Raw genomic sequence first — 72089 nt, 5'->3', positions numbered from 1 at the left:
CCCCACGGACCTCCCGGTCGCGGCCGGTTACGACAGAGCCTGGGCGCAAACCCAGGGACTCTGATGGCACAGCTGGCGCTGCAGTACAGCGCCCTTAACCACTGCGCCACCCGGGAGGCCCAACCATTAGATATTTTGAGGGGAAAACTACATATGATCTAGTATGTGAGAGTTATTGGAAAAATGTGATCCTCATCTTATTACCTTGCTACATTTTTAGATTACATTCTTATCTTGTTATATTCTTGAGACAAAACTCTTGTTCACACAATGATGTGTTTGTCCTATAAAATATATTCAGACTGTGTTAGAATGGATGTGAGCGTAAATGTTACTTGCACCCTGAGGGAAACAGCTGGGGATTTGAAAGATTTATCTGTTAGTGATGCATTACGCTAATCACACTTGCTATTTATCCCCCCGTAGCGTAGCCTGGTATACCTGTCATAGCCTGTCATAGCCTGTCACAGTCTGGTGTAGCGGCGTGGCCTGATTAAAAGCCTGGGTGTTGGCAACCTCTCACTGAGAGAGGAGAGAGAGGGAACAGGGCTGAGCATAGCACTTTGTAGAAGTACTCTGAAGTGGAGGTACATACAAAAGCAATCAGGCAGGCAGGCGGACAGACAGACAGACAGACAGTCAGACAGGCAGGCAGGCAGGCATGAGCAGCCTGTCCTCCCAACTCCAAGGCAGGCAGCTCTGCGTCTTTCACAGTTGATAGTATGAAGTAAGAGAGCCCCTCTCTACTCTCCCTCCCCCTCTCTCCTCTCCTCCTCTCTCCCTCTCTTCTCTCTCCCTGACCCCAGGGTCTGATATAATGTTACTAAACATGATCATTAGCTGTCCTCACATATAAGCAACTAGAAACAGAGCCTGAAACACAGCTGGCTAGTTCCAGAAACAGGGCCTGAAACACAGCTGACTCGTTCCGGGAACAGGGCCTGAAACACAGCTTGCTCGTTCCAGAAACAGGGCCTGAAACACAGCTGGCTCGTTCCGGGAACAGGGCCTGAAACACAGCTGGCTCGTTCCGGGAACAGGGCCTGAAACACAGCTGGCTCGTTCCGGAAACAGGGCCTGAAACACAGCTGGCTCGTTCCGGGAACAGGGCCTGAAACAAAGCTGGCTCGTTCCAGAAACAGGGCCTGAAACACAAACACCTCCTTAGGGAGGGTTTGGCCGGTAGGGATATCCTTGTCACATTGTGCACCAGCGACTCCTGTGGCGGGCCGGGCGCAGTGCGCGCTAACCAACATTGCCAGGTGCACGGTGTTTCTTCCTTCCGCTAACCATTATTATTATATCATTATCGCCATTATTATTATATCATTATCGCCATTATTATTATATCATTATCGCCATGTTTCTATGTTCTGAAGTTAGAGGGAATGTCTGCTGTTCAATCAAGATGAATTCGGACCAAAACGGTGCAGCCGCTGATTTGAAGCCGTCTGACTGGCTATCGATCCACTAACAGTTTTTATCAGGAATGTGGTCTAAGCTGAGCTTGGAGATTTGTTCCATGTTGAAACCCTTCTCCCACTCATATTATTGGCTGACTTTAGAATGGGTCTCTTCTCATTCTAACCAGTAAGACGTTCTAATTTAGAGTTAAATATTGACCAGTGGTGATATGTAAATGCCGATATTGAGGACAGACTTGAAAGACACACCTCAGAGTCCACTGCAATGAAACTCTGAGAAATCAGCTATTGGATTAATAAAAAGGTGATGAGACAGAACCTTTAAAAACGTTATCTCTCTTACTTAGATAAATGCTTTAGGCTTTTTCTTGACTATTTTTGCCAGCCGAGTGAATGGCATTGTTACTTCTAGGGCCAGCAGAGCAGCTGGAGCTGCAGTGGACTGTCAGGGATCAAGTTTTGCTACAGTCCTCGTACTCAACCAGCGGCCAAATCGTTACTACAGTCCTCGTACTCAACCAGCAGCCATACCGTTACTACAGTCCTCGTACTCAACCAGCAGCCATATCATTACTACAGTCCTCGTACTCAACCAGCGGCCAAATCATTACCACAGTCCTCGTTCTCAACCAGCAGCCATACCGTTACTACAGTCCTCGTACTCAACCAGCAGCCATATCATTACTACAGTCCTCGTACTCAACCAGCAGCCATACCGTTACTACAGTCCTAGTATCCAACCAGCGGGCATATCATTACTACAGTCCTCGTACTCAACCAGCGGTCATACCGTTACTGCAGTCCTCGTACTCAACCAGCAGCCATATCGTTACTACAGTCCTCGTACTCAACCAGCAGCCATATCGTTACTACAGTCCTCGTACTCAACCAGCAGCCATACCGTTACTACAGTCCTCGTACTCAACCAGCAGCCATATCGTTACTACAGTCCTCGTACTCAACCAGCAGCCATATCGTTACTACAGTCCTCGTACTCAACCAGCAGCTATATCATTACTACAGTCCTCGTACTCAACCAGCAGCCATACCGTTACTACAGTCCTCGTACTCAACCAGCAGCTACACTGCCTCAGGAGGTATTACCATCATCATGTTGTTATAGAGTTTACAGTACTGGACCCAGGTACAAATAGTATTGTGTCAAGGGTTTGGAAAGGTCTCTCGTTTACATGTTTGAGTCTTTAGAACCATGGTTTTGACAGACAACAACAGACAACTGGTATGCATCTTTACATCGTAAACCTACTCACACAAAAAATCTGTCTCGAAGCACCGTGTACAAAAGTACATATTTAGAGGGTTTTTATACAACAGTATTGAAGATTGTCTTTGTTGGCCCAATCTGTATCATTGTAACTTTCTAACTCAATACAGAAACACACAAATCACCCTACTATTACTAGTTAATGACCTGTATGTTTTGAATTCTCCTCAGGCAGTGAGACAATCACTCCCTAGAGAGAACCCGTTTTTATCTCCACTTTCTGCTCGTCTCTGAAGTACATACTACACCCCTGCTTTTTCTCATGCAAGGGAAGTGTTTTTCAAGAGTGTCTCTCACCCTAAACTGTTTCTAGAGTCCAGAATGGCACCCTATTCCCCATAGTGCACTACTTTTGACCAGATCCCTATGTAAAGGGGATAGGGTGCATTTTGGGACACAACCTTTTAGTCAGTTCCCACTGGGTCTGCCGTCCATTGCGATAACAGAGACACGTCAGAACGAAACGGAAGGGGTCAAATAGTGAACCAGTCAGAGTGAAACCGAATCCACTGGGGGAAACTATTGAGGGGAATATGGCTGGAGATGTTTCTGTCATTTTAGATCTATGAGATCTGTTCACATTTTAAAGCTACAATCAGTGTTTTTCAGTCAAATTTCAACAGCACCACTTGTTTTGTTGTACAGCTAAAGTTACCACTGGATAAACTAGCAGATCCCAGATTGCAGATTTACATTAGCATAAACCAAAGCAATGTACTACCTGAATAGCAGAAAACCCCATCAATTGTCATATTATTAAACAACAAGGATGATTGCACTACCAACACAATTATCGACAACACAACCAACACATTATCGACAACACAACCAACACATTATCGACAACACAACCAACACATTATCGACAACACAACCAACACATTATCGACAACACAACCAACACATTATCTAAAGAACCACTTGTTTGGTTTATTTCACAATCAAACACTTGCATACATCTCTTAGCACTATAAAAAAAAAGCATGAACAACAAACACAAGCATTCAAATAGGAGAGAATCTCTGTCTCCCTGCCACCTTCATCATCATCATCATCATCATCATCATCATCATCATCATCACCGTCATCACCATCATCATCATCAGCACCATCATCATCATCATCCTCATCATAATCTTCATCATCGCCATCATCATCATCATCATCATCGTCGTCGTCATCATCATCGTCATCATCATCATCTTCTTCTTCATCATCATCATCATCATCTTCATCATCTTCATCGTCATCGTCACCGTCACCGTCATAATCGTCATCATCATCTTCGTCATCGTTATCATCTTCTTCATCATTATCATCAACATCGTCATCATCATCATCGTCATCATCATCTAATTAAATCAAATCATATTTTATTTGTCACATACACATGGTTAGCAGATGTTGATGTGAATGTAGCGAAATGTTTGTGCTTCTAGTTCCGATCATGCATATCTAACATGTAATCTAACCTAACAATTTCACAACAACTACCTATATACACACACGTTTAAAGGAATCAATAAGAATATGAGAGTAATGTAAGAGTCATGTAGGGTGTGTAAACAATATATAAAGTGGCATTGTTTAAAGTGGCTAGTGATACATGTATTACACCATTATTAAAGTGGCTGTTGTTGAGTCAGTATGTTGGCAGCAGCCACTCAATGTTAGTGATGGCTGTTTAACAGTCTGATGGCCTTGAGATAGAAGCTGTTTTTCAGTCTCTCGGTCCCAGCTTTGATGCACCTGTACTGACCTCGCCTTCTGGATGATAGCGGGGTGAACAGGCAGTGGCTCGGGTGGTTGATGTCCTTGATGATCTTTATGGCCTTCCTGTGACATCGAGTGGTGTAGGTGTCCTGGAGGGCAGGTAGTTTGCCCACGGTAATGCGTTGGGCAGACCTCACTAACCTCTGGAGAGCCTTACGGTTGTGGGTGGAGCAGTTGCCGTACCAGGCGGTGATACAGCCCGACAGGATGCTCTCGATTTTGCATCTGTAAAAGTTTGTGAGCCAAATTTATTCTATATTCCCTTACAGTGGGCTAAGTGTCTGATTCAAGGGAAACAGGAATTTTGAAATAAGCACCAGATTTCACACACAGCTAGGACCTTAGACAAGTTTTTTTTTTACAAAAAGAAACTTCCTAAGACATGACCTAGCTGTGTGTTGAGCTTCTATCACCAAAATGCCCAGTTTCATTTGCTGGCTGCTATTACTGGATAGTAACCTGTCCCAGTAAGGTGAATCTATACCAGTTAGTGGTTAGTAGACAGTAACCAGTCCCAGTAAGGTGAATCTATACCAGTTAGTAGACATTAACCAGTCCCAGTAAGGTGAATCTATACCAGTTAGTGGACAGTAACCAGTCCCAGTAAGGTGAATCTATACCAGTTAGTAGACAGTAACCATTCCCAGTAAGGTGAATCTTTAGAGGTTCGTGGACAGAAACCAGTCACAGAAAGGTGAATCTATACCAGTTAAATCTAAACCAGTCACAGAAAGGTTATTGCTTAAATTTGGCCGCATGAACCGCTTGCTGGACACCTACAACAACATCCGGTGAAATTGCAGAGAGCAAACTTCAAAATACAAAAATGGTAATATTAAACATTCATGAAAATTCACGTTTCATACATAATTTAAAAGCTTATCTTCTTGTTAATCTAACCGCATTGTCAGATTTCAAGAAAGCTTTACAGCGAAAGCATTCCATTATCTGAGGACAGTGCCCCAAACCAAAATACTTTTTCAACGAGCACAGGTGTCACAAAATCACAAATAGCGATTAAATAAATCACTTACCGTTGAAGATCTTCCTCTGTTTGTAATCCCAAAAGTCTCAGTTACACAATGAATGGTTGTTTTGTTCGATAAAGTCCTTCTTTATAACCCAAAAAGTTTAGTTGGCCCACTTGATTCAGTAATCTACTCGTTCAACATCCATACAAACAAATCCAAAAAGTTTCCAGTAAAGTTCGTCCAAACAAGTCAAACGATGTTTCTAATTAATCCTCAGGTACTCTATTTTGTAAATAAATTATAATATTTCAGACGGAGAATAGTATGTTCAATAGGGAAGATAAATAACGAAGAGCGCGCACATCATTCACGCGCCAACAAGACTACATTTCCAATGAGAGACATGTTGTAGTTTTTTCCAAACTACTTGCTCATTTTTTTAAATAACAAGCCTGAAACCCTTTCTAAAGACTGTTGACATCGAGTGGAAGCCATAGGAACTGCAATCTGGGTCCTATCTATTTATGTATCCCATAGGCAAGCATTGAAATGGCCTGTGACCTCAAAAACAAATAATTCCGGATGGATTTTCCTTAGGTTTTCACCTATCATATCAGTTGTGTTATACGCACAGACATTATTTTTTACAGTTTAATAAGAAACTTCATAGTATTTCCTATCCAATGCTATGCTATCCTAGCTTCTGGGCAGAGTAACAGGCAGTTTATTTTGAGCAAGTCAGTCATCCGAAATTCCAGACAAAAACCAGAATTCTAATGAAGTTAATTTGTGCCAGATCCTTCCAGAACAGGATCCAGCACCTCTCAGATTTGAATCTTGTTCGTTCCGGCACCTATTTGCCTAACTTCGGTACCTCACACGGCATTGTTTATACAAATTGTTCACTGTTTGCACTGTAAACATACAACAACAAAAAGCGATCATATTTAAATCCAGTTGCCTTCTGTTTTTTCTCCCACATCCCAGAAAAACAGTAATGTAAAAGTGTGGTGATCCTTCTGTGCAATCATCCTAATCCTTCCACACTGATTTCAGATCTGTTCTCTTATTAGTACATTAGTGTCACGTTCTGACCTTAGTTCCTTTATTATGTCTTTGTGTTAGTTTGGTCAGGGCGTGAGTTGGGGTGTGTAGTCTATGTTATTTTTCCTATGTTGTAATTCTGTGTTTGGCCTGGTATGGTTCTCAATCAGAGGCAGCTGTTGATCGTTGTCTCTGATTGAGAATCATACTTAGGTAGCCTGTTTTCCCCAGTTTGGTTGTGGGTGATTGTTTTCTGTGTCTGTGTTTTCCATACAGAACTGTTTAAATTTTCATTTTGTGTAGTGTTCAGTTTTAATTAAAAAGATGGCTAACACTTACCACGCTGTGTTTTGGTCCGATCCTTCCTACTGAAGAGAAGGACGAAAACCGTTACAGAATCACCCACCCAAACCGGACCAAGCAGCGTGGTAACCAGGAGCAGAGGGTTCTGGACTCCTGGACATGGGAGGAGATTTTGGGCGGAAAGGGACCCTGGGTACAGGATGGGGAATATCGCCAACCCAGGGAAGAGCTGGAGGCAGCCAAAGCAGAGCGGCAGCATTATGAGGAGTTAGCACAGTAGCGCAACAGGCACGAGAGGCAGCCCCCACAAAAAATTGGGGGAGGGACACAGGGGGTGTAGCAGAGTCACGTTGGAGAGCTGAGCCACCTCCCCGTGCTTACCGTGGAGGGCGTCATACTGGTCAGGCACCGTGTTATGCAGTCAAGCGCACGGTGTCTCCAGTGTACGTTCTTAGCACTGGTGCGCTACATCCCAGCCCCCCGTAAGTGCCATGCGAGAGAGAGTGGGCATCCAGCCAGGGCGTATTGTGCCAGCCCAGCGTGTTTGTTCTCCGGTACGTCATTTTGGCCCAGGGTCTGCTCCGGCACCGTGTGCTGTGTCTCCGGGGCGCTGGGAGGGTGCATTGCGCCCTATGCCTGCGCTCCGCCCGTGCTGGGCAAAAGTGGGCATTGAGCCTAAAGGAGAGGTGCGAGTGGTATGCACCAGAGCTCCAGTGCTTACCCACAGCCCGGTTCAACCTGTGCCTGCACTCTGGAGGGTCCAGGCTAAAGTGGTTATCCAGCTTGGAGGAGTGGTGCCAAGGCTGCGCACCAGAGCAGGTGTGGTGCCCAGAGCAGGTGCAAGACCAGGCAAATTTATAACCCCTGGCTTGTCAAGCAAAATTCTAAGATTACCTATCCAACATGCAGAAATGTAGGGCATTTGGACCTGGAAATACTGGAAGGATGAAACTAGCCAAAGAGTGGGTAGAACATGTAGTAAAATCCTCTGCCTCCAACATAAAAAAAAGAGACAAAGAGCCCTCAGATAAAAGGTTTTTGAACATGCGCAAACCAGCAGACCAGCCCGTTTAGCAGCAGCAAGCATTGTTTAACGCTCAAAATAAAAAGCATTAGACACTACAGCCAGACTCTTCCGAAGCTTGCAAGGAAGCTAAACGTCACAGACCCGCTCACGGTTTTGTCATGAGTTAAATGGATTTGACTTGGAGAGTATTCTCCATTTCAATGTTGCTTGCTCCAACATACAGATACAAATGTAATCCGAAATGGAGCGAAAACTATTTGAAAGAATAGTACAGTGTTCTCCCAAAATCAGCCAGGCATTCAGCTGTGCAAAATCGGCAGGATCTTGGACACTAAATGGGTGGCATCCAGTTTTAAAACTGTAGAGTCTGTGTGGAAAAATGACCCGACTCTTCTATAGCATTTCACCACAGCAGCTGAGGATGCCTTAAGAAACAGCGAGACCGATCAGAGTTATAGTGGCCTGGGCCATGAGCATATCCTCGCCATGAGCATATCCTCGCATGCATTTGTTAACAATCTAGACCCTGCAGTGCCTTGCAGAAGTATTCATCCCCCTTGACGTTTTCGTAATTTGTTGCATCGCAACCTGTAATTTAAATATGTTTTTATTTGGATTTCATGTAACGGACATACACAGAATAGTCCAAATTGGTGAAGTGAAATTAAAAAAAGTACTTGTTTCAAAAAATTCTAAAAAATTCAAAACGGAAAAGTGGTGCATGCATAGGTATTCACCCCCTTTGCTCTGAAGCCAGTAAATAAGATATGGTGCAACCAATTACCTTCAAAGGTCACATAATTAGTTAAATTAAATACATTAGTTAAATAAAGTCCACCTGTGTGCAATCTAAGTGTCACATGATCTGTCACATGATCTCAGTATACCTGTTCTGTAAGGCCCCAGAGTCTGCAACACCACTAAGCAAGCGGCACCATGTAGACTAAGGAGCTCTCCAAACAGGTCAGGAACAAAGTTTTGGAGAAGTACAGATCAGGGTTGGGTTGTAATAAAATATCAAACTTTGAACATCCCATGGAGCACCATTAAATCCGTTATTTAAAAATGGAAAGAATATGACACCACAACAAACCTGCCAAGTGAGGGCCGCCCACCAAAACTCACAGACCACACAAGGAGGGCATTAATCAGAGAGGCAACAAAGAGACCAAAGATAACCCTGAAAGAGCTGCAAAGCTCCACAGCGGAGATTGGAGTATCTGTTCATAGGACCACTTTAAGCCACAAAGTCCACAGGGATGGCTTTACGGAAGAGTGGCCAGAAAAAAAGCTTATTAAATTACTTAAATAAAAAAATAAGAAAACAGGTTTGGTGTTTGCCAAAAGACATGTTGGAGACTCCCCAAACATATGGAATAAGCTACTGTGGTCAGATGAGACTAAAATTGAACTTTTTGGCCATCAAGGAAAATGCTGGCCATCAAGGAAAATCTCTGGCACAAACACAAGACCTCTCATCACCCCGAGAACACCATCCCCACAGTGAAGCATGGTGGTGGCAGCATCATGCTGTGAGGATGTTTTTCATCGGCAGGGACTGGGAAACTAGTCAGAATTGAAGGAATGATGGATGGTGCTAAATATAGGGAAATTCTTGAGGGAAACCTGTTTCAGTCTTCCAGAGATTTGAGACTGGGTAGGAGGTTCACCTTCCAGCAAGACAATGACCCTAGGCATACTGTTAAAGCAACACACGAGTGGTTTAAGAGGAAACATTTAAATGTATTGGAATAGCCTAGACAAAGCCCAGACTTCAATCTAATTGAGATGAACCCATCCAACTTGAAGGAGCTGGAGCAGTTTTGCCTTGAAGAATTGGCAAAAATTCCAGTGGCTACATGTGCCAAGCTTATGGAGACATTCCCCAAGTGGTATGCACTGTGTGTAAATCAAATGATACAAACCCCCCCAAAAAATATATTTTATTTCCAGATTGTAAGTCAACAAAATAGGAAAAATGCCAAGGGGTGAATACTTTCTCAAGCCACTGTTTGTGTGATGCACTTCAGCAACTATCTGAATTGTCACTCAAGCTTCAAAAGTGAAACTGCACAATTTTTTCTGCACACAGGGCATTCACCAAGGAAGGGTGTTCAGTGCCGTGTCAGAGCAGCCAGGCTGACACACACACAACTCAGCCAGAGAGGGATTCAGGAGAACTTTTTCCAGGGCGTCAAACTGAATGGTGGAAGACACAGAGACAGTGTCCTCATTCAGAAGGGTTTTTTCAATAGCTTGGTGAAAAACATGGAGGCTAGAATGTTCTCTCAAGGAGGTCGGGCAGAGGACAATACAGGATACAACCAGTTCATAGAGGTGCTGAAGGTGCTTTAGGCGCAATAGGAGGAGCACTCTACGGAGAAACAGAGATAGAATCTGTCTGGTTTGGATTTACTGTCCAAATACAGATCTGCAGACAGTACAGGAACACTGATGGTAAAGATAAAGGAGAGATTCGAGATGGACTTAAAGATCTGGCGGTCAGCACCTTCCCCATCTCCAGTTCAGAATGCCAGCAGGATTTTTCTAAAATGAATCTGATTGGCTCCTGAACCTGCACCTCAATACCTCCACCATATCAGGGCTACTGTTTCTGAACCTTGTTGACTCAACCCCGGACCAAATTCATCCTGGTACTCTACGTGAAGTCATGGTTTGTTAAAGAACACAGACGTCTCAGATGCAGTCTTCAATGAGGTAGGCTGAACGTCTCAGATGCCGTCTTCAATGAGGTAGGCTGAACGTCTCAGATGCCGTCTTCAATGAGGTAGCCTGAACGTGTCAGATGGCGTCTTCAATGAGGTAGGCTGAACGTCTCAGATGCCGTCTTCTATGAGGTAGGCTGAACGTGTCAGATGCCGTCTTCAATGAGGTAGGCTGAACGTCTCAGATGGCGTCTTCAATGAGGTAGGCTGAACGTCTCAGATGCCGTCTTCTATGAGGTAGGCTGAACGTGTCAGATGCCGTCTTCAATAAGGTAGGCTGAACGTCTCAGATGCCGTCTTCAATGAGGTAGGCTGAACGTCTCAGATGCCGTCTTCAATGAGGTAGGCTGAACGTCTCAGATGCCGTCTTCAATGAGGTAGGCTGAACGTGTCAGATGCCGTCTTCAATGAGGTAGGCTGAACGTCTCAGATGCCGTCTTCAATGAGGTAGGCTGAACGTGTCAGATGCCGTCTTCAATGAGGTAGGCTGAACGTCTCAGATGCCGTCTTCAATGAGGTAGGCTGAACGTCTCAGATGCCGTCTTCAATGAGGTAGGCTGAATGTCTCAGATGGCGTCTTCAATGAGGCAGGCTGAACGTCTCAGATGCCGTCTTCAATGAGGTAGGCTGAACGTCTCAGATGCCGTCTTCAATGAGGTAGGCTGAACGTCTCAGATGCCGTCTTCAATGAGGTAGGCTGAACGTGTATGATGCCGTCTTCAATGAGGTAGGCTGAACGTCTCAGATGCCGTCTTCAATGAGGTAGGCTGAACGTCTCAGATGCCGTCTTCAATGAGGTAGGCTGAACGTGTCAGATGCCGTCTTCAATGAGGTAGGCTGAACGTCTCAGATGCCGTCTTCAATGAGGTAGGCTGAACGTCTCAGATGCCGTCTTCAATGAGGTAGGCTGAACGTCTCAGATGCCGTCTTCTATGAGGTAGGCTGAATGTCTCAGATGCCGTCTTCAATGAGGTAGGCTGAACGTGTCAGATGCCGTCTTCAATGAGGTAGGCTGAACGTGTCAGATGCCGTCTTCAATGAGGTAGGCTGAACGTCTCAGATGCCGTCTTCAATGAGGTAGGCTGAACGTCTCAGATGCCGTCTTCAATGAGGTAGGCTGAACGTCTCAGATGCCGTCTTCAATGAGGTAGGCTGAACGTCTCAGATGCCGTCTTCAATGAGGTAGGCTGAACGTCTCAGATGCCGTCTTCTATGAGGTAGGCTGAACGTCTCAGATGCCGTCTTCAATGAGGTAGGCTGAACGTGTCAGATGCCGTCTTCAATGAGGTAGGCTGAACGTGTCAGATGCCGTCTTCAATGAGGTAGGCTGAACGTCTCAGATGCCGTCTTCAATGAGGAGCAAAAACGAGAAAAAGGGAGGAGAAGACTCACGAGAAAATGGCTGTTTTGGAAAACTAAGGAAGGGATATCTCTTTCCTTTACAAACTTGTTCTGTGAAGTTAATCTGAAAATGGACTTCATACTATCATAGGCATGAGGCCTGTACGTTATCAATTGTGTTCTGCAGTAGCCTGCATTGACACATTTTATTGGAAGTATATGATATATATGTATATGATATTGTGATATAAAATCTAATTATTGTGACATTATTTGTTCTACTGCTACATTGATGTCTTTAAAAAGTATATGAAATTCGGGTCTTGTAAGCCCCACTACTGAGTATGCATGCATATGGTGGGTGTTCTGCCCCCCCCCCCCAAAAAAAAATGTTTTGCTGTACATTGATGTCTTTAAAATTAGGTTTATAAGAAATTCAGATTTGTAAGCCCCACAGCTATACTAGATTATGTGGGCACAGTATATGTTTGAGACCAACGCGTGGCCGTCACGTGACGGTGGCTGTGTGAGAAGCGTGCCAGTATCTCTCACATAAATAGAATGAGATTCACTTTCTATGATCTCTCTCCCTCTCTGCTCCGAAAGACATAAGCCTGAACTCTCATCTCTCAAGCGTTACACTTAATCATTTACTTAGACTCTATGCTGTAGGCACCCAAAATATTTGATCAACTTCCAAATTGTGTTTTACAAAAAAAAAGAGAGAGAGAAATAGGCTTTTGGCAGGAGTGCATCGTTCATCGTCAGTGAGTGAACTCCCCATCATTGGGAGAATCAGTGAAACTGGAAAGCGTGCTTAGAGTTATAATTTCCTCCTCGTATTGTAGCCTAGCTGTTTGATAGATTCAAGACAAGGTTGTTTTTATTGATCTCAGGTTCTCAGTTTGTCAGTGTCAAAGTAGCTAGTCATTTCCATTATTTGTGTGGTGTTAACAACGATCAACGTCTCCAGTCATGTCAAAATGACGAAGAATTGCGTTATAAGCGTTTATTTCAAAAGGCCAACATTATTCTGCTAAAAATGTACGCCATTGTGTGCAACTTCTTTAAGTGCCTCTACTCTACTGCTCCGATACCGATACGCTAAAACCATGATATGATGCATTCCGGAACTCCACAACACCCCAGGTTAACCCCTTCACGTGCTCACTGTTTGATCCGGCAACTGCCAATCTACAACTGATGCACAGAAAGGGATGAATCTGTAGCAGTTTAAGGACAGTTACCAGTAAGGTGAATCTATACCAGTTAGTAGACAGTAACCAGTCCCAGTAAGGTGAATCTATACCAGTTAGTGGTTAGTAGACAGTGACCAGTCCCAGTAAGGTGAATCTATACCAGTTAGTAGACAGTAACCAGTCCCAGTAAGGTGAATCTATACCAGTTAGTGGTTAGTAGACAGTAACCCGTCCCAGTAAGGTGAATCTATACCAGTTAGTAGACAGTAACCAGTCCCAGTAAGGTGAATCTATACCAGTTAGTAGACAGTAACCCGTCCCAGTAAGGTGAATCTCTACCAGTTAGTAGATAGTAACCAGTCCCAGTAAGGTGAATCTATACCAGTTAGTGGTTAGTAGACAGTTACCAGTCCCAGTAAGGTGAATCTATACCAGTTAGTAGACAGTAACCAGTCCCAGTAAAGTGAATCTATACCAGTTAGTGGTTAGTAGACAGTAACCAGTCCCAGTAAGGTGAATCTATACCAGTTAGTGGTTAGTAGACAGTTACCAGTCCCAGTAAGGTGAATCTATACCAGTTAATAGACAGTAACCAGTCCCAGTAAGGTGAATCTATACCAGTTAGTGGTTAGTAGACAGTTACCAGTCCCAGTAAGGTGAATCTATAACAGTTAGTTGACAGTAACCAGTCCCAGTAAGGTGAATCTATACCAGTTAGTGGTTAGTAGACAGTTACCAGTCCCAGTAAGGTGAATCTATACCAGTTAGTAGACAGTAACCAGTCCCAGTAAAGTGAATCTATACCAGTTAGTGGTTAGTAGACAGTAACCAGTCCCAGTAAGGTGAATCTATTCCAGTTAGTAGACAGTAACCAGTCCCAGTAGCAAAATAAAAGGCTGCCTCATATCAAAGTAAACAAAATAACAATAATAATCAACAACGGCTCTTACAATGGTAACTCTTTTGTTTTTTTTAACTGATATATTTAATACGTTGATAACTTGTCAAAATAGTGACATTGAACCATTGCAGTTTTGCCGTCTGTCTCTTTTTGTGACATATCTTCTTTACAAATACATTATTTCTCACATACCTGTAACCGTAGGGCTACGCGAGTAAGTGTTTGGTGTTTCAATATCAACATTGTCTCTTAATTGTCACCAGTTCTAAAATATAAATATTGATGTGTGTGGGGGGGGGGGGGGGGGGGGGGGGGGTGGTGCTTTGTGAAGTGCAATTCATTGGCTAAAACAGAGAGCGATCAATCAATTGAGTCGTAGCAGGGTGTTGCGTTCCGTCTTCACAGAGGCGTGCGTAACGTCAATCAATCAATTCATAGAATATATTAGGCAGTGAAGTATTGCTGTTCTGTGTATATCATGTGCATCATGTGCAAGCATCGAAATAGGAAACATATAGCATATTAGTCATAAGATACCCTCTGAGCTATATATTACACTATATACAGTGCATACACACATTGGGGCTGGGAGTTGATTTAAAAAAAATAATAGATTCACGATTCCTAACAGTGGTGAGAAATTGGAGAGAAAAAAAACTCCTTCACACGGAGTCAATTCCTTTTTTAATCTGAATTCCTGTTATCTAATCCAATGATGATCCGTTCCAGTGAGATGTCTGTTGTTATTTGTTATTTGTAGTTATTTATAGTTATTTGAGGTGAAGGAGTCCGTTTGAGGCGAAGAACTCGTTGAACAAACAGCTGACCATCCACAGTACCAAAAGTAAACCCGGGCAAACAAAATTAAGGTCTTAGGACGTCCTCAGGACGTCTTGAAATGGTCCCCATAAAGTGGTCAGGACTTTGTGTCATGGTCCCCTGGAGGTTTTGTCTAGTTCCCGGCTTGTTCATGATGGTCAGAAAGAGACGGTCCCCCCATTACACATCAACCCTTGTTTATTTTGTCTATTCCTGATTGGTGATCAACTGATCCATTTACAACTCATACTTTTTTTGGCAATGTTTAGGGACACTTACACAAAAAGGGACGTTCCAACGTACGTTGTTTCAACTTCCATACGTGACACACTTTGACGTAGATTTAGTACGTTGTGTACGTTTATTCACACACAGAAATGATTATTCCACACGTCCTCACCTGGAATGTGTAAGGGACTTGTGACAATCTACAGACTTTTTGGCACAGCATACTGCATATCCAGCGGTTGTGAGTCCAAATTCTAGGTGGGGTCATGTTGAAAAGTCTGTACGATCATGTCAATCCATCACGTGACAAAACAAACCTCTATGGGACCATGACACAACGTCCCAGGAATGTCCTTAAAATATCCTCGGGGACGTCCCCGTGACCAGGACCATGACACAACGTCCTAAAAACGTCCCCCGGGACCAACTGGGAACTAGAAAAAGGTCCCCCAGTGAACGTTCCATTGGGACCATCATGCGTTGTTCTTAGAATGTTATCAGAGCGTCTGTGAGATAACGTTGTGCAGAAACCCTTTTAAGGGACCTAGTGGAAATGTCCTCAGGATGTCCCCTGTTTGCTGGGAATCCTCAATCATGAATTGTTAAATTCCAAAATTCCGCATATAAAGAAAGAGAAAAAAAGACAAATATTTATAGAACGTACAAAGTCAGCAATGGAATAGTGTGTCATCACAATGGTGACAGCCAAGCACTCGCAAAGGAAGTGTCATCTAGATCAATCCATTCTCATTCAGTCCTCGCAATGGACATGTTTCACCCATCAAACCAAAGTCAGTAATAAGTACTATAAAAACAAGCACATCTCCATGGGCATCAAAGTCACTCCGGGATGACGTTTCCTCTAGGTACAGATCTTGGATCAGTTTCCCCTACCTTAATCCTAACCTTAACTACTAGTGGGGCAAATGTAAAACTGACCCAACATCAGCGACTTGGGGCAACTTTTACCCTACTTCACTAAAGTCAGTAATGGTAATATCCATTTCATTGTGTTCCTTTAGGCGTAGAAAATGAGTTCAGGTATCTGACCGCCCTGTACTCCTGTCCCATTGGTGCTGTCTGACGAACATTGGAACTGGTAGGTCACCTTCCCACACTGCACCTCTGTCATTCCTTCCTGACCAAAGTAACTCAACTCGTTCCCATCCAGAACTACAGAAGCCGTGTAGAACGTATCGGGTTCTATCTGCACGGGGTACTCAAACCACACGGGGAACGTGTTACTAGAACCGTCAGAGAAGTATTTACTCAGGTTATGTCCAAGGAGAATGCCTTGGCGCTTGAGCTCGATCTTAGCCGAGTACTCTGCCGAGCCGCAGCTGGAGCCATAGAGTCCGAACCCGGCGATGAAGACGCGTTTGTCCACGGCGAACTGGATGCTGTCGCACCGCCCTCGGTAACGCCATTGGTTGCTGCGGTAGGCGCAGGATTGGAACCGGTGGCAGCGTTGCGGAGATAACCCCTTCCGGGGCTGGCTGGCGAACAGGAGGTCCGGTTTCCTGGCAGCGGTGTACCACAGGAAGATGTCGTTTGTCTCATTCAGGGTCAGGACGCCCGACTGGGCGGCACCATTGGCGAAGTCGTCCAATGCCATGGTGGGGATACGGATCAGGAACACGGCCTTGCCGAGAACCTTGAATAGAACACAGTACTCATTGGAACCATATAAACGTTGCTTTGCTACAAGTATGTTAGCGTGTCGGGGGAAATGCAAGGGAATATTAGAGTTTTTCTTTTCTTATTTTTCTACTGTATTATTGACTGTATGTTTTGTTTTACTCCATGTGTAACTCTGTGCTGTTGTATGTGTCGAACTGCTATGCTTTATCTTGGCCAGGTCGCAGTTGCAAAATGAGAACTTGCTCTCAACTAGCCTACCTGGTTAATTAAAGATGAAATAAATAAATACAACATACAAATAAAGTATTTCTTCAAGGAATGTAGTAAACATTTATAAAAAATAAAAATACTTGAGTAAAGTACAGATACACTCGAAAGTACTTATGGACAGTACAAGTATGTGTACTTTACTCCACAGATACATTTCATCAAAATCTACCATCAGAAATACCTTTCTCTTGTTGTCTATGGAGGTGGTGAGGTCCTGTCTCTGACACTCTGCCTCGGCCCAGCTCAGCGCTGCCTCAAACACCACCTCCTCTTTGGCGTTGAGGGTCTCTCTCTGGAGGATACTCTCTAGTGTCTGGGAATCGATGTCAGTGAAACCCTCCGACCGCAGGGCCAGCTCTGCCTGAGCGTCAATAACCTGGTGGGATGGAGGTGGACAGCAGAATGTAGCTAGTCTGGAATGATTCATTGCATTTTCTACACAGAGATCGTTTTGGCCATAACTAAAGGGCCAAATTTCCTCTTTTAGCCAAATGACTCGTCACTGAACTAGGACTCAAGTATAAAGGACTTATGATGGAGTTAACCCTAACCCTTATTCTAATCCTAACCCTAACCCTTGTTCTAATCCTAAATTTAACCCTTATTCAAAACATAACCCTAACCCTTATTCTAACCCTAACCTTTACCCAAACCCTAACCTTAACCCTAACCCTAACCCTAACCCTTATTCTAACCCTTACCCTAACCCTAAACCCTTATCCTAACCCTAACCCTAGCCCTAAACCCTTATCCTATCCCTAACCCTATCCCTAACCCCTTATCCTAACCCTAAACTTAACCCTTATTCTAACCCTAACCTAAACCCTTATCCTAAACATAAACGTAACCCTTATTCTAACCCTAACCATAAACTTAACCCTTATTCTAACCCTAACCTAAACCCTCATCCTAACCATAAACTTAACCCTTATTCTAAACCTAGCCCTAACCCTTATTCTAACCCTAACCTTTACCCTAACCCTAACCTCTTATCCTAACCCTAACCCTTATTTTAACCCTTACCCTAACCCTAACCCTAACCTTAACCCTAACCCTTATTCTAACCCTTACCCTAACCCTTATTCTAACCCTAACCCCTTATCCTAACCCTTCTTCTAACCCTAACCCTAACCCTAAACCCTTATTGTCATGTTGTCTTGTCTCTGTCCTTTCCCTTCACCCTGTCTCCCTCTGCTGGTCGTGTTAGGTTACCTTTTCTCCCCCGCTTTCCCCCAGCTGTCCCTTGTCTCCTCTAACTACCCATTCACCCCGTTCCCCACCTGTTCCCTTTTTTCCCTCTGATTAGGTCCCTATATCTCTCTCTGTTTCTGCTCCTGTCCTTGTCGGATTCTTGTTTGTTTGTGTCATTCATGCCTGAACCAGACTGTCGTCATGTTTGCTGTAACCTTGTCCTGTCCTGTCGGAATCTGCCGGTCCATCTGAGCCTACCTATGTTTGGTAATTAAAGAAGCTCTGTTTAAGTTGATTCGCTTTTGGGTCCTCATTCACGCACCGTAACAGAAGAATCCGACCAAGAATGGACCCAGCGACTTCGGATCCTCTCCACTCAGCCGTCGAGATCCAGGGAGCGATGCTAGGCAGACACAAGCAGGAATTGTCTGCTGCTCGACATGCCGTTGAGACCCTGGCCACCCAAGTCTCCAACCTCACAGAACAGGTTCACCATCTCCGCCTCGATCCACCGGCCACTTCCAGGGCTTTCGAATCTCCGGAGCCCAGAATCAATAACCCGCCGTGTTACTCTGGGGAGCCCACTGAATGCCGCTCGTTCCTCACCCAGTGTGATATTGTGTTTTCTCTCCAGCCCAACACTTACTCCAGGAGCACTGCTCGTGTCGCCTACGTCATATCTCTCCTTATTGGACGGGCTCGTGAGTGGGGCACGGCAATCTGGGAGGCAAGGGCTGAGTGTACTAACCAGTATCAAGACTTTAAGGAGGAGATGATACGGGTTTTTGATCGATCTGTTTTTGGGGAGGAGGCTTCCAGGGCCCTGTCTTCCCTATGTCAAGGCAATCGATCCATAACAGACTACTCTATTGAGTTTCGCACTCTTGCTGTCTCCAGTGGCTGGAACGAGCCGGCCTTGCTCGCTCGTCTTCTGGAGGGTTTCCGCGCAGAGGTAAAGGATGAGATTCTCTCCCGGGAGGTTCCTTCCAGCGTGGATTCCTTGATTGAACTCGCTATTCGCATTGAGCGACGGGTTGATCTTCGTCACCGAGCTCGTGGAAAGGAGCTCGCGCTCTCCGTCGCCTCCCTCTCCGCATCACTACCATCTTCCTCTGCCGGCTCGGGTGCTGAGCCCATGCAGCTGGGAGGTATCCGCATCTCGACTGAGGAGAGGGAACGGAGAATCACCAACCGCCTCTGTCTCTATTGCGGTTCCGCTGGTCATTTTGTCACTTCATGTCCAGTAAAAGGCCAGAGCTCGTCAGTAAGCGGAGGGCTACTGGTGAGCGCTACTACTCCTGTCTCTCCTTCAAGATCCTGCACTACCTTGTCGGTCCATCTACGCTGGACCGGTTCGTCAGCTTCCTGCAGTGCCTTAATAGACTCTGGGGCGGAGGGCTGTTTTATGGACGAGACCTGGGCTCGGGAACATGACATTCCTCTCAGACAGTTAAAGGAGCCCACGGCCTTGTTCGCCCTGGATGGTAGTCCTCTCCCCAGGATTCAGCGTGAGACGCTACCTTTAACCCTCACTGTTTCTGGTAATCATAGTGAAACCATTTCTTTTTTAATTTTTCGTTCACCTTTTACACCTGTTGTTTTGGGCCATCCCTGGCTAGTTTGTCATAATCCTTCCATTAATTGGTCTAGTAATTCTATCCTCTCCTGGAACGTCTCTTGTCATGTGAAATGTTTAATGTCTGCTATCCCTCCTGTTTCCTCTGTCTCTTCTTCACAGGAGGAGCCTGGTGATTTGACAGGGGTGCCGGAGGAATATCACGATCTGCGCACGGTGTTCAGTCGGTCCAGGGCCACCTCTCTTCCTCCACACCGGTCGTATGATTGTAGTATTGATCTCCTTCCGGGAACCACCCCCCCCCGGGGTAGACTATACTCTCTGTCGGCTCCCGAACGTAAGGCTCTCGAAGATTATTTGTCTGTAGCTCTTGACGCCGGTACCATAGTCCCCTCCTCCTCTCCCGCCGGAGCGGGGTTTTTTTTTGTCAAGAAGAAGGACGGGTCTCTGCGCCCCTGCATAGATTATCGAGGGCTGAATGACATAACAGTGAAGAATCGTTATCCACTTCCTCTTATGTCTTCAGCCTTCGAGATCCTGCAGGGAGCCAGGTTTTTCACTAAGTTGGACCTTCGTAACGCTTACCATCTCGTGCGCATCAGGGAGGGGGACGAGTGGAAGACGGCGTTTAACACTCCGTTAGGGCACTTTGAATACCGGGTTCTTCCTTTCGGCCTCGCTAACGCTCCAGCTGTCTTTCAGGCATTAGTCAATGATGTCCTGAGAGACATGCTGAACATCTTTGTTTTCGTTTACCTTGACGATATCCTGATTTTTTCACCGTCACTCCAGATTCATGTTCAGCACGTTCGACGTGTCCTCCAGCGCCTTTTAGAGAATTGTCTTTTTGTGAAGGCTGAGAAGTGCACTTTTCATGCCTCCTCCGTCACATTTCTCGGTTCTGTTATTTCCGCTGAAGGCATTAAGATGGATCCCGCTAAGGTCCAAGCTGTCATTGATTGGCCCGTCCCTAAGTCACGCGTCGAGCTGCAGCGCTTTCTCGGCTTCGCGAACTTCTATCGTCGTTTCATCCGTAATTTCGGTCAGGTGGCAGCTCCTCTCACAGCCCTTACTTCTGTCAAGACGTGCTTTAAGTGGTCCGTTTCCGCCCAGGGAGCTTTTGATCTCCTCAAGAATCGTTTTACATCCGCTCCTATCCTTGTTACACCTGACGTCTCTAGACAGTTCGTTGTCGAGGTTGACGCGTCAGAGGTGGGAGTGGGAGCCATCCTTTCTCAGCGCTCCCTCTCTGACGACAAGGTCCACCCATGCGCGTATTTTTCTCATCGCCTGTCGCCGTCGGAACGTAACTATGATGTGGGTAACCGCGAACTGCTCGCCATCCGGTTAGCCCTAGGCGAATGGCGACAGTGGTTGGAGGGGGCGACCGTTCCTTTTGTCGTTTGGACTGACCATAGGAACCTTGAGTACATCCGTTCTGCCAAACGACTTAATGCGCGTCAGGCGCGTTGGGCGCTGTTTTTCGCTCGTTTCGAGTTCGTGATTTCTTATCGTCCGGGCTCTAAGAACACCAAGCCTGATGCTTTGTCTCGTCTCTTCAGTTCTTCAGTAGCCTCCACTGACCCCGAGGGGATTCTCCCTGAGGGGCGTGTTGTCGGGTTGACTGTCTGGGGAATTGAGAGGCAGGTAAAGCAAGCACTCACTCAAACTCCGTCGCCGCGCGCTTGTCCTAGGAACCTTCTTTTCGTTCCCGTTCCTACTCGTCTGGCCGTTCTTCAGTGGGCTCACTCTGCCAAGTTAGCCGGCCACCCTGGCGTTCGGGGTACGCTTGCTTCCATTCGCCAGCGTTTCTGGTGGCCCACCCGGGAGCATGACACGCGTCGTTTCGTGGCTGCTTGTTCGGTCTGCGCGCAGACTAAGTCCGGTAACTCTCCTCCTGCCGGCCGTCTCAGGCCGCTTCCTATTCCCTCTCGACCGTGGTCTCACATCGCCTTAGATTTTGTCACCGGACTGCCTTCGTCAGCGGGGAAGACTGTTATTCTTACGGTTGTCGATAGGTTCTCTAAGGCGGCTCATTTCATTCCCCTTGCTAAGCTTCCTTCTGCTAAAGAGACGGCACAAATCATCATCGAGAATGTTTTCAGAATTCATGGCCTTCCGTCAGACGTCGTTTCGGACAGAGGTCCGCAATTCACGTCTCAATTTTGGAGGGAGTTTTGCCGTTTGATTGGGGCTTCCGTCAGTCTCTCTTCCGGCTTTCACCCCCAGTCTAACGGTCAAGCAGAACGGGCCAATCAGACTATTGGTCGCATCTTACGCAGTCTTTCTTTTCGCAACCCTGCGTCTTGGTCAGAACAGCTCCCCTGGGCAGAATACGCCCACAACTCGCTTCCTTCGTCTGCGACCGGGCTATCTCCTTTTCAGAGTAGCCTCGGGTACCAGCCTCCGTTGTTCTCATCTCAGTTCGCCGAGTCCAGCGTCCCCTCCGCTCAGGCTTTTGTCCAACGTTGCGAGCGCACCTGGAAGAGGGTCAGGTCTGCTCTTTGCCGTTATAGGGCGCAGACTGTGAGAGCTGCTAATAAGCGTAGAACTAAGAGCCCTAGGTATTGTCGCGGTCAGAGAGTTTGGCTCTCCACTCAGAACCTTCCCCTTAAGACGGCTTCTCGCAAGTTGACCCCGCGGTTCATTGGTCCATTCCGTATCTCTCAGGTCATTAATCCTGTCGCAGTGCGACTTCTTCTTCCGCGATATCTTCGTCGCGTCCACCCGGTCTTCCATGTCTCCTGTGTTAAGCCCGTTCTTCGCGCCCCCGCTCGTCTTCCCCCCCCCCCCCCCATCCTTGTCGAGGGCGCACCTATCTACAGGGTCCGTAAGATCTTGGACATGCGTCCTCGGGGCCGTGGTCATCAGTACCTAGTTGACTGGGAGGGGTACGGTCCTGAGGAGAGGAGTTGGGTTCCCTCTCGGGACGTGCTGGACCGTGCGCTGATTGATGATTTCCTCCGTGGCCGCCAGGTTTCCTCCTCGAGTGCGCCAGGAGGCGCTCGGTGAGTGGGGGGGTACTGTCATGTTGTCTTGTCTCTGTCCTTTCCCTTCACCCTGTCTCCCTCTGCTGGTCGTGTTAGGTTACCTTTTCTCCCCCGCTTTCCCCCAGCTGTCCCTTGTCTCCTCTAACTACCCATTCACCCCGTTCCCCACCTGTTCCCTTTTTTCCCTCTGATTAGGTCCCTATATCTCTCTCTGTTTCTGCTCCTGTCCTTGTCGGATTCTTGTTTGTTTGTGTCATTCATGCCTGAACCAGACTGTCGTCATGTTTGCTGTAACCTTGTCCTGTCCTGTCGGAATCTGCCGGTCCATCTGAGCCTACCTATGTTTGGTAATTAAAGAAGCTCTGTTTAAGTTGATTCGCTTTTGGGTCCTCATTCACGCACCGTAACACTTATCCTATCCCTAACCCTAAACCCTTATCCTAACCATAAACCTAACCCTTATTCTAAACCTATCCCTAACCCTTATTCTAACCCTAAATCCTTATTCTTACCCTATCCCTAATTCTTATTCTAACCCTAACCTAAACCCTTATCCAAACCATAAACTTAACCCTTTTTCTAACCCTAACCTTAGTAACAGAACCGGAGTAACCAAATAAAGTGTGACCCCGTATACATCACTCACCTCCCAGCAGCGTTGTGTGAGTTCGGGCTCTTCGAACAGACAGCTCTGTGACAGCAGGACGCAGGCATTCTTAGCGGACAGGCTGGTCTCTAGGAAGTTAACACAGGCTCTGGCCAGGTGAGGCACAATGTACTTCTTAGCAGCGTAGAGCGTGGCCAGCACTGTGTCAGCACTCAGGTCTATCTCGTCACAATAGATGTACCTGGGGGACAGGTAGAGGAGTTGGTTTAGTCGACAGGTAGTCAACAGGTTGTCAACAAAAAGATATTACCAATAAGGGCAGTGGATATATATAAAGTGCATTCAGACCCCATTTTGTTAACCTACAACCTTGTTCTAATACCCCATAAGGACAAAGTGAAAACAGGTTTTAAGAGATTTTGGCAAATGTATTAAAAACTAAAACAGAAATACGTTATTTACATCAGTATTCAGACCTTTTGCTATGAGACTCAAAATTAAGCTCAGGTGCATCCTGTTTCCATTGATCATCCTTGAGATGTTTTCACAACTTGATTGGAGTCCACCTGTCATAAATTCAATGGATTGGACATGATTTGTAATGGCACAGTTGACAGTGCATGTAAAAGCAAAACCAAGCCATGAGGTTGAAGGAATTGTCCTTAGAGCTCCCAGACAGGATTGTGTCGAGGCACAGATCTAAGGAAGGGAACCAAAACATTTCTGCAGCATTGAAGGTCCCCGGGAACACAGTGGCCTCCATCATTCTTAAATGGATGAAGTTTGGACCACCTAGACTCTTGCTAGATCTGGCCGCCTGGGGAGAAGGGACTTGGTCAGGGAGGTGACCAAGAACCCGATGGTCACTCTGACAGGACTCCAGAGTTCATCAGCGAAGATGGGAGAACCTTCCAGAAGGACAACCATTTCTGCAGCACTCCACCAATCAGACCTTTATGGTGGAGTGGTAAAAGGTACATGACAGCCCACTTGGAGTTTACCAAAAGGCACCTAAAGAATCTCAGACCATGAGAAACAAGATTCTTCGGTCTGATGAAACCAAGATTGAAATCTTTGGCCTGAATGCCAAGCGTCAAGTCTGAAGGAAACCTGGCACCATCTCTACGGTGAAGCATGGTGTTGGCAGCATCATGCTGTGGGGATGTTTTTCAGCGGCAGAGACTGGGAGAATAGTCAGGATCAAGGGAAAGATCAACTGATTAAAGGACAGAGAGATCCTTGATGAAAAACTGCTCCAGAGCACTCAAGACTTCAGACAAAGGTTCACCTTCCAACAGGACAATGACTCTAAGCACTCAGCCAAGACAAGGTAGGAGTGGCTTTGGTACAAGCCTCTGAACGCCCGGACTTGAACTCGATCTAACATCTCTTTAGACCTGAAAATAGCTGTGCAGCGACGTTCCCCATACAACACGACAGAGCTTGAGAGGATCTGCAGAAAAGAATGGGTGAAACTCCCCAAATACAGGTGTGCCAAGCTTGTAGCGTCATGCCCAAGAAGACTCGATGCTGTTATCTCTGCCAACAAAGGTGCTTCAACAAAGTACTGAGTAAAGGGTCTGAAAACGTTCTGTTTTAACAATTCACCACCTGTTTTTTGTTTTGTCATTATGGGGTATTGTGATGTCATTATGGGGTATTGTCATGTCATTATGGGGTATTGTGTGTAGATTGATGAGAATATATATATTTTTTTATCCATTTTAGAATAGGTTTGTAACGTAGCAACATTTTGAATAAGTAAAGGTGTCTGAATATTTTCCAGATGTATAAAGAATGTGACCAACTGTTGACAGTATGTATTAGGTAGAGGTTGCTACAGTACAGATTCATTTACCACATTTATATTCATGAGAGGACAACACAGACTGCTCTGAGGGTCAAACACATAACAACGTCAGCAACTCAAATGGCACCCTATTCGCTGCATAGGACCCTGGTCAAAAGTAGTGCACTACATAGGGAATAGGTTGCAATTTGGCGAGCAAACAGCACTGGATGTATTATTCAGGCAGCCTAGAGGACACCATTTGTTTTCATATTTCAGATGTATCCCGTAAAGCACAACAACAATGTATTTTCTGACACTGGTGTGAGGACTGGGAATATGTGAAAGGTAAAAATAGATATTAACTACAGTGAAGAGATATAGGGCTGGAGGCAGGAACACAGAGTTTAATCCATTTTGCAGTAACACAGCAGCTGGTATACTCCTACACACTTATGCCTCCCAAATGGCCCCCACTGTCTCCTACATTGTGAAACACCCTACATAGTGCACTACTTTCGACCGGAGCCCCTATGAAGGCCTGTTGGACGCTGGCCTAAAGCAGTGCACTACATCGGGAATAGGGCACCGTTTGGGAGTTAGACACTGAGCTTATATACCACTCAGTACCCACACAGGGGCAGGAACAACACGACTCACACAGGAGAGAAACAGCAGAGAGAGAGAGAAAGGGAACAATGTTTATATATCTATACATTTTTACAGCACTGTAGATAACCATAATATTACATCTGAAATGTCTCTATAACTACGTAACTTTTGCAAGTGTAATATGTATGGTTTGTTTTGGATGGTTTATTATCTATTTCACTTGCTTTGACAATGTTAACATATGTTTCCCCCATGCCAATAAAGCTATTTGAATTTAATTGAGAGAGAGAGAGAGAGAGAGAGAGAGAGAGAGAGAGAGAGAGAGAGAGAGAGAGAGAGAGAGAGAGAGAGAGAGAGAGAGAGAGAGAGAGAGAGAGAGAGAGATTGACGGGTGGCTGTGTGGAAATGTGACCATTGCTTCAATTTATCCAATTTTCTCATCTTCACAAGTGTCTTATGTGTTAGTAGGGGGGTATATAGTGTCTATGTGTTAGTATATATATATATATATATATATATATATATATATATATATATATATATATATATATATAGTGCGTTATATATATAGTGCGTTATATATGTGTTAGTATATATAGTGTCTATGTGTTAGGCACTATATATATATATATATATATATATATATACTATGTGTTAGTAGGAGGTTTATTTGTGCTACAGAGATACAGGAGAACAATGGGAGAGAGAGAACAATGGGAGAGAAGAGTAGAGTAGAGTAGAGTAGAGTAGAGTAGAGTAGAGGAGAGGAGAGGAGAGGAGAGGAGAGGAGAGGAGAGGAGAGGAGAGGAGAGGAGAGGAGAGGAGAAAGAGGGAGGTGAAAGACGAGGAGAGGAGGAAAGAGCAGAGGGAGAAAGGAAGCGAGGGGAAGAGTGAGGTGAAAGAGGAGAAAGGAAGAGGAAAGTGAAAGAGGAGAGAAGAGAGGAAGAGGGAGTTGAAAGAGGAGAAGAAGAGAGGGGAGGTGAAAGAGGAGAAGAGGAGAGGAGGTGAAAGAGGAGAGGAGAGAGGAAGAGGGAGTTGAAAGAGGAGTGAAGAGAGGAGAGAGGAAGAGGGAGGTGAAAGAGGAGAGAGGAAGAGGGAGGTGAAAGAGGAGAATAAGAGAGGGGAGGTGAAAGAGGAGAGAAGAGGGGAGAGAGGAAGAGGGAGGTGAAAGAGGAGAAAGGAAAAGGGAAGTGAAAGAGGAGAGAAGAGAGGAAGAGGGAGTTGAAAGAGAAGAAGAAGAGAGGGGAGGTGAAAGAGGAGAAGAGGAGAGGAGAGAGGAAGAGGGAGGTGAAAGAAGAGAGGGGAGGTGAAAGAGGAGAGGAGAGAGGATGAGGGAGGTGAAAAGGGAGAGGAGAGAGGATGAGGGAGGTGAAAGAGGAGTGGAGAGAGGAGAGATGAAGAGGGAGGTGAAAGAGGAGAAAGGAAAAGGGAAGTGAAAGAGGAGAGAAGAGAGGAAGAGGGAGTTGAAAGAGAAGAAGAATAGAGGGGAGGTGAAAGAGGAGAAGAGGAGAGGAGAGAGGAAGAGGGAGGTGAAAGAAGAGAGGGGAGGTGAAAGAGGAGAAGAGGAGAGGAGAGGAGAGAGGAAGAGGGAGGTGAAAGAGGAGAGGAGAGAGGAAGAGGGAGGTGAAAGAGGAGAAGAGGAGAGGAGAGAGGAAGAGGGAGGTGAAAGAGGAGAAGAGGAGAGGCGAGAGGAAGAGGGAGGTGAAAGAAGAGAGGGGAGGTGAAAGAGGAGAAGAGGAGAGGATAGAGGAAGAGGAAGGTGAAAGAGGAGAAGAGGAGAGGCGAGAGGAAGAGGGAGGTGAAAGAAGAGAGGGGAGGTGAAAGAGGAGAAGAGGAGAGGCGAGAGGAAGAGGGAGGTGAAAGAAGAGAGGGGAGGTGAAAGAGGAGTAGAATCCTTCCTTACTTCAACATGGCCAGGAATGCTGCAGGCTCCACGTCCGGAATTCGGATTTCATCCTTGTTTTCCGCCAGCTCTCCATAAAACATGGCATGGAACACAGAACTACCAACAGCCAGAACATACTGTTGGACAGAGAGAAAATAAGTTAAGGAGAAAGAAAGAGAGAGAGAGAGAGAGAGAGAGAGAGAGAGAGAGAGAGAGAGAGAGAGAGAGAGAGAGAGAGAGACTCGTTCTGCCCCTGAACAGGCAGTTAACTCACTGTTCCTATGCCGTCATTGTAAATAAGAATTTGTTCATAACTGACTTGTTACATAAAGGTAAAAATAAAAAGAGAGAGAGATTTGGGAAAATTGGAAAACACTAAACAAACAACAACACAAAGAGTTATCTACCCAAAACTGAGATGTAAGAATAAACCACTTCTCCAGTCTTTTTGGCTCAATAACACAGAACAAACAGTAAAACCGTGATCAAATACAAATCTTAGAATCAACTATTAGAGACGACCAGAAGCCACTGGATTCTCCAATTACATTGAATGAACTACAGGACAAAATACAAACCCTCCAACCCAAAAAGGCCTGTGGGGTTGATGGTATCCTCAATTAAATGATAAAATATGCAGATCACAAATTCCAATGGCCTATTCTTAAACTCTTTAACATCATCCTTAGCTCTGGCATCTTCCCCAATATTTGGAACCAAGGACTGATCACCCCAATCCAAAAAAGTGGAGACAAATTTGACCCCAATAGCTACGGTGGGATATATCTGTCAACAGCAACCTTGGGAAAATCCTCTGCATTATCATTAACAGCAGACTTGTACATTTCCTCAGTGAAAACAATGTACTGAGCAAATGCCAAATGTACTTTTTACCAAATTATCATACGACAGACCACATATTCACCCTGCACACCCTAATTGACAATCAAACCAACCAAAACAAAGGCAAAGTCTTCTCATGCTTTGTTGATTTCAAAAAAAGCTTTCAACTCAATTTGGCATGTGGGTCTGCTATACAAATTGATGGAAAGTGGTGTTGGGGGAAAAACATTCAACATTATAAAATCTATATACACAAACAACAAGTGTGTGTGCGGTTAAATATTTTTTTTAAAGCCCCACCTTCTTCTACATAAATATCAGCAAATTGGTGAGGGCACTAGAACATTCTGCAGCAGCTGGCCTCACGCTACTAGAACCTGAAGTCAAATGTCTGCTGTTTGCTGATGATCTGGTGCTTCTGTCACCAACCAAGGAGGGCCTACAGCAGCACCTAGATCTTCTGCACAGATTCTGTCAGACCTGGACTCTGACAGTAAATCTCAGTAAGACCAAATTAATGGTGTTCCAAAAAAGGTCCAGTCACCAGGACCACAAATACAAATTCCATCTAGACACTGTTGCCACACAAAAAACTATACATACCTTGGCCTAAACATCAGCGCCACAGGTAACTTCCACAAAGCTGTGAACGATCTGAGAGACAAGGCAAGAAGGGCATTCTATGCCATCAAAAGGAACATAAATTTCAACATACCAATTAGGATTTGGCTAAAAATACTTGAATCAGTCATAGAGCCCATTGCCCTTGAGGTCTGGGGTCCGCTCACCAACCAAGACTTCACAAAATGGGACAAATACCAAATTAAGACTCTGCACGCAGAATTCTGCAAAAATATCCTCCGTGTACAACGTAGAACACCAAATAATGCATGAAGAGCAGAATTAGGCCGATACCCACTAATTATCAAAATCCAGAAAAGAGCCGTTAAATTCTATAACCACCTAAAAGGAAGCGATTCACAAACCTTCCACAACAAAGCCATCACCTACAGAGAGATGAACGTGGAGAAGAGTCCCCTAAGCAAGCTGGTCCTGGGGCTCTGTTCACAAACACAAACACAAACACACCCTACAGAGCCACAGGAGAGCAGCACAATTAGACCCAACCAAATCATGAGAAAACAAAAAGATAATTACTTGACACATTGGAAAGAATTAACAAAAAAACAGAGCAAACTAGAATGCTATTTGGCCCTACACAGAGAGTACACAGCGGCAGAAGACCTGACCACTTTGACTGACCCAAAATTAAGGAAAGCTTTGACTATGTACAGAATCAGTGAGCATAGCCTTGCTATTGAGAAAGGCTGCCGTAGGCAGACCTGGCTCTCAAGAGAAGACAGGCTATGTGCTCACTGCCCACAAAATGAGGTGGAAACTGAGCTGCACTTCCTAACCTCCTGCCAAATGTATGACCATATTAGAGAGACATATTTCCCTCAGATTACACAGATCCACAAAGAATTCGAAAACAAATCCAATTTTGAAAAACTCCCATATCTACTGGGTGAAATTCCACAGTGTGACATCACAGCAGCAAGATGTGTGACCTGTTGCCACGAGAAAAGGGCAACCAGTGAAGAACACACACCATTGTAAATACAACCCATATTCATGTTTATTTATTTTCCATTTTGTACTTTAACTATTTGCACATAATATGACCTTTGAAATGTCTTTTTTATTTTGGATCATTTGTGAGTGTAACTGTCTATTTTGTTATTGTTCATCTCATTTCTGTTCATCCATTTCACTTGTCAACATATATGTTTCCCATTGAATTGAATTGAATTGAATTGAATTGAATTGAATTGAATTGAATTGAATTGAATTGAATTGAATTGAATTGAATTGAATTGAATTGAATTGAATTGAGAGAGAGAGAGATAGTTGAACTGTACTAGTACATTTAGATAGAGAAAGAGATAGAGGCGGAATGTATGCTGATTCATGCAATCACTCCAATCACTCTAGTTGTTTTTAGTCTATACAGAACGAATCATTGTCTTGTACAGCTTCATCCCTCTCTCCTCTCTCCTCTCTCCTCTCTCTTCTCTCCTCTCTCCCTTCTCCCCTATCCTCTCTCCCCTATCCTCTCTCCCTTCTCCTCTCTCCACTCTCTCCTCTCCACTCTACTCTCTCCTCTCTCCACTCTCTCCTCTCTCCTCTCTCCCTTCTCCTCTCTCCACTCTCTCCTCTCCACTCTACTCTCTCCTCTCTCCACTCTCTCCTCTCCTCTCTCCTCTCTCCTCTCTCCTCTCTCCTCTCTCCTCTCTCCTCTCTCTTCTCTCCTCTCTCCCTTCTCCCCTATCCTCTCTCCCCTATCCTCTCTCCCTTCTCCTCTCTCCACTCTCTCCTCTCCACTCTACTCTCTCCTCTCTCCACTCTCTCCTCTCCTCTCTCCTCTCTCCTCTCTCCTCTCTCCTCTCTCCCCTAGAGTTTATTTGACCGTGCAATATGCTGGAGCACTCACAAAGATTCCCCACAATCAGCAGCAATGCTTAACTACAGTTGTAAGAATCATAATTGCCCCCCGGGGGGCCAGAAGGATACACAGGCAGAGTCCCAAATGGCAAAGTAGTGCACTATATAGTGAATAGGGCTCTGGTCTAAAGTAGTGCACTATATAGAGAATAGGGCTCTGGTCTAAAGTAGTGCACTATATAGAGAATAGGGCTCTGGTCTAAAGTAGTGCCCTATATGGAACAGTGCTCTGGTCAACAGTAGTGGACTATATAGGGAATAGGGATCTGGTCTATAGTAGTGCACTATATAGGGAATAGGGCTCTGGTCTAAAGTAGTGCACTATATAGGGAATAGGGATCTGGTCTAAAGTAGTGCACTAAATAGGGAATAGGGTGTCATTTGGACATAGCCCCTGGAGAAGAACCAGAGTATCCCAATGACACCCTATTCCCGTTAGAGTGCATTAGAGCCCTAAGTAGTGTGCCATGTAGACAATAGGGTGCAATTTTACACCTCCAGTGTTTTATAATGAGAAGAGAAGATTGTGAAGAGGGTGCTGAAGACTCTTTTCTACGTTGCTAATGAACTGTCTCTGGTAATGATCACCACACCGCAGATGATACACAGAAAGAGAGGACAGACAGAGGAACAGAGAAGACCGAGAGGGAAGTACCTAGTCAGTTGTACAACTGAAATGTGTCTTTCACACTTAACCCAACCCCTCTGAATCAGAGAGGTGTGGAGGGCTACCTTAATCGACATCCACAGTGCCCGGGGAACAGTAGGTTAACTGCTTTGCTCAGGGGCAGAAGGACAGATTTTAAATGGTCAGCTTGGGGATTTGATCCAGCTACCTTTTGGTTACTGGCCAAACGCTCTAACTACTAGGCTACTTCTGCTGCCCCGAGAGGAGAGACATTAGGGAGAAGAGAGGGAGAAGAGAGGGAGAGGAGAGGGAGAGACGTTAGGGAGAAGAGAGGAAGAGGAGAGAGAGAGACGTTAGGGAGAAGAGAGGAAGAGGAGAGAGGAGAGGAAGAGGAGAAAGAGAGATGTTAGGGAGAGAGAGGAAGTGGAGAGAGAGAGAGAGGTTAGGGAGAAGAGAGGGAGAGGAGAGAGAGACATTAGGGAGAAGAGAGGAATAGGAGAGAGAGAGACATTATGGAGAAGAGAGGAAGAGGAGAGGAAGAGGACAGAGAGAGAGACATTAGGGAGAAGAGAGGAAGAGGAGAGGAAGAGGACAGAGAGAGACATTAGGGAGAAAAGAGGGAGAGGACAGAGAGAGTTTAGGGAGAAGAGAGGGAGAAGAGAGGAAGAGGAGAGAGATACGTTAGGGAGAAGAACTAGAGAGGAGAGGGAGAGGAGAATAGAAATGCATGACTCAAGTGGATTAAATTTTAAGTAGGGGACAGTTGATGTGTTAAAAAACCCCATCTCAAATAGGACTAATCGGTCAGCAAATCTCAGAAATGTGACGACTAACTGACCCTAACTGACCCTGATAAATATGATCCAGTGTTTACAGTAATATGGCCCAGTGTCTACAGTAATATGACCCAGTGTTTACAGTAATATGACCCAGTGTCTACAGTAATATGACCCAGTGTTTACAGTAATATGACCCTGTGTCTCCAGTAATATGACCCAGTGTCTACAGTAATATGTTCCAGTGTCTACAGCAATATGACCCAGTGTCTACAGTAATATGACCCAGTGTCTACAGTTATATTACCCAGTGTTTACAGTAATATGACCCAGTGTATACAGTAATATGGCCCAGTGTCTACAGTAATATGACCCAGTGTCTACAGTAATATGACCCAGTGTCTACAGTAATATGACCCAGTGTCTATGGTAATATGACCCAGTGTCTACAGTAATATGACCCAGTGTCTACAGTAATATGACCCAGTGTCTACAGTAATATGACCCAGTGTCTACAGTAATATGGCCCAGTGTCTACAGAAATATATCCCGTTGTCTACAGTAATATGACCCAGTGTCTACAGTAATATGACCCAGTGTCTACAGTAATATGAACCAGTGTCTACAGTAATATGGCCCAGTGTCTACAGAAATATGACCCGTTGTCTACAGTAATATGGCCCAGTGTCTACAGTAATATGACCCAGCGTTTACAGTAATATGGCCCAGTGTTTATAGTAATATGACCCAGTGTCTACAGTAATATGGCCCAGTGTCTACAGTAATATGACCCGTTGTCTACAGTAATATGACCCAGTGTCTACAGTAATATGACCCAGTGTTTACAGTAATATGACCCTGTGTCTCCAGTAATATGACCCAGTGTCTACAGTAATATGTTCCAGTGTCTACAGCAATATGACCCAGTGTCTACAGTAATATGACCCAGTGTCTACAGTTATATTACCCAGTGTTTACAGTAATATGACCCAGTGTCTACAGTAATATGGCCCAGTGTCTACAGTAATATGACCCAGTGTCTACAGTAATATGACCCAGTGTCTACAGTAATATGACCCAGTGTCTATGGTAATATGACCCAGTGTCTACAGTAATATGACCCAGTGTCTACAGTAATATGACCCAGTGTCTACAGTAATATGACCCAGTGTCTACAGTAATATGGCCCAGTGTCTACAGAAATATGACCCGTTGTCTACAGTAATATGACCCAGTGTCTACAGTAATATGACCCAGTGTCTACAGTAATATGACCCAGTGTCTACAGTAATATGGCCCAGTGTCTACAGAAATATGACCCGTTGTCTACAGTAATATGGCCCAGTGTCTAAAGTAATATGACCCAGCGTTTACAGTAATATGGCCCAGTGTTTATAGTAATATGACCCAGTGTCTAAAGTAATATGGCCCAGTGTCTACAGTAATATGACCCAGTGTCTACAGTAATATGACCCAGTGTCTACAGTAATATGACCCAGTATCTACAGTAATATGACACATTGTCTACAGTAATATGGCCCAGTGTCTACAGTAATATGACCCAGTGTTTACAGTAATATGGCCCAGTGTCTATGGTAATATGACCCAGTGTCTACAGTAAAATGACCCAGTATCTACAGTAATATGACCCAGTGTCTACAGTAATATGACCCAGTGTCTACAGTAATATGGCCCAGTGTCTACAGAAATATGACCCGTTGTCTACAGTAATATGGCCCAGTGTCTACAGTAATATGACCCAGTGTTTACAGTAATATGGCCCAGTGTTTACAGTAATATGGCCCAGTCTCTACAGTAATATGACCCAGTGTTTACAGTAATTTGACCCAGTGTCTACAGTAATATGACCCAGTGTTTACAGTAATATGACCTTGTGTCTCCATTAATATGACCCAGTGTCTACAGTAATGTTCCAGTGTCTACAGCAATATGACCCAGTGTCTACAGTAATATGACCCAGTGTCTACAGTAATATGACCCAGTGTCTACAGTTATATTACCCAGTGTTTACAGTAATATGACCCAGTGTTTACAGTAATATGGCCCAGTGTTTACAGTAATATGACCCAGTGTCTACAGTAATATGGCCCAGTGTTTACAGTAATATGACCCAGTGTCTACAGTAATATGGCCCAGTGTTTACAGTAATATGACCCAGTGTCTACAGTAATATGACCCAGTGTCTACAGTAAAAAAAAAATAATAATAAATAAATAAAAAATAAAAAAAACTTTGAGTAAGATCTTATTTGGATAAAAGTGAACATCTATCAGGGTTGGTCAAGCTGGGATAGGTAGAGATGGTTATTATTGTTATGTTCTTTAGAGAGAGGCCAATTGAAATTCAGCTGGACACAGACTTCAGAGTACGGTTTCGTACTATTGTAAATCGTTAACGTTGCCAGTACACAGTTACTGCTGCTCACCCCATCATAACTTGGTCAATGAAATCATAATGCATATCTGAACGCCTGCAAAATGGATATCAGACACACACACACACACACACACACACACACACACGTCATAAAGTCCTGCTCTACAGATCGTCATAATCGCATGCTCCCATTTGCAGACTGTACTGGCTCTGAATGGGTTTGTAATGGTATCCTTTTCCCGATGTAGTGCACTACTTTCAACCAGGGCCTTACGGACTCCAATCAAAAGTAGTGCACTCTGTAGGGTTATAGGAGGCTATTTGAGATTTAGACTCAGCCAATTATCCACAATGCCTTTCCATAACTGCATTCCATAAAATGAGCAAAGTGCATCCCTGCCAACCAATCACGGGCCAATATATTTCACCCTAAAATGAACAGAGCGATGACTCATGCTTGGCTCAGCTCTTGTATGTATTCTGGGAATGAATATGGGCAGAAGGCTGCAGTCAGAGTCAATTTTAAAAGCACAACCCTTAATTCAGGAGTCAATTGGTATACCGTATATCCTTCAAACTCAACTCTGGACATCGATGCCAGTTCCAATGCATTTTTAAAAAAACGTTCCCGTCTAATCAGGGACTTCTGCCTGGGACACCAGGTGTGTGCAATTCATTATCAGGTAAAACAGAAAACCTGCAGGCTGCAGACCTCGTAGGGTTTGAGGTGAATATATATATATATTTTTATTTAACCTTTATTTAACCAGGCAAGTCAGGTTAATTAAGAACAAATTCCCTATTTACAATGACGGCCTACCCCGGGCCAAACCCGGACGACGCTGGGGCCAATTGTGCGCCTCCCTGTGGGCTCCCGATCACGACCGGATGTGATGCAGACTGGTATACCTCTCCTATATCATAAGTCATATGTACATTGAACAGCTAGTAAACACTGCAGCCCATTGCTACCCACACCGACTCTATGGGTCTTTTTCCCTGACCCCCATGAAGCCTAGTTTCTGGACTAACAAACCACCCAATTAGCACATTTGGTTCCTTGGAATTTGTGGGAACGTACGTTTTCCATATCCCCATTGGTTCCCCATTGGTTCCCCATTGGTTTCCCATTGGTTTCCCATTGGTTTCCCATTGGTTCCCCATTGGTTTCCCATTGGTTCCCCATTGGTTCTGGGAACAAAGCCATAGGTTTCCTGACTGGTTAAACTGAACTTGTTTTTAAACATGCTGAGAACGGAACTAGAAATGTTGCATGAACGTACATTTTTGGTTGCAGAGATGTTCTAAGATGAATTCACTATGGTTCCCTGGAAGTTTTCACGGGAGATTTTATGAACGTTTCGAGAACGTAAATTCTAGGTTATTATTTGAAGGTTGTGTTAACGTTCTGATAACGTGTTTCAATACGAATGTGCAACCTAGGGTTAACTTTTTTCATCTCCAAGTACAATTAAGACCCATGGGAATTACATTTGCTCAGGCATTACTCTTGTAAACACATGTATTTGCATTGTGGCGCGGCATCAGTGAGATCCCAACCTATGATCATCTGTTCTCTGTCCATGGATTGAGTCCACTGCACCACCAGGATGGAGATAGAATGCTGTGTTTTTTTTATTAACTCATACGAAGCTGTTCATTTTTTGTCTATTCAAACAGACCCCATTTCAACGGAAACAAGGACTCATTAAGATCAGCTGTGGACAATTAGTGGATTACGGCCAACACACCTGAACACACTTAATTAACAAGATTAGAGGATAGAGAGAGAGTTTGTTGTAACGCTGAGAACGGAATGTACGTGTTTTAAAATTAACATTCTTAGAACGTTCTTTGAACGTTTACTAAAGTTGTCTTGTGTTTTTTATATGGAACGTTTTCTTAATGTTCTGAGAACAGTGATGATAATGTTCTTAAATAGAACTATGAGGAAACAGGCAGAAAAAAAACGTTACGCTCAAGTACTAAAAATCCAACAGAAGAACGTTGTTTCTTAACGTTCTCTGAACATTCTGTGAGTACATGGCTTTAAATAGAATCATGAGGAAACCTGCCTAAAATGTGATGCTGCATTCCCACCTAAGAAACACATGGTTCTCAGAACGTTATGTGCTAGCTGGGTAAACACATTTGATCAATCTCCGTCGATAATGTTTTTGATTCCAGCACTATAGGCGTAATATGTGCCTCGGAAACTGGCCATGTGTGGAGATTCTCCATTGAGCGTCCTTTAAACCCAGCACCAGGTATAATCTGGGTCAGGGAAAATTGGCATTATGTGTTTTAGCAGAGTATGTTGTCGCTAGCTAGTCATATGTGATGATAATGTTCTGTTCATGGTGAAGCATGGGTCCATGAAAATGTTATGAACGGGGGGGGTGAGTAATAATTAATGCAAACATCTGGTAAACACAATGATGTCAGGCAGAGAAGGTCGGGGTAAAACAGCACGTAGAAATATAATTACTAGAACGGTAATAGCCCTTCAGTATAGTCATGACCTTTCTATTTAATCTATTTCTATGATCCGCAGAAATAAGACAGTCTAAGAAAATCACAGAGATCCTTTTATGTGTAATTCTATGCTCACAGGGCCGGACTACCGCACTTGGGTCCCTGGGGGAGACAGCAATATATGTCACGATGTCCTAAAATAATAAAACACAGTGTGGTCCCAGATCTGTCTGAGCAGCTATACACTAATGCACATAAATGGAAGGTAATTCCCTTTCTATGCACTTTTCTCTCTATGCGTATTCTGACCTTGAACTTAAGCAGGAGAATAGCATGTTATTCATCCACTATTTGTAGGCGCTAGAGATCAAAGATAAGAAGGTGTGGTGGAGGTGTGTCTACAGACATGCCGTATTCCAGTCTATCCATCCTCCTCCTCCTCCACGTCCTCCTCCACTACACTCCCTTCATCTCTCCATCCTCCTCCTCCACCTCCTCCTCCACTACACTCCCTTCATCTCTCCATTCTCCTCCTCGTCCACCTCCTCCTCCACTACACTCTCTTCATCTATGCATCCTCCTCCTCCTCCACGTCCTCCACTACACTCTCTTTATCTCTCATCCTCCTCCTCCACTACACTCACTCCCTTCATCTTTCCATCCTCCTCCTCCTCCTCCTCCTCCTCCTCCTCCTCCTCCTCCTCCACCTCTTCCTCCACTACACTCTCTTCATCTCTCCATCCTCCTCCTCCTCCTCCTCCTCCACTACACTCTCTTCATCTCTCCATCCTCCTCCTCCTCCTCCTCCACCTCCTCCTCCACTACACTCTCTTCATCTATCCACCCTCCTCCTCCACCTCCTCCTCCACTACACTCTCTTTATCTCTCATCCTCTTCCTCCACTACACTCACTCCCTTCATCTTTCCATCCTCCTCCTCCTCCTCCTCCTCCTCCTCCTCCTCCACCTCTTCCTCCACTACACTCTCTTCATCTCTCCATCCTCCTCCTCCTCCTCCTCCTCCACCTCCTCCTCCACTACACTCTCTTCATCTCTCCATCCTCCTCCTCCTCCTCCTCCTCCACCTCCTCCTCCACTACACTCTCTTCATCTATCCACCCTCCTCCTCCACCTCCTCCTCCACTACACTCTCTTCATCTATCCAACCTCCTCCTCCACCTCCTCCTCCACTACACTCTCTTCATCTCTCCATCCTCCTCTTCCACCTCTTCCTCCACTACACTCTCTTCATCTCTCCATCCTCCTCCTCCTCCTCCTCCTCCACTACACTCACTCCCTTCATCTCTCCATCCTCCACCCCCTCTTCCTCCTCCTCCTCCTCCACTACACTCCCTTCATCGCTCCATCCTCCTCCTCCACCTCCTCCTCCACTACACTCACTCCCTTCATCTCTCCATCCTCCTCCTCCTCCTCCTCCTCCACTACACTCTCTTTATCTCTCCATCCTCCTCCTCCACCTCCTCCTCCACTACACTCTCTTCATCTCTCCATCCTCCTCCTCCACCTCCTCCACTACACTCACTCCCTTCATCTCTCCATCCTCCTCCTCCTCCACTACACTCTCTTCATCTCTCCATCCTCCTCCTCCACCTCCTCCTCCACTACACTCTCTTCATCTCTCCATCCTCCTCCTCCACCTCCTCCACTACACTCTCTTCATCTCTCCATCCTCCTCCTCCACCTCCTCCTCCACTACACTCTCTTCATCTCCCCATCCTCCTCCTCCACCTCCTCCTCCACTACACTCTCTTCATCTCTCCATCCATCCATCCTCCTCCTCCTCCTCCTCCTCTACCTCCTCCACTACACTCACTCCCTTCATCTCTCCATCCTCCTCCTCCTCCTCCACTACACTCTCTTCATCTCTCCATCCTCCTCCTCCACCTCCTCCTCCACTACACTCACTCCCTTCATCTATCCATCCTCCTCCTCCTCCACCTCCACCTCTACCTTCACTCCCTTCATCTCTACATCCTCCTCCTCCTCCTCCTCCTCCTCCACTACACTCCCTTCATCTCTCCATCCTCCTCCTCCATCTCCTCCTCCACTACACTCTCTTCATCTCTCCATCCTCCTCCTCCACCTCCTCCTCCACTACACTCTCTTCATCCCTCCATCCTCCTCCTCCTCCACCTCCTCCTCCACTTCACTCCCTCTCTTCATCTCTCCATCCTCCTCCTCCACCTTCACTACACTCCCTCCCTTCATCTCTCCATCCTCCTCCTCCCCCTTCTCCACCTCCACCTTCACTACACTCCCTCCCTTCATCTCTCCATCCTCCTCCTCCTCCTCCACCTCCACCTTCACTACACTCCCTCCCTTCATCTCTCCATCCTCCTCCTCCACCTCCTCCTCCACTATACTCCCTCCCTTCATCTCTCCATCCTCCTCCTCCACCTCCTCCTCCACTACACTCCCTCCCTTCATCTCTCTATCCTCCTCCTCCACCTCCTCCTCCACTACACTCCCTCCCTTCATCTCTCCATCCTCCTCCTCCACCTCCTCCTCCACTACACTCCCTCCCTTCATCTCTCTATCCTCCTCCTCCACCTCCTCCTCCACTACACTCCCTCCCTTCATCTCTCTATCCTAGCCTAGTGGTTTGCGCTTTGGACTAGTAACCGGAAGGTTTCATGTTCAAACCCCCGAGCTGACAAGGTACAAATCTGTCGTTCTGCCCCTGAACAGGCAGTTAACCCACTGTTCCTAGGCCGTCATTGAAAATAGGAATTTGTTCTTAACTGACTTGCCGAGTTAAATAAAGGTAAAATAATAATAAATATTTCCTCCTCTTCATCTTCCTCCTCCTTCACTCAACTGTCTGTCTCAGTCTCTCCGTCCTTCTCCCCCTCCTCCACTCCACTCCCTCTCTCCATCTTTCCTCCTCTTCCTCCTTATACTCCTTCACTCAACTGTCTGTCTCAGTCTCTCCATCCTTCCCCTCCCCCCCATCCTCCTCCTCCTCATTGACTCCTGTCTCCCTCCCTTCATCCTTTAGCCTCATGTAGTTAAATAATTGAGTGGAGTCTGAAAGACACATGGCGAAGGAAGTGAGAGAGGAACACAAAGGATTCCTCCTTCTAAACCTACAGTGTTGTCTGCTATGAAGTGACGAAGCAGAGTCTATGTGATGATAGTAACGGTACCGATACTGACAGATGATGATGTAATGATACTAACAGTAATGATACTAACAGTAATGATATTAACAGTAATGATACTAACACTAATGATACTAACACTAATGATATTAACAGTAATGATACTAACAGTAATGATATTAATGGTACTAACAGTAATGATACTAACACTAATGATACTAACAGTAATGATATTAACAGTAATGATACTAACAGCAATGATACTAACAGTAATGATATTAACAGTAATGATATTAATGATACTAACAGTAATGATATTAACAGTAATGATATTAATGATACTAACAGTAATGATATTAACAGTAAAGATACTAAGAGTAATGGTACTAATAGTAATGATAGTAACAGTAATGGTATTAATGGTACTAACAGTTATGGTATTAATGGTACTAACAGTAATGATACTAACAGTAATGATACTAAAAGTAATGATACTAACAGTAATGATACTAACAGTAATGGTATTAATGGTACTAACAGTAATGATACTAACAGTAATGGTATTAATGATACTAACAGTAATGGTATTAATGGTACTAACAGTAATGGTATTAATGAAACTAACAGAAATGGTATTAATGGTACTAACAGTAATGATACTAACACTAATGATACTAACAGTAATGATATTAACAGTAATGATACTAACAGTAATGATACTAACAGTAATGATATTAATGATACTAACAGTAATGATACTAACAGTAATTATACTAACAGTAATGATACTAACAGTAATGAAACTAACAGTAATGATACTAACAGTAATGGTATTAATGGTACTAACAGTAATGATGCTAACAGTAATGGTATTAATGGTACTAACAGTAATGATACTAACAGTAATGGTATTAATGGTACTAACAATAATGATACTAACAGTAATGATACTAACAGTAATGGTATTAATGGTACTAACAGTAATGATACTAACAGTAATGGTATTAATGGTACTAACAGTAATGGTATTAATGGTACTAACAGTAATGATACTAACAGTAATGGTATTAATGATACTAACAGTAATGGTATTAATGGTACTAATAGTAATGGTATTAATGATACTAACAGAAATTGTATTAATGGTACTAACAGTAATGGTATTAATGATACTAACAGTAATGGTATTAATGGTACTAACAGTAATGTTGTTAATGATACTAACAGTAATGGTATAAATGGTACTAACAGTAATGATACTAACAGTAATGGTACTAACAGTAATGGTATTAATGATACTAACAGTAATGATATTAATGATACTAACAGTAATGGTATTAATGGTACTAACAGTAATGGTATTAATGATACTAACAGTAATGGTATTAATGGTACTAACAGTAATGGTATTAATGGTACTAACAGTAATGGTATTAATGATACTAACAGTAATGGTATTAATGATACTAACAGTAATGGTATTAATGGTACTAACAGTAATGATATTAATGATACTAACATTAATGGTATGAATGATACTAACAGTAATGGTACTAACAGTAATGATACTAACAGTAATTGTATTAATGGTACTAACAGTAATGATACTAACAGTAATGGTATTAATGGTACTAACAATAATGATACTAACAGTAATGATACTAACAGTAATGGTATTAATGGTACTAACAGTAATGATACTAACAGTAATGATACTAACAGTAATGGTATTAATGGTACTAACAGTAATGGTATTACTGGTACTAACAGTAATGATACTAACAGTAATGGTATTAATGGTACTAACAGTAATGATACTAATAGTAATGGTATTAATGATACTAACAGAAATGGTATTAATGGTACTAACAGTAATGGTATTAATGATACTAACAGTAATGGTATTAATGGTACTAACAGTAATGGTATTAATGATACTAACAGTAATGGTATTAATGGTACTAACAGTAATGATACTAACGGTAATGATACTAACAGTAATGATACTAACAGTAATGGTATTAATTGTACTAACAGTAATGATACTAACAGTAATGGTACTAACAGTAATGATATTAATGATACTAACAGTAATGATATTAATGATACTAACAGTAATGGTATTAATGGTACTAACAGTAATGGTATTAATGATACTAACAGTAATGGTATTAATGGTACTAACAGTAATGGTATTAATGATACTAACAGTAATGGTATTAATGATACTAACAGTAATGGTATTAATGGTACTAACAGTAATGGTATTAATGGTACTAACAGTAATGATACTAACAGTAATGATACTAACAGTAATGATACTAACAGTAATGGTATTAATTGTACTAACAGTAATGATACTAACAGTAATGATACTAACAGTAATGGTATTAATGGTACTAACAGTAATGATACTAACAGTAATGGTACTAACAGTAATGATATTAATGATACTAACAGTAATGATATTAATGATACTAACAGTAATGGTATTAATGGTACTAACAGTAATGGTATTAATGATACTAACAGTAATGGTATTAATGGTACTAACAGTAATGGTATTAATGATACTAACAGTAATGATACTAACAGTAATGATACTAACAGTAATGGTACTAACAGTAATGGTATTAATGGTACTAACAGTAATGATATTAATGATACTAACATGAATGGTATTAATGATACTAACAGTAATGGTACTAACAGTAATGATACTAACAGTAATGGTATTAATGATACTAACAGTAATGCTACTAACAGTAATGGTATTAATGGTACTAACAGTAATGGTATTAATGATACTAACAGTAATGGTTTTAATGGTACTAACAGTAATGATACTAACAGTAATGCTACTAACAGTAATGATACTAACAGTAATGGTATTAATTGTACTAACAGTAATGATACTAACAGTAATGATACTAACAGTAATGGTATTAATGGTACTAACAGTAATGATACTAACAGTAATGGTACTAACAGTAATGATATTAATGATACTAACAGTAATGATATTAATGATACTAACAGTAATGGTATTAATGGTACTAACAGTAATGGTATTAATGATACTAACAGTAATGGTATTAATGGTACTAACAGTAATGATATTAATGGTACTAACAGTAATGGTATTAATGATACTAACAGTAATGGTATTAATGATACTAACAGTAATGGTATTAATGGTACTAACAGTAATGATATTAATGATACTAACATTAATGGTATTAATGATACTAACAGTAATGGTACTAACAGTAATGATACTAACAGTAATGGTATTAATGATACTAACAGTAATGATACTAACAGTAATGGTATTAATGGTACTAACAGTAATGGTATTAATGATACTAACAGTAATGGTATTAATGGTACTAACAGTAATGGTATTAATGATACTAACAGTAATGGTTTTAATGGTACTAACAGTAATGATACTAACAGTAATGCTACTAACAGTAATGATACTAACTGTAATGGTATTAATTGTACTAACAGTAATGATACTAACAGTAATGGTACTAACAGTAATGATATTAATGATACTAACAGTAATGATATTAATGATACTAACAGTAATGATACTAACACTAATGATATTAATGATACTAACAATAATGATATTAACAGTAATGATACTAACAGTAATGATACTAACAGTAATGATACTAACAGTAATGGTATTAATGATACTAACAGTAATGATACTAACAGTAATGATACTAACAGTAATGATACTAACAGTAATGGTATTAACAGTAATGGTGTTAATGATACTAACAGGTAAGGTTTCTAACAGTAATGGTACTAACAGTAATGGTACTAACAGTAATGATATTAATGATAATAACAGTAATGGTACTAACAGTAATGGTACTAACAGTAATGGTACTAACAGTAATGATACGAACAGTAATGATACTAACAGTAATGATATTAATGATACTAACAGTAATGATACTTACAGTAGTGATATTAATGATACTAACAGTAATGATATGAATGATATTAACAGTAATGATATCAATGATACTAACAGTAATGATACTAACACTAATGATATGAATGATACTAACAGTAATGATATGAATGATACTAACAGGAATGATACTATCAGTAATGATACTAACAGTAATGATATTAATGATACTAACAGTGATGATACTAACAGTAATGATACTAACAGTAATGATACTAACAGTAATGATACTAACAGTAATGATATTAATGATACTAACAGTAATGATACTAACAGCAATGATACTAACAGTAATGATACTAACAGTAATGTTATTAATGATACTAACAGTAATGATATTAATGATACTAACAGTAATGATACTAATGGTACTAACAGTAATGATACTAACAGTAATGATATTAATGATACTAACAGTACTGATACTAACAGTAATGATACGAACAGTAATGATATTAACAGCAATGATACTAACAGTAATGATACTAACAGTAATGATACTAACAGTAATGGTACTAACAGTAATGATACTAACAGTAATGATATTAACAGTAATGATATTAATGCTACTAACAGTAATGGTACTAACAGTAATGATACTAACAGTAATGATATTAATGATACTAACAGTAATGATACTAACAGTAATGATTATAGCAGTAATGATACTGACAGTAATGATACTAAGGATACTGGCCCTTACCCTGTGTCCTGGTAGTCTCTGCGTCCCTCCTGTTTGTCCAACCACAAAGTGAACGTCGGCCATCAACTCATTGTTGAACATCACAGAGTTCCTGAGAAACAGATCAGAGAATGATTTAAGGACTTCATTGGACAGAGTAGTAACCTGTTCTGTATTTTATGTCAACCCCTAATATATTACTGGTCGACAGAGAGAAAGATTGTGTCAGGGGATCTTTGATCGTACTGTCACTGTTTTGATCGAATCTGTCACATAGAGCACTATCTAGATTGAGAGAGAGAGGGAAAGAGAAAGGAGGAGAGAGAGAGAGAGAGAGAGAGAGAGAGAGAGAGAGAGAGAGAGAGAGAGAGAGAGAGAGAGAGAGAGAGAGAGAGAGAGAGCGAGAGAGAGAGAGAGAGAGATCTCAAGAGAGGGATTGACAAGGACAATTAAAAATGGAATTAAATAAATCAAGGAGAATCAATATGAAAAAGGTAACTCCTACTACTACACGGATTTATAGCCACAGGCAATCACATTCAATCTCACACAATTTAATTTCAGAAACTGAATTGACTACATGGCCTCTACTTTGTTCTGTTGCTCAGGAGAAACCAGAAGAACTCTGGATGCAGCTGTTAAATGGTCTACTAGCTTTTGGCAAGAATTCAATACTCGGTTAATTACAACTCTTTAGCTTACAGAGATGGGAATCATTCCTCACATTAACACCCCTTAATGCAGAATTCAGCACATCGGAAAGAATATAACGAATGTCATTACCCGATTGTTAACTTGAGTGTGTCAGAGTATGATCGCTGATCCAAGATCAGTTTTGCCTTTTAAATCATAATGAACAAGAGAGCGGATCTGATACTAGATCACCTACTCTGAGACTCTTTATGACCTGATCCTAGATCAGTTACTCTGAGACTCATTATGACCTGATCCTAGATCACCACTCCTACTGAGACTCTTTATGACCTGATCCTAGATCACCACTCCTACTGAGATTCTTTATGACCTGATCCTGGATCACCTACTCTGAGACTCTTTATGACCTGATCCTGGATCTGCACTCCTACTGAGATTCTTTATAACCTGATCCTAGATCACCTACTCTGAGACTCTTTATGACCTGATCCTAGATCACCACTCCTACTGAGACTCTTTATGACCTGATCCTAGATCACCACTCCTACTGAGACTATGACCTGATCCTAGATCACCACTCCTACTGAGACTATGACCTGATCCTAGATCACCACTCCTACTGAGACTCTTTATGAAATGATCCTAGATCACCTACTCTGAGACTCTATATGACCTGATCCTAGATCACCTACTCTGAGACAATGTATGACCTGATCCTAGATCAGTTACTCTGAGATGCTTTATGACCTGATCCTATATCACCTACTCTGAGACGCTTTATGACCTGATACTAGATCACCACTCCTACTGAGACTATGACCTGATCCTAGAGCAACACTCCTACTGAGACGCTTTATGACCTGATACTAGATCACCTACTCTGAGACAATGTATGACCTGATCCTAGATCAACTACTCTGAGAGTTCCCAGGCTGGTCCAGGCTCTAGAGGAGAATAAACAGGCTGGTCCTGGCTCTAGAGGAGAGTACCCAGGATGGTCCAGGCTCTAGAGGAGAATAAACAGGCTGGTCCTGGCTCTAGAGGAGAGTACCCAGGATGGTCCAGGCTCTAGAGGAGAGTACCCAGGCTGGTCCTGGCTCCAGAGGAGAATATCCTGCTCTGTGTCCTGGCTCTAGAGGAGAGCACCCATGCTGGTCCTGGCTCTAGAGGAGAGTACCCAGGCTGGTCCAGGCTCCAGAGGAGAGTACCCAGGCTGGTCCAGGCTCTATAGGAGAGTACCCAGGCTGGTCCAGGCTATAGAGGAGAGTACCCAGGCTGGTCCTGGCTCCAGAGGAGAATATCCTGCTCTGTGTCCTGGCTCTAGAGGAGAGTACCCAGGCTGATCCAGGCTCTAGAGGAGAGTACCCAGGCTGGTCCAGGCTCTATAGGAGAGTACCCAGGCTGGTCCTGGCTCTAGAGGAGAGTACCCAGGCTGGTCCAGGCCCCAGAGGAGAGTACCCAGGCTGGTCCTGGCTCTAGAGGAGAATAACCTGCTCTGTGTCCTGGCTCTAGAGGAGAGTACCCAGGCTGGTCCAGGCTCTAGAGGAGAATAACCAGGCTGGTCCTGGCTCTAGAGGAGAGTACCCAGGCTGGTCCAGGCTCTAGAGGAGAATAACAAGGCTGGGCCTGGCTCTAGAGGAGAGTACCCAGGCTGGTCCAGGCTCTAGAGTAGAGTACCCAGGCTGGTCCTGGATCTATAGTAGATGCTTTCTCAGTGCTCAGGCCAAGTTACAATATGATTGCCTGTGCATGGGTCTACAAGATGATGATTCCTGTTCAGCCTGTGGTACACAGTTACTGTACCTATCTCACTCATATAGTAGTGTACACACCTGTTCTGGGTTGAGAGCCCCCAAACTGAGCTCTGGACCTTGAAGTCAGATCCATTATGTTTTTTATTCTTCCTCTCATATAAGTCACTGATTAAGACCACCACTACTACAGACTTTGTGTGTTAAGATATGAATACACCTGCTCTACCAAGTGCTGAGGTTACATTACGGTATGATTCCCTGGTCTGTGTTCTAGAAGATGCTGAGGTTACATTACAGTATGATTCCCTGGTCTATGTTCTAGAACATGTTGAGATTCTGTTACAGTATGATTCCCTGGTCTGTGTTCTAGAACATGTTGAGATTCTGTTACAGTATGATTCCCTAGTCTGTGTTCTAGAAGATGTTGAGGTTACATTACAGTATGATTCCCTGGTCTGTGTTCTAGAAGATGCTGAGGTTACATTACAGTATGATTCCCCGGTCTGTGTTCTAGAAGATGCTGAGGTTACATTACAGTATGATTCCCTGGTCTGTGTTCTAGAAGATGCTGAGGTTACATTACGGTATGATTCCCTGGTCTGTGTTCTAGAAGATGCTGAGGTTACATTACAGTATGATTCCCTGGTCTGTGTTCTAGAAGATGCTGAGGTTACATTACATTATGATTCCCTGGTCTGTGTTCTAGAAGATGCTGAGGTTACATTACGGTATGATTCCCTGGTCTGTGTTCTAGAAGATGCTGAGGTAACATTACATTATGATTCCCTGGTCTGTGTTCTAGAAGATGCTGAGGTTACATTACAGTATGATTCCCTGGTCTGTGTTCTAGAAGATGCTGAGGTTACATTACAGTATGATTCCCCGGTCTGTGTTCTAGAAGATGCTGAGGTTACATTACAGTATGATTCCCCGGTCTGTGTTCTTGAAGATGCTGAGGTAACATTACAGTATGATTCCCTGGTCTGTGTTCTAGAAGATGCTGAGGTTACATTACATTATGATTCCCTGGTCTGTGTTCTTGAAGATGCTGAGGTAACATTACAGTATGATTCCCTGGTCTGTGTTCTAGAAGATGTTGAGGTTACATTACATTATGATTCCCTGGTCTGTGTTCTAGAAGATGCTGAGGTTACATTACAGTATGATTCCCTGGTCTATGTTCTAGAACATGTTGAGATTCTGTTACAGTATGATTCCCTGGTCTGTGTTCTAGAACATGTTGAGATTCTGTTACAGTATGATTCCCTAGTCTGTGTTCTAGAAGATGTTGAGGTTACATTACAGTATGATTCCCTGGTCTGTGTTCTAGAAGATGCTGAGGTTACATTACAGTATGATTCCCCGGTCTGTGTTCTAGAAGATGCTGAGGTTACATTACAGCATGATTCCTGGTCTGTGTTCTAGAAGATGCTGAGGTTACATTACGGTATGATTCCCTGGTCTGTGTTCTAGAAGATGCTGAGGTTACATTACAGTATGATTCCCTGGTCTGTGTTCTAGAAGATGCTGAGGTTACATTACATTATGATTCCCTGGTCTGTGTTCTAGAAGATGCTGAGGTTACATTACGGTATGATTCCCTGGTCTGTGTTCTAGAAGATGCTGAGGTAACATTACATTATGATTCCCTGGTCTGTGTTCTAGAAGATGCTGAGGTTACATTACAGTATGATTCCCTGGTCTGTGTTCTAGAAGATGCTGAGGTTACATTACAGTATGATTCCCTGGTCTGTGTTCTAGAAGATGCTGAGGTTACATTACAGTATGATTCCCCGGTCTGTGTTCTTGAAGATGCTGAGGTAACATTACAGTATGATTCCCTGGTCTGTGTTCTAGAAGATGCTGAGGTTACATTACATTATGATTCCCTGGTCTGTGTTCTTGAAGATGCTGAGGTAACATTACAGTATGATTCCCTGGTCTGTGTTCTAGAAGATGCTGAGGTTACATTACATTATGATTCCCTGGTCTGTGTTCTAGAAGATGCTGAGGTTACATTACAGTATGATTCCCTGGTCTATGTTCTAGAACATGTTGAGATTCTGTTACAGTATGATTCCCTGGTCTGTGTTCTAGAACATGTTGAGATTCTGTTACAGTATGATTCCCTAGTCTGTGTTCTAGAAGATGTTGAGGTTACATTACAGTATGATTCCCTGGTCTGTGTTCTTGAAGATGCTGAGGTAACATTACAGTATGATTCCCTGGTCTCTGTTCTAGAAGATGTTGAGGTTACATTACAGTATGATTCCCTGTCTGTGTTCTAGAATATGTCAAGGTTACATTACAGTATGATTCCCTGGTCTGTGTTCTAGAACATGTTGAGATTCTGTTATAGTATGATTCCCTGATCTTTGTCCTAGAAGATGTTGAGATTCTGTTACTGTATGATTCCCTGGTCTCTGCTCACTGTCCAGCCTGGGACCTGACCCAGAACAGCAAAGTGTAAATATCCAAAAGGAGCTAGTGAACATGAGTAAGTTAGTGTCACCTACTTCTGTAGCATATGAGTTAGTTAGTTAGTTAGTTAGTGTCACCTACCTGTCTAGTGTATGAGTTAGTTACTTAGTGTCACCTACTCTCCTAGTATATGAGTTAGTTAGTGTCATCTACCTGTCTAGTATATGAGTTAGTTAGTTAGTTAGTTAGTGTCACCTACCTGTCTAGTATCTGAGTTATTTAGTTTTTGTCACCTACCTGTCTAGTATATGAGTTAGTTAGTTAGTGTCACCTACCTGTCTAGTATATGAGTTAGTTAGTTAGTGTCAACTACCTCTCTATAATAGGGGTTAGTTAGTTACTTAGTTAGTTAGTTAGTTAGTTAGTTGGCGTCACCTACCTCTCTAGAATACGAGTTAGATAGTTAGTCACCTACCTCTAGAGTATATGAGTTAGTTAGTGTCACCAAGCTCTCTAGTACACACATTAGTTAGTGAGTTAATTAGTTACTTAGTGTCACCAACCTCTCTAGTATATGAGTTAGTTAGTTAGTGTAACCTACCTCTCTAGTATGAGTTAGTTAGTTAGTGTCACCTACCTCTCTAATATATGAGTTAGTGTCACTTATCTCTCTAGTATATGAGTATTATAGTTAATGTCACCTACCTCTCTAGTATATGAGTTAGATAGTTAATGTCACCTACCTCTCTAGTATATGAGTTAGATAGTTAATGTCACCTACCTCTCTAGTATATGAGTTAGATAGTTAGTGTCACCTCCCTCTCTAGTATATGAGTTAGATAGTTAATGTCACCCCCCTCTCTAGTATATAAGTTAGTTAGTGTAACCTAACTTGCTAGCATATGGGTTAGTTAGTTAGTCTCACCTACCTCTCTAGTATATAAGTTAGTTAGTTAGTGTCACCTACCTCTCTAGTATATACGTTTGTTAGTGTAACTTAACTCGCTAGCATATGGGTTTGTTATGGGTTAGTTAGTCTCACCTACCTCTCTAGTATACGACTTAGTTAGTGTCACCTAACTCTCCAGTAAATGAGTTAGTTAGTTAGTGTAACCTACCTCTCTAGTATATGAGTTAGTTAGTTAGTTAGTTAGTTAGTTACTGCCACCTACCTCTCCAGTATATGTTTTAGTTAGTTAGTGTAACCTACCTCTATAGTATATGAGTTAGTTAGGTAGTTAGTTAGTGTCACCTACCTGTCTAGTATATGAGTTAGTTAGTTAGTGTCACCTACCTGTCTAGTATATGAGTTCGTTAGTTAGTTAGTTAGTGTCACCTCCCTCTCTAGTATATGAGTTAGATAGTTAATGTCACCTCCCTCTCTAGTATATAAGTTAGTTAGTGTAACCTAACTCGCTAGCATATGGGTTAGTTAGTTAGTCTCACCTACCTCTCTAGTATATAAGTTAGTTAGTTAGTGTCACCTACCTCTCTAGTATATACGTTTGTTAGTGTAACTTAACTCGCTAGCATATGGGTTTGTTATGGGTTAGTTAGTTAGTCTCACCTACCTCTCTAGTATACGACTTAGTTAGTGTCACCTAACTCTCCAGTAAATGAGTTAGTTAGTTAGTGTAACCTACCTCTCTAGTATATGAGTTAGTTAGTTAGTTAGTTACTGCCACCTACCTCTCCAGTATATGTTTTAGTTAGTTAGTGTAACCTACCTCTATAGTATATGAGTTAGTTAGGTAGTTAGTTAGTGTCACCTACCTGTCTAGTATATGAGTTAGTTAGTTAGTGTCACCTACCTGTCTAGTATATGAGTTTGTTAGTTAGTTAGTTAGTGTCACCTACCTCTCTAGAATAGGAGTTAGTTAGTTAGTTACTGTGTTAGTGTAACCTAACTCTCTAGTATATGAGTTTATTAGTTTGTGTCACCTACCTCTCTAGTTAATGATTTAGCTAGTTAGTGTCACCTACCTACTAGGTATATGGGTTAGTTAGTTAGTTCCAAAGTTAGTGCCACCTAACTCTCTAGTGCATGAGGTAGTTATTTATTTAGTTAGTACATGCATTAGTTAGTTAGTTAGTGTCACCAACCTCTCTAGTATATGAGTTAGTTAGTTAGTTAGTGTCACCTATCTCTCTAGTTGATGACTTCGTTAGTTCGTGTTCCCAACTGTCTAGTGTTTGAGTGTGCTAGTTAGTCAGTTAATTGTTCAGTTAGTTAGATAGTTTGTTATTTAGTGTCACCCACCTCTCTAGTTAATTACTTACTTAATGACTTACTTACTTAGTTAGTTGTTAGTGTTACCTACCTCTCTAGTATATGATTTAGTTAGTTAGTTAGTTCATGTTACCTACCTCTGGTATATATGAGTTAGTTAGTTATTGTCACCTACCTCTCTTGTGTATAAGTTAGTTAGTTAGTGTCACCTACTTCTCTGGTATATGAGTTAGATAGTTAGTGTCACCTACCTCTCTAGTATATGCGTTATCTAGTTAGTTTCACCTACCTCTCTGGTATATGAGTTAGTTAGTTAGTTAGTTTCACCTACCTCTTTAGTATATGAGTTAGTTCGTTAGTTAGTTAGTTAGCTAGTTAGTTAGTTAGTGTCACCTATCTATCTAGTATATGAGTTAGTTAGTTATCTAGTTAGTGTCACCTACCTCTCTGGTATATGAGTTAGTTAGTTAGTTAGTTTTACCTACCTCTTTAGTATATGAGTTAGTTAGTTAGTTAGTTAGTGTGACCTACTCTCTCTATATTATTGAGTGAGTTAGTTAGTGTCACCAACCTCTCTTGTATATGAGTTAGTTAGTTAGTTAGTTAGTTAGTGTGACCTACCTCTCTTGTATATGAGTTAGTTAGTTCATTGGTTAGTTAGTTAGTTAGTGTCACCTATCTATCTAGTATATGAGTTAGTTAGTTATCTAGTTAGTGTCACCTACCTCTCTAGTATATGTATTAGTTAGTTTGTTTCAACTGTATATATATTACATGGGTTAGTTTGTTTGTTAGTTAGTAACTTGGTTAGTTAGTTAGTGTCACCTACCTCTCTCGTATAGTAGAGTAGAGCCCCTGCCAGTTACAGTTCTGAATTGTATTGTTATTATTCAGGTTCTGTTGTTGGTACTCCTGCACTGTGGCCGACGACCCTCCGCCCTGCTTCTTAGCACTGGGGAATATATCTGCTGCCATCTTCTTCTTCTTCTTCAGGGTAATGATCTCGTAGCACACCGGCGGCAGCTTGGACCCGGTACTGCCCCCGGAAGCGCCACCGACGTTAACTGTCTTTTTGGAGCTCTTCGAACTCGCCGACTTGCTCTTAACTGACTCTGGGAGCATCAAGAGGAAGGTCAGACATTTCATTTTACGGTCCTTGGCATCGACCATGAGTGTGTTGTTCTGCAGAGCAGTGGGAGAGTATGCAGAGAAAAGACATCAACTGGCAGAGTAGAAGTGGAAGAGGAGGGCAGAGGTGCCAAGGAGGGGGAGAAGGAGGATGCTCAGACAGGACAGTGGTATCAGAGAGTTGTGCAGTAGCAGAAAAACAGCAGCAACAACGAGCAACGAGCTCAGTCAGTCAAAATACTTGAGTAGGAAATCAGTCAGTAAGAATGTGTCAGACATTGGGAAATCCTCTCCTACTCCAAATGTGTCTTCAGTAGCAGAATAAGAGAGTAGTGCAGAGAAACCAGCTCAGAAACACCCCTGCACTCCTACTGTATGATTGACTCAGCTTTTAGGGAGCAAACAGTCCCAGTACGGGTTATCCTTCTCTCGCCATGACTTTTTTCTGAATATAGACAGAATCCAATGTTTTTTTTCTGAAGAGAAACAGGGACAATCTGACAATCCAATGGATGATCCTAAGGGACGTTTCCTTTCACCTAGTTTTCCTTTTTTAAGTTTGATCTTTGTGTCAGACGATGTTTGTCCCAGATAACGTACCAATGATGTCCTTATTGAAATCACTCTTCGCCGCTCTCTCCTCCTCTCCTCTGCTGTGCGCTGGTGTGACAGCCTAGAGATTTAGTGGAGATGCAGTGGTCCTGAGGCAGACAGCCTGTTTTTTTTCTCTTCCTCTCTCTCTCTCTCTCTCTCTCTCTCTGTCTCTCTCCGTTTCTCAGCTCCTGTCTCTCCGGTCTCTGGCTCCTCTCCCCACCTCCTGTATTATGCTGACTACAGCGGATGAATGGATGAGCACAGAAAAGAGGAGAGAAGAGAGAGAAAACTAGAGAACCCCCCCCCCCCATCAAACGGCACAAGGCATCCTCCGCAGCCTCGGCCAATAGGCACGCTCAGGCCTCCTGATTGGCCGCAGCTGAGTGCGGTACCTACTAGGATATGCTAAGTGAACTCCTTCTATTAAAGTGACAGCCATGGCCCCTAATAATGATACACTATTTGGCTGCACCCTATTCCCTATTTAGAGCTCTGATCCTATCTAATGTGGTTTATAGTGAATAGGGTGACATTTTGGACGAGAACACATACAACATATTCATATACTGTTTTATTTACATACTCTGTTTTAGCTTCAATCTAAACTTCAAGCATTCTGCCTCTCCCACATATGTATCTGATATTGTTAATATTGTAAATACAAATGCTGATTTCTAAGCGTCTTTGTAAGGGGTGGAATTTGCTTTAAAAAAATATAAATATATATTTTTTACATTCTATATTCATACAGTTGAATTCCACACGGGGATTCAGTCACACAAATGTTAATACAGTATATTGACATAGTTAGGGACATTTGAAGAAAGGTCGTTTAATTGTAGGATTGTTCGTTTTTTTAGGATATAATAATCAGTTATTTACTACTATAATTATTATATCTGTATTTATAAGGGAGCCAATGTCACTGCAGGTAATTCTTCTTTCTTTCTTTCTTTTTTATTTTACCTTTATTTAACCAGGGAAGTCAGTTAAGAACAAATTCTTATTTTCAATGACGGTCTAGGAACAGTGGGTTAACTGCCTGTTCAGGGGCAGAACGACAGATTTGTACCTTGTCAGCTCGGGGTTTTGAACTGACCAACGCTCTAACCACTAGGCTACCCTGCCGTTCCCGGCCAGAACATGCTGCTGTCTTTGACCTGCCTTGGTCTCTTTGGGCTATAAGTCCAAGCCACTCTATGTGTAACACATTGAAGCAGCTATTATCTAAGTAAGACTGTTCTCATTCAGTTCAACGGGCATGACGGTTTGGTATTGCATCAATTTTCTAACGTGAAGTTTTGAAGTTAAGTGAGATTTTACACGGGATGGAAAGAAAAAAAAGTTACTCTCGTTAGATGAATCGTAGCACCTTTAACACCAGCTACTAAAGGACAATGTGTACAACACTGTAATATTTTCGTATGTTTTTAAATCTAACTGTAGCACACTGGAAGTAGTCTACAGTTATGTGCTTCCTTATCACTGGCGAAGAGGTATTTGGTCATGTTTGTGAAGTTAACTGAAAAGAAAATCCAGTATCATTGCTGTTTACTCTTACATGTCAGCCTCTTTGGTCTTCGTCTGAGATTTATGGTTCAGAGGAAAATAATAACCAACCCTATGCCAACATATAACTTCATCTAGAAGATACCAGGTTGAATAGTGCCAACATATAACTTCATCTAGAAGATACCAGGTTGACTAGTGCCAACATATAACTTCATCTAGAAGATACCAGGTTGACTAGTGCCAACATATAACTTAATCTAGAAGATACCAGGTTGACTAGTGCCAACATATAACTTCATCTAGAAGATACCAGGTTGACTAGTGCCAACATATAACTTCATCTAGAAGATACCAGGTTGACTAGTGCCAACATATAACTCCTCTAGAAGATACCAGGTTGACTAGTGCCAACATATAACTTCATCTAGAAGATACCAGGTTGACGAGTGCCAACATATAACTTCATCTAGAAGATACCAGGTTGACTAGTGCCAACATATAACTTCATCTAGAAGATACCAGGTTGACTAGTGCCAACATATAACTTCATCTAGAAGATACCAGGTTGACTAGTGCCAATATATAACTCCTCTAGAAGATACCAGGTTGACTAGTGCCAACATATAACTTCATCTAGAAGATACCAGGTTGACTAGTGCCAATATATAACTCCACTAGAGATACCAGGTTGACTAGTGCCAATATATAACTCCTCTAGAAGATACCAGGTTGACTAGTGCCAACATATAACTCCTCTAGAAGATACCAGGTTGACTAGTGCCAACATATAACTCCTCTAGAAGATACCAGGTTGACTGGTGCCAATATATAACTCCTCTAGAAGATACCAGGTTGACTAGTGCCAACATATAACTTAATCTAGAAGATACCAGGTTGACAAGTGCCAACATATAACTTCATCTAGAAGATACCAGGTTGACTAGTGCCAACATATAACTTCATCTAGAAGATACCAGGTTGACTAGTGCCAACATATAACTTCATCTAGAAGATACCAGGTTGACTAGTGCCAACATATAACTTAATCTAGAAGATACCAGGTTGACTAGTGCCAACATATAACTTCATCTAGAAGATACCAGGTTGACTAGTGCCAACATATAACTTCATCTAGAAGATACCAGGTTGACTAGTGCCAACATATAACTCCTCTAGAAGATACCAGGTTGACTAGTGCCAACATATAACTTAATCTAGAAGATACCAGGTTGACTAGTGCCAACATATAACTTCATCTAGAAGATACCAGGTTGACTAGTGCCAACATATAACTTAATCTAGAAGATACCAGGTTGACTAGTGCCAACATATAACTTCATCTAGAAGATACCAGGTTGACTAGTGCCAACATATAACTTCATCTAGAAGATACCAGGTTGACTAGTGCCAATATATAACTCCTCTAGAAGATACCAGGTTGACTAGTGCCAACATATAACTTCATCTAGAAGATACCAGGTTGACTAGTGCCAACATATAACTCCTCTAGAAGATACCAGGTTGACTAGTGCCAATATATAACTCCTCTAGAAGATACCAGGTTGAATAGTGCCAATATAAAACTCCTCTAGAAGATACCAGGTTGACTAGTGCCAACATATAACTTCATCTAGAAGATACCAGGTTGACTAGTGCCAATATATAACTCCTCTGGAAGATACCAGGTTGACTAGTGCTAACATATCACTCCTCTAGAAGATATCAGGCTGCCTAGTGCCAACATATCACTCCTCTAGAAGATATCAGGCTGCCTAGTGCTAATATATCACTCCTCTAGAAGATATCAGGCTGCCCAGTGCCAATATATCACTCCTCTAGAAGATATCAGGCTGCCTTGTGCCAATATATCACTCCTCTAGAAGATATCAGGCTGCCTAGTGCTAATATATCACTCATCTAGAAGATATCAGGCTTCCCAGTGCCAATGTTTCACTCCTCTAGAAGATATCAGGCTGCCTAGTGCCAATGTTTCACTCCTCTAGAAGATATCAGGCTGCCTAGTGCCAACATATCACTCCTCTAGAAGATATCAGGCTGCCTAGTGCCAATGTTTCACTCCTCTAGAAGATATCAGGCTGCCTAGTGCTAACATATCACTCCTCTAGAATATATCAGGCTGCCTAGTGCCAATGTTTCACTCCTCTAGAAGATATCAGGCTGCCTAGTGCCAATATATAACTCCTCTAGAAGATATCAGGCTGCCCAGTGCCAATGTTTCACTCCTCTAGAAGATATCAGGCTGCATAGTGCCAATATATCACTCCTCTAGAAGATATCAGGCTGCATAGTGCCAATGTTTCACTCCTCTAGAAGATATCAGGCTGCATAGTGCCAATATATCACTCCTCTAGAAGATATCAGGCTGCATAGTGCCAATGTTTCACTCCTCTAGAAGATATCAGGCTGCCTAGTGCTAACATATCACTCCTCTAGAAGATATCAGGCTGCCTAGTGCCAATGTTTCACTCCTCTAGAAGATATCAGGCTGCCTAGTGCCAACATATCACTCCTCTAGAAGATATCAGGCTGCATAGTGCTAACATATCACTCCTCTAGAAGATATCAGGCTGCATAGTGCCAATATATCACTCCTCTAGAAGATATCAGGCTGCATAGTGCCAATGTTTCACTCCTCTAGAAGATATCAGGCTGCCTAGTGCCAATGTTTCACTCCTCTAGAAGATATCAGGCTGCCTAGTGCTAACATATCACTCCTCTAGAAGATATCAGGCTGCCTAGTGCTAACATATCACTCCTCTAGAAAATATCAGGCTGCCTAGTGCCAATGTTTCCCTCCTCTAGAAGATATCAGGCTGCCTAGTGCCAATATATCACTCCTCTAGAAGATATCAGGCTGCCTAGTGCTAACATATCACTCCTCTAGAAGATATCAGGCTGCCTAGTGCTAACATATCACTCCTCTAGAAGATATCAGGCTGCCTAGTGCTAACATATCACTCCTCTAGAAGATATCAGGCTGCCCAGTGCCAATGTTTCACTCCTCCTTGCAGCAACGCTGTATAATACTGTACCCTGTGTGTGTGTTCTCCCATCATGCAACAACATTATAAACTACTGTAACCTGAAAGCCACTGGAGACGTTACCTTGGTAACCATATCCACAGCAGCATCAAGACTGTCAGAAAAAGGTGGCGGTAGACATGGGGGGGATGTGGACTTAATGATAAGGGGGTGGAATGGGACCTAATGGTATAGGAATATAATGGTAAGGGGGAGGAATGGGACCTAATGGTATTGGAATTTAATGGTAAGGGGGAGGAATGGGACCTAATGGTATTGGAATTTAATGGTAAGGGGGACCTAATGGTATAGGAATTTAATGGTAAGGGGGAGGAATGGGACCTAATGGTATAGGAATTTAATGGTAAGGGGGACCTAATGGTATAGGAATTTAATGGTAAGGGGGAGGAATGGGACCTAATGGTATAGGAATTTAATGGTAAGGGGGAGGAATGGGACCTAATGGTATAGGAATTTAATGGTAAGGGAGAGGAATGGGACATAATGGTATAGGAATTTAATGGTAAGGGGGAGGAATGGGACCTAATGGTAAGGGGGACCTAATGGTATTGGAATGTAATGGTAAGGGGGACCTAATGGTATAGGAATTTAATGGTAAGTGGGACCTAATGGTATAGGAATTTAATGGTAAGTGGGACCTAATGGTATAGGAATTTAACGGTAAGGGGGAGGAATGGGACCTAACGGTATAGGAATTTAATGGTAAGGCGGAGGAATGGGACCTAATGGTATAGGAATTTAATGGTAAGGGGGACCTAATGGTATTGGAATGTAATGGTAAGGGGGACCTAATGGTATAGGAATTTAATGGTAAGTGGGACCTAATGGTATAGGAATTTAACGGTAAGGGGGAGGAATGGGACCTAACGGTATAGGAATTTAATGGTAAGGGGGAGGAATGGGACCTAATGGTATAGGAATTTAATGGTAAGGGGGAGGAATGGGACCTAATGGTATAAGAATTTAATGGTAAGGGGGTGGAATGGGACCTAATGGTATGAGAATGTAATGGTAAGGGGGACCTAATGGTATAGGCATTTAATGGGAAGGGGGAGGAATGGGACCTAATGGTATAGGAATTTAATGGTAAGGGGGAGGAATGTGACCTAATGGTATAGGAATTTAATGGTAAGGGGGACCTAATGGTATAGGAATTTAATGGTAAGGGGGAGGAATGTGACCTAATGGTATAGGGATTTAATGGTAAGGGGGACCTAATGGTATAGGAATTTAATAGTAAGGGGGAGGAATGGGACCTAATGGTATAGGAATTTAATGGTAAGGGGGACCTAATGGTATAGGAATTTAATGTTAAGGGGGAGGAATGGGACCTAATGGTATAGGAATTGAATGGGAAGGGGGAGGAATGGGACCTAATGGTGTAGGAATTTAATGGTAAGGGGGACCTAATGGTATAGGAATTTAATGTTAAGGGGGAGGAATGGGACCTAATGGTATAGGAATTTAATGGGAAGGGGGAGGAATGGGACCTAATGGTATAGGAATTTAATGGTAAGGGGGACCTAATGGTATAGGAATTTAATGGGAAGGGGGAGGAATGGGACCTAATGGTATAGGAATTTAATGGGAAGGGGGAGGAATGGGACCTAATGGTATAGGAATTTAACGGTAATGGGGACGTAATGGTATAGGAATTTAATGGGAAGGGGGAGGAATGGGACCTAATGGTATAGGAATTTAATGGTAAGGGGGAGGAATGGGACCTAATGGTATAGGAATTTAATGGTAAGGGGAGGAATGGGACCTAATGGTATAGGAATTTAATGGTAAGGGGAGGAATGGGACCTAATGGTATAGGAATTTAATGGTAAGGGGAGGAATGGGACCTAATGGTATAGGAATTTAATGGTAAGTGGGAGAAAAATGTATACACTCACTACTGTAAGTCGCTCTGGATAATAGCGTCTGCTAAAGGACTAAATTGTAAATGTAAACTCCGAAATCTTGTGGATAGGTATTAAATGTGAATGTTTAAAGTCAGTGTTAAAGTTTGGGATAGGCTTCAAACAAACACAACTATCCACCATCCACAACGCCCTAGCAAACCCGAAACCTACCTGAAGGTAACAGCACTCCTTGTTGCCGCTAGTGACCGGTTTCCACCTCATCTCGCGACGTTCTCAGACAAGGGTGGACGTTGTATACGGACTTGTATCAAGTGTGACCTGGCTTTATTTTGAACGAATCTCTTCCTTGTTTCACACCTGGTAGTTTAAAGGATGGGAACACCAGGTCTCTGTAACCTATAGGGCAACCAGTGGGTCGATCTCCTCCATGCCATGTTTCCTGTAGGATGACAATTTCTGTATTTCAAATTTTTATTTGATGAATTCTGGGTTCCTGTTCTTTAGGCCAAAGGCAGATGACCTCTGACCTTGTATATTCCAGAATGAGACAGTAAAACAGTTGTGTTCCGTATTGTCTAGTGTTGTTTTTGTGTGGTTTAGAAGCACACCATTCACAGTAGGTGTGAGCAGAGTGTGTTGGACATTCGATACATGGAAGAGAAGAGGAGAGCCGCACACTCTAGGAGCTCAGACGCAATCATTTAATAACCAATGTGAAACCCTGATGAAGACAGCTTGTCTGTCGAGACCTTGGTTATTAGGGTATTACATTATTGCATCTGAGCTCCTAGAGTGCGCGGCTCTCTTTTTCTCAGGCTTTTCTCTTCCAGGTGTTCTAATCTGCTGGCCTCTCCTAAACAGGTGTTCTACTCTGCTAGCCTCTCCTAAACAGGTGTTCTACTCTGCTAGCCAGCAACTCTACTAAACAGGTGTTCTACTCTGCTAGCCAGCACCTCTCCTAAACAGGTGTTCTACTCTGCTAGCCAGCACCTCTCCTAAACAGGTGTTCTACTCTGCTAGCCAGCACCTCTCCTAAACAGGTGTTCTACTCTGCTAGCCAGCACCTCTCCTAAACAGGTGTTCTACTCCGCTAGCCTCTCCTAAGCAGGTGTTCTACTCTGCTAGCCAGCACCTCTCCTAAACAGGTGTTCTACTCTGCTAGCCAGCACCTCTCCTAAACAGGTGTTCTACTCTGCTAGCCAGCACCTCTCCTAAACAGGTGTTCTACTCTGCTAGCCAGCACCTCTCCTAAACAGGTGTTCTACTCCGCTAGCCAGCACCTCTCCTAAACAGGTGTTCTACTCTGTGTTCTACTCTGGGGGGGGGGGGGGGTGCTCTGCTCACAACCTGGGCATATATGAGGCTGTCATGTTGTGGTCCTTGCTGAAGGGGGGGAGGGGGCAGAAGGGGCATAGGCCTGATTGGGGGGGGGGGGGGGGGGGGGGTCTATAAAGGGTGTGGCCAGGATTTGTTTTTGGGGGGGGTCTCGGCTGGTTGGGGTGGGGCTGTGACTGGTGATGCTGTGGTCTGGGTGTAGGTCCTCTTGGCGTGGATTCTCGGGAGTGAGTCTCTCTGTATCTCTTCACCCACTTCCTTTTTGTCTCTCTCTGGCTCTCTCTCTCTCTCTCTCTCTCTCTCTCTCTTTCCCACTCTCTCTCTCCCTGTACAGCTTGATTGTTGATAGAGTATTTGTGCTAATCACTCTGCATACAGGATACAGGATGCTGCCCTATCAGTCAGGGTGATGGATAGCGAGGTCAGATCTCTGACAGGCTGTTATCTATAATCCACTCTAGCATGCATTATACTGACTAGGTCTCAGCTGGACAGGCCTGGACTGAGGTTGGCTGGGGTGGTTTCAGTAGATGGTTCCTGGATTGATTTTATATAACATTTTGACCTTTGCTGTACAAAACAGTACAACTGGGTCCTGTTTATCTTAATTAACCTTGCTACAATAATAAATCCTCCCGTTATAAAAAAATACAGTTATTATTATTTATTATTCAAAACGGCATATTTAAACTTTTCTGATCTCTGGAAGCAAAACCTACTTGAAGGCAACAGAGCTCACTGTTGCCCCCAAGTGGCCTGTTCTCCACGTCATCTCCCGACGTCCTCAGATATGAACGTTGAATACTGACTTGTACCACGGGTGACCCGCGGTACTCACCCCCCCCCCCCCCCCCCCCCCATATGCCGCGTCTTAAAATATGCAGACAGACGGATTACAGACGGCAACTTCCGGACTTTATAGCATTCCCAGAAAGCATGGATTATTTCATCTATATTGGTTTTACACTTAAGACATGACTGCTGTTGTGCTGCAGAATTTGAGATTTTTGTCTCTTGTATAATAAATTATATACATGAGTAAATACTGGATTAATCATACATTTTCATGAAGTATAATTTTTGTTAGTTATGTTCCAACATTCCCTCCATCATGTGTCAATATCCGTTATTTTTGAGTTTTCCAAGAGATTGTCAGCTAGATTTGTGTATCTTACCTATCATAAGAACATCCTATTCTGACTCAAAGTTGTATGTATTTCAACCTATCTATCTGAGTCCAAAATTACGTTTGAACTCTTCTTCGGGATCTGTGTCCCGTCCATGGCACGGTTGAGCTAACGTAGGCTAATGTGATTAGCATGAGGTTGAGCTAACGTAGGCTAATGTGATTAGCATGAGGTTGTAAGTAACAAGAACATTTCCCAGGACATATCTGATATGGGTAGAAAGCTTAAATTATTGTTAATCTAACCGCACTGTCTAATTTACAGTAGCTATTACAGTGAAATAATATCATGCTATTGTTTGAGGAGAGTGCACAGTTTTGAACATGAAAAGTTATTAATAAACAAATTAGGCAGTCTTGATACAACATTTTGAACATAAATACAATGGTTCATTGGTCAGTTCATCAGTCTAAAACGTTGCACACTACTGTCATCTGTGGCCAAAATCTAAATTGCACCTGGGCTGGAATAATACATTATGGCCTTTCTCTTGTATTTCATAGATGATGGTACAAAAAAAAAATACGAAAGAACGGTTGTTTTATTCGTTGTATTATCTTTTACCAGATCTATTGTGTTATATTCTCATATATTCCCTTCACATTTCCACAAACTTCGGCAGTTAGATATGGGTATTTAATTTTAGGCAAAAATGGGAAAAAATGGTCGGATCCTTAAGATAAACAAATCAAAATGTACTTGTCAAAATATGTTAAACTTATTTCCCCTTTTTCACAAACAAGCATTTTCTGTTTGGAGCAAATTTGACTGTCTGTGTCAGAGATCTGCTGCTCTCGCACTGAGAAAGAGAAGCTTGGGAAAGCTGCTTTTTACTCAAACATAATTAGAAAAGTGCAACCAGAACCATGTCAAAACAAAATACATCAAACCTGTTTATTTTGGACCTGTACAAATATCTACACACATGAAAGCCTCCAGGTCAAAATGACCCACAACATCATGTTTGCATACAAAATCTACACAGACATTCCACAACACATCAGTGTCCACATGTTGAAGTTAGGTTCATGACCCTAAATAAGGAAAAGTAATTTAATTTCATGGAGAAAAGGAGAGCTTAACTAATATTTTATACAACTCAAACGTGGAAATGGGTCAAATTGACCCGCAACATAATTAGAGGGTTCAGTCAGTTCAGATGGTAGAGCCTGGTGAGAGGAAGGCTCAGCCGGGGTTTAGTCAGTTCAGATGGTAGAGCCTGGTGAGAGGAAGGCTCAGCCGGGGTTTAGTCAGTTCAGATGGTAGAGCCTGGTGAGTGGAAGGCTCAGCCGGGGTTTAGTCAGTTCAGATGGTAGAACCTGGTGAGTGGAAGGCTCAGCCGGGGTTTAGTCAGTTCAGATGGTAGAGCCTGGTAAGTGGAAGGCTCAGCCGGGGTTTAGTCAGTTCAGATGGTAGAGTGTGGTGAGAGGAAGGCTCAGCCGGGGTTTAGTCAGTTCAGATGGTAGAGCCTGGCGAGGGGAAGGCTCAGCCGGGGTTTAGTCAGTTCAGATGGTAGAGCCTGGTGAGGGGAAGGCTCAGACGGTGTTTAGTCAGTTCAGATGGTAGAGCCTGGTGAGGGGAAGGCTCAGCCGGGGTTTAGTCAGTTCAGATGGTAGAGCCTGGTGAGGGGAAGGCTCAGCCGGGGTTAAGTCAGTTCAGATGGTACAGCGTAGCGAGGGGAAGGCTCAGCCGGGGTTAAGTCAGTTCAGATGGTAGAGCCTGGCGAGGGGAAGGCTCAGCCGGGGTTTAGTCAGTTCAGATGGTAGAGCCTGGCGAGGGGAAGGCTCAGCCGGGGTTTAGTCAGTTCAGATGGTAGAGCCTGGTGAGGGGAAGGCTCAGCCGGGGTTTAGTCAGTTCAGATGGTACAGCGTAGCGAGGGGAAGGCTCAGCCGGGGTTTAGTCAGTTCAGATGGTAGAGCGTGGCGAGGGGAAGGCTCAGCCGGGGTTTAGTCAGTTCAGATGGTAGAGCGTGGCGAGGGGAAGGCTCAGCCGGGGTTTAGTCAGTTCAGATGGTAGAGCGTAGCGAGGGGAAGGCTCAGCCGGGGTTAAGTCAGTTCAGATGGTAGAGCGTGGCGAGTTGAAGAGAGAGGCACAGGTGCAGCAGATGATCTAGGAGCGACTGCAGAAGGTTAAGGTGATCAAACTCTCAGTAGGTCTCAGAAAAGCGAGACAGGGAAAGAGTTAGCAGACAGCAAACACGTCTTCACTGCTCTGGTGCGCTCCATTACAGAAAGGGCAGAGTTATTACATTGACGTGGTTGGGAGGTACAGTAAGCAGAGAGCAGCAGAGAGGCAGGCTGAAGGGCTCATCATTAAAGACAATGTGGAACTCAATTATAAAATGGACTGACGATCCATTTTAATATTAAGTATGACTTACGCAGAAAACCACATGCAAGTAGATATTTATTAAACCGTACTTTGGGAATTATCTTATCTCTAGGCAGAGTCTAGACTTGAGGTAGGTGATTGTCCTGCTGGTTATGTTTTCCCCTTGCAGTTTAAGGTCAGACTATTTCTTATTCACATCAGCCACAGTTTGTGTCTTGATGCCCCACCTCGTTCACTGTAGCGGTGACACTCTCCCAAGATCCCTGTTTGTCAACCCACTATTTAATCAACCGAATAATACTTGTTGCCTATTTTCAATCTCCTCTACCGTCGCCGTGATCTCCTCTACCGTCGCCGTGATCTCCTCTACCGTCGCCGTGATCTCCTCTACCGTCGCCGTGATCTCCTCTATCGTCGCCGTGATCTCCTCTACCGTCGCCGTGATCTCCTCTACCGTCGCCGTGATCTCCTCTACCGTCGCCGTGATCTCCTCTACCGTCGCCGTGATCTCCTCTATCGTCGCCGTGATCTCCTCTACCGTCGCCGTGATCTCCTCTACCGTCGCCGTGATCTCCTCTACCGTCGCCGTGATCTCCTCTATCGTCGCCGTGATCTCCTCTACCGTCGCCGTGATCTCCTCTACCGTCGCCGTGATCTCCTCTACCGTCGCCGTGATCTCCTCTACCGTCGCCGTGATCTCCTCTACCGTCGCCGTGATCTCCTCTACCGTCGCCGTGATCTCCTCTATCGTCGCCGTGATCTCCTCTACCGTCGCCGTGATCTCCTCTACCGTCGCCGTGATCTCCTCTACCGTCGCCGTGATCTCCTCTACCGTCGCCGTGATCTCCTCTACCGTCGCCGTGATCTCCTCTACCGTCGCCGTGATCTCCTCTATCGTCGCCGTGACATCGTCTTCCAGACGTTTTCCCCCCTCTTTTAGTCCATGGCTATTCCTGACTAAACACTCATTTGTGATAGCATTCTATAAGGGGGAATCGCTGATTGAAAGGCACGTTCAGTTGCCATACATTTTAAGTTAATTTGAGATTTATAGATCACAGGAGCGTTAGTTACAAATGGGCTTCTTAGAACCTGCGTAAGTAAGGTTTTTATGCTCAGTATCTTTTATGAATCGAATGTAAGCTTTGCGAACAGAGAATTGATGGCTTCTGTGTCTCCGCTTAAGAATAAATTCACGAAAGAAATTAAGAATTTGTCTGACATTCTTGTTTTTATGAGAAATATTATTGTGATGAAAATTCCAAACTGTCTGTAGAGTTAACGTATATGTTGCTCAGCCAGAATGATTAATTATGTTTAAAAAACAAATAAAACAACACCTCAGAACTATAAGGCACTATAAGGTATGTACAGTAGCTAGAGTGTTTACACATGACAGCATATTAATGAATATTTGGTGTTTAATGTCACCTGCACTTCTAGAATCCTTAACAGAGACCTGTAGCGACTACTGTCACATTCTGACCCTAGTTCTGTTAGGCAGGTGTCGTTAGTTGTCTCTGATTGAGAATCATACTTAGGTAGCCTGGGTTTCACTTTTTGGTTTGTGGGTGTTTGTTTCCGTGTGTGTGTTTGGGTCACACGGTACTGTTTCGGTTTTGTTAATTAATTCACGTCATCCTTTATTGTTTTGATTCAGTGTTCAGTGCTTTCTTTAATTAAAATCATCATGAACACTTACCACGCTGCGCTTTGGTCCGATCCGTACTCCTCCTCCTCAGACGAAGAGGAGGAAATCCGTTACAACTACCGGGCAAAACAGGCCAAAAGGACATGACAAAATGACCGTTACTGGTTTAAGACTTGCTGCCACTCTAAATCTGTCCCCTACACAAATTGATAGGGCACTATAACCACCTGAGAAAAACACGATTCTCACTCACGGGGGAAACCAATCGAGCAGGGTTCTCCAACTGGCGGCCCACCAGCTGAATTTGGCACATGGGTGGATTTTTTTGTCCCTCCAAGTTTTTTGAGCCAAAGATATGTATATATATATATTTAGTTCAGTGGAGGATGCGGAGGGGAGGACGGCTCATGATAATGTCTGGAATGGAGTCAACGGAATGGTATCAAACACATCAAACCTTTGGTTTCCATCTGGTTGATTCCATTCCGATGACTCCATTCCGGCCATTGTTGTGAGCAGTTCCTCAACTCAGCAGCCTCCACTGATTTGTTTAACGGGAGGAAAATCTGTTCCCGAGTATTCTCACGCATCATAGGAGAGACACGTGATCGGATACAACTGTAAACAAGGTTTGAAATGATTGTTTTAGACAAACACATCTGTCAATTTGGAGTCTAGTCACAATTTGCAGTCCCCGTACTATACGCTCAAGGACAAATCGTCCCTTGGCTGAATCTAGTTGATGATCCCTGAAATATAGCCTCTTACAAGTCACTCCCTAAAATATGTCAATGAGCCAGAAACAACAATACCATGCACCTACTAGTGGTCAAAAGGTTTTTGGCGCTCCAAAGACACGGTGAGGTACTGTGTTCTGTGGGGTGGAATTACATTACCATTTGAAATACAGAAATAATTTTCCCACAATGCACCATCATTATATGCTGGAGTAAAATATTTCAGAGTATTGTACGGTTGATAATACCTCAAATGACCAAATAATTGATAGTTTTCCGTGACAGAGTGGGTTAGGGGACGGTGAGATAAGACAGAGGGCAGACAGAGAGGGAGAAAGGGAGGACAGGATCTGTCTGACAGAAATGTAGCAGACAAAACAATCACTTCCATCACACAGACAGGAACATTTTGAAGAGTGACATTATTGGTGACAAAATAGTTGACATTTCATCCTGTATTTCTCCCTCTCCCCTCTTCCCTCTCCTTCCCATCTTCCGCTCTTCCTTCTCCTCTTCCCTTCTTCCTCTCCCCTCTTCCCTCTCCTTCCTATCTTCCCCTCTTCTTCCTCTACTTCCCATCTTCCCCTCTTCTTCCCATCTTCCTCTCTTCCCCTCTTCCTTCTCCTCTTCCCTTCTTCCTCACCCTCCTTCCTCTCCTCTTCCCTCTCCTTCCCTTCTCCTCCTCCTCCTCCTCTCTACTTTCCACCTCTCCCCCTTCTCCTCTCCCTTTTGCAATTCAACGTCTGACACGAAATTAACATTAACATTTAACAAATTAATAGGACCCTACACATCATGTCGCAGTCACCTTCATATTTACCCGTTATTCAGAGCCAGCCAAATTAACCTTCTCAGGACTAATTCCTAGTGATTTCTCTGAAGTGTCACCACACACACACACACACACACACCACAACACACCACACCAAACTGCTGTTTTATCATTAGCAGCATGAACAAAGTGACAGTAATCACACTAATGAGGTGTTAGCATGAAGCTAACATACAGAAGCCCTCTGCCTTTCTCTGTAGATATTTTGTTAGTATTAATTAAGCTAACAATCAGAAGCCTTCTGATTCTCTCTGTAGATACGGTGTTAGTATTAAGCTAACTTACAGTTAGCCCTCTGACTCTTAATATACCTGTATATAGGGTTAGCATTAAGCTAACATTAAACTAACGTACAGATAGCCTTCTGCCTCTTTGTAGATATAGGGTTAGCATTAAGCTTCTGGTAATATTGATAGCGAGAGAGATAATATTATAGCCAATAATTATAAATATCTGTATTTATATAAAATTCTTGACTGTTTAAAGTTTAATGATTTCTTTGTCTCTTTCCATTTTGTTTATCGTCTATTCCACTTGCTTTGGCAATGTAAACATATGTTCCCCATGCCAATAAAGCCAGTTGAAGAGAGAGAGAGAGACAGAGACAGAGACAGAGACAGACAGAGACACAGAGAGAGAGACAGACAGAGACACAGAGACACAGAGAGAGAGACAGAGACAGAGACAGAGAGAGAGAGAGAGAGAGAGAGAGACCTCTAGGTTACAGAGAGCTTGTAGTCCCATCCACCAAACTACCAGGTGTGAAACAGGGAAGGGACTCAGGGGGTATGCTAATTTGGTATAGAGCAGACCTAACTCACCCTGAAAAAAAAAAATCAAAACAGGAACCTTTTACATTTGGCTAGAAATTCAAAAGGAAATGATCTCAACAGTGAAAAATGTTATCCTGTATCCCCCCACTAGAATCCCCATACTTTAATACATTTTATTATATTTTGTTATATTATTTTATTTATTTAACTAGGCAAGTCAGTTCTGAACAAATTCTTATTTACAATGATGACTACTCCGGCCAAACCCGCACGACGCTGGGCCAATTGTGCGCCGCCCTACAGGACTCCCAATCATGGCCAGCTGTGATACAGCCTGGATTCGAACCAGGTACGCTTGCACTGAGATGCCTTAAACCACTATGCCACTCGGGAGCACAAAACAGCTTCTCCATCCTGGAGGGGAAATCATTCATTTCCAGGGACATACTAGTCTTCGACAACCTAAATGCCAGAAAAGGACAAGAACCTGACTCCCTCAGCACACAGGGGGACAAACACCTACCTGGAGGTGACAGCATTCCCTCCCACATATGCCCCCCCAGGCACAACTACAACAACATAACCAAACTAAACGGGTCTCAACTCCTGCAGCTCCATCGCACGCTGGGTATGTACATAGTTAATGGTAAGCTTCGAGGGCACTCCTATGGTAGGTACAACTATAGCTCATCTCTTGGCAGTAGTACTGTAGACTACTTTATCACTGACCTCGAACTAGAGTCTCTCAGAGCGTTCACACAGTCAGCCCACTGACACCCCTATCAGACCACAGCAAAATCACAGTCTACTTGAACAGAGCAATGCTCAATCATGAGGCACCAAAACCAAAGGAATTCAGTACTAATAAGAAATGCTATAGATGGAAGGAATGTAGTGTGGAAACCTACCAAAAAACTACTAGGCAACAAATTCAATCCCTTTTAGACAACTTCCTGGACAAAACATTTCACTGTAATAGTGAAGGTGTAAACCTAAAAAGTATATTTGACATTTCTGCTTCCCTATCAAATCTAAACATTTCAAACAGAAAACCGAAGAAAATTAACAACAATGACAAATGGTTTGATGAAAAATGTAAAAAAAAACCTAAGGAAGAAGTTAAGAAACCTATCCAACCAAAAACAGAGAGACCCAGAGAACCTACGACTTCACTATGGTGAATCACTAAAACAATACAGAAATACACTATGGAAAAACAAGGAAAAGCATGTAAGAAATCAGCTCAATGTAGTTGAAGAATCCATCGATTCTAACCACTTCTGGGAAACTTGGAAAACACTAAACAAACAACAAGACGAAGAGTTATCTATCCAAAATGGAGAAAAACCACTTCTCCAATCTTTTTGACTCTATAACAAAGAACAAACAAGAAAAACATTCAAATCTCAGATTAAACTATTAAAGACTACCAGAACCTACGGACTCTCTGTCACGTCCCAGTTTCCCAGTCCCTGCCGATGAAAAACATCCCCACAGCACGATGCTGCCACCACCATGCTTCACTGTGGGGATGGTGTTCTCGGGGTGATGAGAGGTGTTGGGTTTGCGGCAGATATAGCTTTTTCCTTGATGGCCCAAAAGCTAGATTTAAGTCTCGTCTGACCAGGGTACCTTCTTCCATAAGTTTGGGGAGTCTCCCACATGCCGTTTGGGAACACCAAACGTGTTTGCATATTTTTTGATTTAAGCAATGGCTTTTTTTCTGGCCACTCTTCCGTAAAGCCCAGCTCTGTGGAGTGTACGGCTTAAAGTCGTCCTATGGACAGATACTCCATTCTAGCTCATTCACGGTTATCGTTGGTCTTTCTGTTGCCTCTCTGATTAATGCCCTCCTTGCCTGGTCCGTGAGTTTTGTTGGGCGGTCCTCTCTTGGCAGTTTTGTTGTGGTGCCATTTTCTTTCCATGTTTTAATAATGGATGTAATGGTGCTCTGTGGGATGTTCAAAGTTTCTGATGGTTGTTTATAACCCAACCCTGATCTGTACGTCTCCACAACTTTGTCCCTGACCTGTTTGGAGAGCTCCTTGGTCTTTATGTTACCTTGCTTGCTTGGTGGTGCCCCTTGCTTAGTGGTGTTGCAGACTGGGGCCTTTCAGAACATATATACTGAGATCATGTGACACTTAGATTGAACACAGGTGGACTTTATTTAACTAATTTATTTAATTTAACTAATTTTGTGACTTCTGAAGGTAATTTGTTGCACCAGATCATATTTAGGGTCTTCATAACAAATGGGGGGAATACATACGCACACACCACTTTAAAAAAATATATAATTATAATTATTTTGAAACAAATTATTTTTTAAATTCCACTTCAAAAATGTGGGCAATTTTGTATTTGTCCGTTAGATAAAATCCCAATAAAAATTCATTAAAATGACAGGGTATAAATCAACAAAATAGGAAAAACACCAAGGGGGATGAATACTTTTGCTAGGCACTGTAGATTCTGAGGACATATGTCTACTGTTCGATGATGATCTGGTGCTTCTGTCTCCAACAAAGGAGGACCTACAGCAGCACCTAGATCTTCTGCACAGATTCTGTCAGACCTGGACTCTGACAGTGAATCTCAGAATGACAAAAATAATGGTGTTCCAAAATAGGTCCAGTTGCCAGTATCACAAATACAAATTCCATCTCGACACTGTTGTCCTAGAACACACAAAAAACTATACATATCTCAGCCTTAACATCAGCAGCACAAGAAACTTCCACAAAGCTGTGAACGATCTGAGAGACAAGGCAAGAAGGGCCTTTTATGGCATAAAAAGAAACATAAAATTCGACATACTAAATTAAGGTCTGCTCACCAACCAAGAAATCACAGAATTGGACAAACACCAAATTGAGACTCTGGATGCAGAATGCAGAATTCTTAAAAAATATCCTCTGTGTACAAAGTTAAACACCAAATAATGCATGCATAGCAGAATTAGGCCGATTCCCACTAATTAGAAAACTCCAGAA

General features: G+C 43.0%; 1 protein-coding gene across 1 annotated transcript; it reads right to left on the bottom strand.

Annotated features, from left to right (window-relative positions):
• Positions 1–14054: 14054 nt before the first annotated feature.
• btbd3b (BTB domain containing 3b) lies at positions 14055–54095 on the bottom strand. The gene is made up of 6 exons (XM_036945980.2): positions 52912–54095; positions 45045–45135; positions 27621–27739; positions 23356–23557; positions 17134–17328; positions 14055–16695 (listed from the first exon to the last, which is right to left on the bottom strand). Exons 1-6 carry the CDS (start codon positions 53250–53252, stop codon positions 16060–16062), a joined length of 1584 nt encoding a protein of 527 aa, XP_036801875.2. The 5' UTR covers positions 53253–54095; the 3' UTR covers positions 14055–16059.
• Between the last annotated feature and the right edge of the window lie 17994 nt (positions 54096–72089).

Source organism: Oncorhynchus mykiss, chromosome 16, assembly GCF_057628025.1.
Source record: "Oncorhynchus mykiss isolate SJ-2025 chromosome 16, ASM5762802v1, whole genome shotgun sequence".
Classification (NCBI taxonomy): domain Eukaryota; kingdom Metazoa; phylum Chordata; class Actinopteri; order Salmoniformes; family Salmonidae; genus Oncorhynchus; species Oncorhynchus mykiss.
The sequence above is the reverse complement of the archived record's forward strand: the minus strand, read 5'-3'. Positions and strand labels throughout refer to the sequence as shown.

Coding starts and splice junctions, on each gene's coding strand:
- btbd3b (XM_036945980.2), bottom strand. CDS start 53,252: ATGGTCGATGCCAAGGACCGTAAAATGAAATGTCTGACCTTCCTCTTG. Junction 17,329..23,355: donor TCACACAACGCTGCTGGGAG/GTGAGTGATGTA, acceptor CCATCCCACCAG/GTTATTGACGCTCAGGCAGA. Junction 16,696..17,133: donor CCATAGACAACAAGAGAAAG/GTATTTCTGATG, acceptor GTTCTATTCAAG/GTTCTCGGCAAGGCCGTGTT.